The sequence below is a fragment of the Polyodon spathula genome, chromosome 16 (genome assembly GCF_017654505.1).
Source record: "Polyodon spathula isolate WHYD16114869_AA chromosome 16, ASM1765450v1, whole genome shotgun sequence".
Taxonomy (NCBI): Eukaryota; Metazoa; Chordata; class Actinopteri; order Acipenseriformes; family Polyodontidae; genus Polyodon; species Polyodon spathula.
Genome location: NC_054549.1, coordinates 2450412 through 2522500, shown reverse-complemented (window position 1 = coordinate 2522500; position 72089 = coordinate 2450412). Strand labels below are relative to the sequence as shown.

At 41.4% G+C, this 72089-nt stretch overlaps 2 protein-coding genes across 8 annotated transcripts; one reads left to right on the top strand and one right to left on the bottom strand.

Annotated features, from left to right (window-relative positions):
* The first annotated feature begins 12907 nt into the window (after window positions 1–12907).
* On the top strand, window positions 12908–54280 carry LOC121329164 (E3 ubiquitin-protein ligase TRIM62-like). Its single transcript, XM_041274568.1, has 5 exons — window positions 12908–14044; window positions 40818–40913; window positions 44832–45088; window positions 46326–46441; window positions 48079–54280. The coding sequence occupies exons 1-5, from the start codon at window positions 13610–13612 to the stop codon at window positions 48627–48629; spliced, it is 1455 nt and encodes a 484-aa protein (XP_041130502.1). The 5' UTR covers window positions 12908–13609; the 3' UTR covers window positions 48630–54280.
* A 3537-nt stretch (window positions 54281–57817) lies between these two features.
* On the bottom strand, window positions 57818–62538 carry LOC121328391 (small vasohibin-binding protein-like). Of its 7 annotated transcripts, none has more exons than XM_041273022.1 (3): window positions 62460–62538; window positions 61886–62048; window positions 57818–59203 (listed from the first exon to the last, which is right to left on the bottom strand). In XM_041273022.1, the coding sequence occupies exons 2-3, from the start codon at window positions 61997–61999 to the stop codon at window positions 59117–59119; spliced, it is 201 nt and encodes a 66-aa protein (XP_041128956.1). In that variant the 5' UTR covers window positions 62000–62048; window positions 62460–62538; the 3' UTR covers window positions 57818–59116. The 7 variants fall into 7 exon arrangements, with proteins under 7 accessions (XP_041128956.1, XP_041128957.1, XP_041128960.1 ...); XM_041273023.1 differs by having other exon boundaries at window positions 61886–62006; window positions 62460–62526; XM_041273026.1 differs by having other exon boundaries at window positions 61886–62021; window positions 62460–62508.
* Between the last annotated feature and the right edge of the window lie 9551 nt (window positions 62539–72089).

The window sequence follows — 72089 nt, the reverse complement described above, 5'->3', positions numbered from 1 at the left end:
TAGCATTCCTAGAGTATTGCTGCATCTTACTCCAGAAAACAGAATCAGGTGGCAATTTAAGATCCCTCACCCACTTATTAATGGGGGCAACAATCTCCCCTTCATTGGATACCAAGTGAGGGGTGGGGGGGGCAGTATTAGTTTGGTGGATAGTTTAGCTTTTAGGGCTGTCTCATTTGAAAGTAAGTTTTTTTATAAAGGACATTTTTTCTTGCAGCATCTCAAAAGATAAAAACTTCCGGAGCTCAAAAAGAGGGTTTAGATGGGAAACATCCTTTTGCCTCCAGGAAATAAACTCAAACCCCAGTGCACTAGAGCGGACACTTTCTAACTGTACTTATTATTTTAATATCAGTATTCATTAATGATAATGGATAGTAATTAGAACAAAGGGAAGGAGCTTTATTCTTTTTCAGTTTACAGACTGTCGCAGTAAATTAGAAGTACAGAAATGATTAACCATTAAAAAAAAGGAGAGATAAAAGTCCAAAATCAGTCATAAAATTCAACTGGACATCCAAGGGATTTTCCACAAGGCATGTGAAACACAGCACAACAAAACACAAACACAACTCTTCAATTGTAAGTGGGTTGTCTAGTTTTTTAGAGTCGTGTAAAGAGAGTATAGGCATTTCAAGTTATCTAAAAAATGATTTATTTGGGTTGTGTCAGGATCAGACTCAGGTGTATATAGATTAGGATAAAAGGACTTGAATGTTTTATTGATTTTTTTTGTGATCTGTAATAATGTTTTTGTAATATTGATCTGTGATAGTGTAAATAGGTGATTTTTCCGTGTTACGTTTAAGCTGATTAGCTAATAAACGACCTGATTTCTCTCCAAATTCAAACAGTTTTTGTCTAATACTAGAGCATAACAATTCAGTTTTGGATGATATCAAGTAGTTAAGTCCCAGCTTAGTCTAAACGCCTGTGAATGTCATTGGTAGGAGAAGAGGAAATTAGATTGTCAAAATACTTTGTTTTCCAGGGTTTTGTATTTTTCATGTACCTTTTCTTCCCTCGTGGAATACAGTTTTATACTGTATATTTGTTTTAATTGAGGAGAACTGTGTTTGTGGAAAATGATATCAATAACAGTGTTGTTAAAAAGAATGCAAAATCTTTATAACGAATTTAAAAGCCCTTTTGCCCTGGGTGCGTTTCCCCTGAAATGCAGTACTCGAGTACAGTTCGGTACGTTTGCATTCAGTATGAAAGCTCCAGACACTCCCGGGTATGATTAAACCAGACCGTGCCGAGACCCTGTGTGAAAGAAAAATGTACTTGGTTCAGTTGTGACCGTATGGAACTATCAAGCGTACCAAACATGGTCAAACTCCCAGAAGCTGTTACTACATAACCCATGAGCAGTGAATCTATGAGCGGAAATATTCCAGGCTTGGAGCTGATGAAGCACAAAAATAAAGAAATAAATACATCGTAATATTAAAACGTTTTCAGTATTCACACACACATATAAATATAGAGACCTCTTGATCTAAATCAACATCAGCTAATTAAGTTTACATCTGAAACGATTTGCTTAAAAATATAATGAAACCAGCCCTGTCCTGAGCTGCCGGGACTCGCGTTGGGTCAGTTCTGAATTCTCAAAACTTTCCAGGCTAACATAATAACTAGCAGCCTGGAATACCAATGCACTCCGCACCCTGTGCTACTTTCATCTAGGTCACAGTCCAGAGCCTTTCAAATATCAGACTTCTCCTGAATGCATTATTAATCTTTACACTCCACCATTTACGTTAAGGATGAGCAAATGCATTCTTTGTGTCATATAGAAAGTAAAAATTAAAATTACATACAGGTACTTTAAATGAATTATGGAATTGTAACAGGGTGGAGGCTGGGCATGAACCGGACACCCTGCACACTGCAAGCAAGCATCTTTACCACTATGCAAAAGAGCTTATGCATCACACAATGCACTCGCTACAGGACCGATCAACTAAAGTGTCTAAGAGGGAACTGGATGGATTCAAATCTAGCAAAATTCCAGCACTAATTTTATAAACCAGCGTGCCGATGACAAAATCCCTTTTTAAATGGCTTTGTGGCTCACTCTGTGAAGGCACTACCGTGTGAATTACATGGGAGTCAGGAGCTTGCTGATTCAATTCTCAGTCATGCTGACTTGCTGATCTTGGCTGGGGGCTCACAGGAGCACTGCATTGGCCTTCATGCTTGCTTGAATTGGAAGGGGGGGGGGGGGGATCGTTGAAGTTAGCTAACCCAATCTACCCAATCTGGTCCTGTATAAGTGATTGACTGGGGGCTGGATTAAAGGACACCATCACTAGTCTTTAGGTCTATACATGCTGTAGGAAGCAGCAGTGAGGTGAGACATTCGAATTGGAAATGCCAAATTAAAGAGAAACCTCCTGATTTTGAAATACAAAGACTGCATTTTGTACAGTACATCAAGGTGCTGTTTGTGATTACTAGGCAGCCTGTATGAATTCAGTGCAGTGATCCAGGAGGAAGCTGGAGCAGACAAGATGTTGTGACAGATGAGTTCAACCTGCTTGTCTCACTGTTTCCTTTCCTACCTGCTGTTACAAACTGTATTTCATCCAGCGCACTTTGAGGATGCCAAACACACTGTGCATCAGATTCCAGCACACCACTGTCTGCCAATTATGTGCTTGTCTTTGTTTGCCTCAGTGTATCCAACGTGCTGGTAAGTGTTTGGATTGTGGTGGCTGTACTGTTGTGTGAAGGGAGTCGTTGGTATGTTATGAATCAAACAGCAATTGTTAACAGCACAGCTAATAAAGCGATATTTGGAATTAACAAACCAATAATCATTCTACCACAAAATGTTTTCTTACCTAAGGAATAAAAAAAAAACTACAGTTCTGCCCAAGCCCTTTTCCCCTCATGTTCTTAATTTAATTTCCTTGCATTTATAGCAATTCTGACATGTGCAAGGATATGCTTTACCCCCTTGGTTATTTCATTGCAGCACTGTTTTCTGTGTTAAAGCATGTTACTGGCTGAAAGTATGTCAGTCAATAGGGGAAGCAGCTGGTTGGCTAATTACAGGAAGGGGTGGGGACAACTTCACACAACCTATTAGAGAATTATTTTAAGTGCACCATTGAGAGCACTTTCACACTTTACCACTTGGGGGTGGAGACAACGTCACCCACTCACAAGTGTATGATTCTCAGTTCAACAATGAAAAAAGACTAAACATTTGGCTTTGGTGCGTCAAAAAATATTTTCAGAATGTTGCAAAGTTAAGGAAACCTGTAAGAAATGAAGAGCGGAACTACACAATGACAAGGGAGGAAGTGTGTGTAGAAAATGGATTTCCAACATTACTATATTCTACAACACACCTGAACTCTGTGCATCAGCCTGGCCGCAGCTGGAAAACTGAATGAAAGCAGGACTCCGGCGATTAGATGCTGCATCGCAATTACGCTCTGCGGGGAGGCGAAATTCAAACAAATCAATCAAATTGAACTAAATAATCGGATTGCCTAGCAGGTGGAAGCTGCAGGCTTCAGCAGCCTGACACACAATGACACGGTGCATCAGGGTCTTAACTCCAAACCTGCTGCATTATTAGTGATTACATTCTATTAGTGTAGCAATCAGGGATACATGGGGTTTCAGTAAATATATAATACTTACAATACAAAAGAAACTCAAGTTAGGAGCTCAATCTGCACAAGAATCATTTGTGAGCTGGGCAGGCGCTTCAGCAATGTAGCTGGAGGGTCTTCACAACCTCGTCGAGTCCAGCTCCATTCTTACAATGGGCTCTAATTCTAAAAAGAGACAAAGCATAGGTTCAAAACTACAATGTCCTATTCCATTCTCAAACAGACAGGAACATAGTTTCAAAATTACAATGTCCTATTCCATTCTCAAACAGAGACAGGAGAATAGCTTAAAAATTATAATGTCCTAGTCCATTCTCAAACGGAAGGGAGAATAGCTTCAAAATTACAGTCCTATTCCATTCTCAAATAGATGGGAGAATAGCTTCAAAATTACAGTCCTATTCCATTCTCAAACAGAGACAGGATAATAGCTTCGAAATTACAATGCCTACGGAAGAACTCTCCTACTACCACCACTTCTCTCTCCTGGTTCTCTTTTGTGTCAGTGCTCAGTTGTTGCCACTTCTCTCTCCTGGTTCTCTTGAGTGTCAGTGCTAGGTATCTGCGTTTCCTTGTGCTTGTCGGATGTCCCTTCACTGTTCACCATGAGGGATGCATTTCGTGTTGCGCTGTGTTGCATTTGTGTGCCCAGGTGTGCTGCCACTTCACTTGTCACTCTAGATGGCGTACTCCGCTCTGCTATAAAGTGCTGTACAGTGCTTGAGGTGTCTGGGTTCCTGCAGGGGTGTGTACTTGTTGGGTTGGTTTCCTTTGCTTCTTCCTCTGCGTACTTGAACAGTGGCGTATGTATCTCTTTGAGTGGTTGATTTGCCAACACTCAGCTTCCACTATGTTGGCAAGTTGTTCCTCCAAAGCAGTGGCCTGGCTCCTGAGTTGTAAAATATAGCTGCATTTGGTGCACAAGTATTCTCTTTCTGGGGGCTCATTCAGGAGGATAAACATTTGGAAACAATGCCATTGCACCTGTGTTGGACATATGCTTTCTTTCTTTTTGTGTGGTGTGTTTCTGTGAGGATTCCCTTCGATGGATTCCCCCAGACCGATTCCCTTTAGTGTCACCCGAGAGAATATATTTCTGGAAAATATATTGGAATACTATATTGTGAATCAGGGGGCCACGGAGTGAAGTTGAGAACTAAGTTTCTGTTCTTTAAAACCCACACCATGCATCCTTTTCCTGGTAGTGTCTACTCCCTTACACACCAACTCTCCTACATGCTCTCCTATTCAAACTGGGCTACTGCCTTCACTGAACCACTTCTAAACAAACATAGTGTCTACTCCCTTACACAGCTCTCCTACACGCCCTCATTCAGGCTGGGCTACTGCCTTCACTGACCCACCTCTCTAAACAAACATTTCCTTTGTTTTATAGGGTGTGGCCAGCAGGTGAAATTGACTTCAATAATTCAATTCCCATCTGACCACATCCCACAATTTTCTAATGAACTGATAAAGCAATTTATCAATTAAACATTGTAACATGTGGCTCTGTAAAAGCAGCCATCTTGACCCCCATTTTGTAGAGTGGTTTATGATTCTGTTATTTGCATTTAAAGAAAATATAGATTCATTCACAACCCATAGTGAAGTTTACCACAGTATTTTTGCATGGTGATTATGCAGTTTTCCCATGCTTTCCTATGCATTTACCAAAGCTACCAAGGTTTGCAATATTTTAAGGAAAACACTTTACCATACCTCTCTGTGCTTTACCATGATTCCACTGTGTTTTATTACACCTTGCTTTGTGTTTACTGTGTTTAATAAGTGTAGTTTACCATGGTTTGACAATGCTTTTAATATGCTTTACCATTCCTCTCTGTGCTTTACAATGCTTCCCTATGCTTTACCTAGCTCTCTGTGCTTTTAGAATTCTTCCCTCTGCTTTACCATACCGCTGTGCTTTACATTGCTTGCCTAAGTTGTACCATACCTTGCTGTGATTTACAATGCCTGCCTATGCTTTCACTATGTTTTATTATTTATTACCAAGATTCGCTTTTAAAAGGGTTCAGATGCTCAAGCCCAGGAAGTGCCTCGAGAGACTGTACTGGTGTTTGACCCATGGAGGATCAGCATGATGGATACTAGTTTTTATTGTTATAATTGTACTAATGTTTTTTGTACACATTCGGTTAGTGTTGCTGCAGGGAGAAACTGTCCCCAACCTTTCAATGCCTTCCTTCTGGTATGAACCAATTACCTGCTTTCCTTATTGACTGACAAGTTTACTGAATGATATATTTCACAGTCCAGGACTGCAGGAGGGTTTCCCACTTTAAGATTTAAAAATTCAACACTACCCAAGTGTAACAGACTATCATCTTTTAATTAGCTGCTGGGAATGTGTGGGATAGCTCTCCAAGGAGACAGTGTAATGAGCTGCATTAGTCACCGCTAATGTTTCTACTGCAGTGTCAGCAAGTCTTTATCAGAGCCACTGGGACATTGCATCTAACCTGAAACCCTGAAATCAAATCACATTGCAAGCTGTGTCCTTGGAGGCTAAATGAAGGGCACCTGTATTCGTATACACCTGCACAGCCTCCATTGTAATACAGCAAGGCTAAATGAAGGGCGTCTGTATTTATTCTTATACATCTGCACAGCCCCTTTTAATACAGATTTCCACTAGTAGTGCGAAGCCTCGCTGGAATTAAAAACAGCAAGCTGCTTCTTGTAGTTGAGCAACTGTCCTGTCTTTGCAACCTTGGTGATTTCTTAGAAACTGTACAATTGGCTAAAAAGTTAAAGGGTGTATTTGCAAAGCATTGTCCTCCTGAAAGAAATGTATGAAGACTATGTATACAAGCAATGCGTGATCTAGCATCAAATCACTTTTTTGTACTCATTGCTGTCAAGTGAATATTGCTTGTTACCGGATCTCATTTTTAATCTTTTTTACATTCGTTCAAATCCAACGGCTGAGTGGCTGAATTACACTGTTCCAAATTACGCTCGATCTAAGGTGGCTGCTGGTGATGGATTGAGAATTTATGCACATGGCTGATATTATTATCCCACACAGTTCAATAATTCACCCCTAAACAATTCCCCTAGCTATGCCACTGAACAGGGGTGCAAATCATTTAGAAAATTGCTGCTAAACTTTTTATAAAGTTTAGCACCAGAGAGCCTACTGGTGCAAAATTATCATATATTTGTAACAAAATGTACCCAATAATCGAATCACACCCATATTAGTAACCATGTTTACCTGCTTTATATTTAGTAAAAAGGAATTTCTGCCTCAACACCCTCATCCATGGCAAGCCTCTTTCTTAGAGTTTAAGCTTCAAGCTTAACTTTTGCTGTAAAATGATGAGGCTTGCGAACAGGAAACGTTATTTTACGAACGTACTGTTACCTGTGAGGTCTACTATTGCCCACTGTAACAGGACGGTGTCAGGAATGAGACTCTTGGAAGCTGGAGTTTAAGCACTGGGTGCACACGTTTAATCACCATACACACCAACAAGAACAAGAAACCAGGCACGGTGGCCAAAACAAAAGGGTTACACAAAACACTACTGTAACAAAGACTGATGTCAAGCTGGGCATTGACCTTTACTGACCAGTACACAGAGTGTCCACGGTTCAATACAGGTTACATTCACCTCCACACCAACCTCTAAACAGAGGATTTTCTCCTCCTTAAATACCATGTGGCTGGAGCCTAATTAATCATTAATCATTCAATTACGGCTCCAGTCACATTCTCATGTTTTCTGGCAGGGAGGATTTTAATACATGTTTGTCAACTGTCATTGTCATTGAACACGGCTTGAATTCACTGTTAGAGAAGAGGACAGTGGTTTGGCTTTATTTGAAAAAAGCCAACATGTGAAAAGCAGACCTAAAAAATAGTGCGTGAGAAAGGAAGAATTACTAATTAGGGAGTCATTTTAGAAACACGAAAAGAAACTTAATGTTAATATGTTTAGGTGTGGAAGTTGGACAAAACAGAGCTTACTGTCTCTTGGTGTAATAGTCCTATAACTTTGATAATATGCATAGGTTTGTAAGCAAGGTGAAAGCCCTAAAATGTTAAGTGTGTGTGGGAATGTATGGTGGGAGGGATGGGGCCATTTCCCAATTAGGTAATTGAGTGCTAATTGGGGAGTGGCTAGCTGTATAAATAGAGCAAAATCTCTTGACAGAGTCTGGGGGTGATTTTTTTATTTTATTTTTTTTTGTACTGGTTTGTAAGATTGTAGTGAAGGGTAATGCCCAGCCTACAAGCGAGTTGTTATTTTGTTCCAATTTGTTTAATAAAGTGTGCAACAGCACTTTGAAACTGCAGCGTTCTGTCTCTGGGTCTCTTTCCTGCCAGTAACCAGCCTGGGCCATGACGCCACCCTGGCACAGTGTGGAAGTTTAACCCAACAACGACTACCTTCTCTTGGTTTAATATTCCTCTTTGATTTCTATAGGTTTGTATAGGCAATTTTATTACGGAAATTACTGTAAGCATTTCTGCTCAGATATTTTAAACATAATATCCGTGTCAAACACGTCTGTGCATGTTTCTTACTACTTAGTGATCCGGTGGGCCTGCACAAACTCAGAGACCAGAGATATTACCGACAGACAGGCTAAACATCCCTTCAGTCACGTAAAGGCCTTCTGCAGCGCCCTTGTCTAAAATAGCCATTATTCAAATACTAAATGTGCATATGATAATAATATAGTTGAACTTCTGTTTGAGATGTACAAATACTTCATTTGAGCTGTTTGGATAAGGATTAAAGTTTAACAACTTGCCTGTGTAATACTACATGATATTATAACCTGCAAGATTCTGGCTCTGCATGCTAATAACCTGCTTTTGTTTTAATTGCAAGACTTGCATGTAAAACGTTCTTCAGAAGAATCATAAACACAATCGCTATATTTAATTCTCTTTATAATTGATGAAATGGTGTGTATGGTGTAAGTATAGCGTTGGCAGGGAGGGGGTTAAAATTCTGCTGTCCAGCCACACACCCCTACATTTAGGGCTCTCATCCTGCCACAGGTTTTTTTTTTTTTTTTTTTTTTAATTAAAAAAAGATACTTACTCATCTCTTTTTATGAAACAAGCTTTACTGTGACTCAGTGATGTGTCAGCAAACAAAATGCTGACAATTTTCTGTTTTTTTTTTAAAAGTTGCAGTGCCACTAACTTGATCAAATGTGCTCCAAAATCACATTCATTGCTGTGGTTTGATATGGTACAGCCTTCCATAGTTTATTTACAACATCAGTAATGTGTGCAGCCTTGTGAATGGAAGCACCTACCAAGCAACCACTCGCTTACTGTCAACCCCATCTGTTAAACCTGTCACACCTTCTGCCCTGCCCATCATCACTAAACAGGGGAAGAAACGTCTATATATTGTGTCATACGTGTCAGATATGCAATTTGTTTTAATTTGAAGGGGCTGCAGGCGTTTCCTGTATGCACTGTACCTCTTACATGCTATTCCTGGTCTGTTTAAAACACACCTGATGAAGAGACATTTGTCATCCTAAAGACCTTGTGATACTTTCCGTGAAGCTGAGTCAATAAAAACATACCACAAACCAGCACAACCAGCTGATCTAGATGCATTTTAACTGCAGCACTTCATAAGAAACTATTGCACATTACATTGGAATGGCACACTTTTGTGGCACACGTGTCACTCTTTACAGAAAGACTCAACATACAGTGCAGTGAAAAAGTATTTGCCCGCTGTCTGATTTTCTGCATTTATGCACATTTTTCACATTGAATTTGGTCAGATCTTTTTGTGGTTTGTAGTAGTATATAGAGGGTGTCTGAGAGAAAAAATGACACCAAAGTTTGGTGCTTCTTTCATTTATTTGGTGTGCGGTAAGCAAACATTCAATCTTCAAGTGTGAAAAATGTATTGCCCCCCCTAGTTAACTCAACCCAATTAAATGGATAGTTAGGGTCAGCTGTTTGAATACTTTGTTTAATAATCAGGCCTGATTTGGGTCAGCCCTGCCCAATATAAATCTGTCTAATTTTAGTCCTTACCATCAGAGTGAAGTTGTTAGCACACAGGTTCTAGAGACACATCATGCCAGAATTAAAAGAAATTCCTGAAGACCTCCGGAAAAAGTTGTTGATGCCTACCAGTCTGGAAAGGGTTACAAAGCCACTTCTAAGGCTCTGGGGCTCAACCAAACCACAGTCAGAGCCATACTGTCCAAATGGAGAAAGTTTGGCAAAGTAGTGAGTCTTCCCAGGAGTGGTCGTCATGCCAAAATCTCTCCAAGAGCAAGGCGTAAAATCGTCCAGGAAGTCACAAAGAACCCTAGAACAACATCCAGGAATCTGCAGGCCTCTCTCGCCTTGGCTAAGGTCAGTGTTCGTGACTCCACCATCAGAAAGACACTGGGCAAAAATGGGATTCATGGCAGAGTAGCCAGGCAGAAACCACTGCTCACTAAGAAGAACATGAATGCTCGTTTCAAGTTTGCCAAAAAGCACCTGGAAGATCCTCAAGAGTTCTGGAACAATGTTCTATGAACAGATGAGTCAAAAGTGGAACTTTTTTGCTAACATGGGCCCCGTTATGTCTGGCGAAAACCAAACACTGCATTCCACAGTAAGAACCTCACACCAGCGGTCAAGCATGGTGGTGGCAGTGTCATGATTTGGGGATGCTTTGCTGCATCAGGACCTGGACGACTTGCCATCATTAAAGGACCATGAATTCTGCTCTGTATCGGAGAATTCTACAGGAGAATGTCAGGCCATCCGTCCATGAGCTGAAGCTGAAGCGCAGCTGGGTCATGCAGCAAGACAATGATCCGAAACACACTAGCAAGTCTACATCAGAATGGTTGAAGAACAAGAAATTTAAGTTTTGGAATGGCCTAGTCAAAGTCCAGACCTAAACCCCACTGAGATGTTGTGGCAGGACCTGAAACGAGCAGTTTATACTCGAAAACCCCAAAAATGTCACTGAGTTGAAGCAGTTCTGCATGAAGGAGTGGGCCAAAATTCCTCCACGGTGCTGTGAGAGACTGATCAATAACTATAAGAAGCGTTTGGTTGCAGTTATTGCTGTTAAAGGTGTCGTAACCATTTATTGAGTCTAAGGGGGTGATTACTTTTTCACAGGGGGGCATAACTTCCTTTAATAAATAAATAAGTATCAAAATGTTGCGTTCATTTTTCACTCAGGGTCCCTTTTATCTAATATTAGATTTTGGTTGAAATGTGATAACATTCAGTGTCAGAAATATGCAAAAATGCAGAAAATAAGATAGGGGGCAAATACTTTTTCACGGCACTGTATTTCCTTTCCAACGTGTACAAAAGAAACTGAGGGACGAGACTGATCAGTAAATAACAGCAGAGGACCTCTCGTGCCAGTGCAAGTTGTCCTGGTATTTATTAGGCCCAACGTCAGACAAGGAAGAAGTGTCCCCTTTCTGGTTTCGATGGAAATTTGGTCAATGGAAAACAACATGAAAAAAAAACATTATATTGTTTAAAGAGAACAAGGAAATTGCAAGCAATGTACAGTTTAACCCGAGGGGTGGGGCAGTCCATGCATACAAACTCTCTGTGTAAAAAGTGCTTCCTGCCTTCTGTTATGAACTTTTACTCTGTATCCATTATATGCCCTTCTCTCGTCCTGCTCTCTCCATAATCTGAAGTGCTGAGTTGAGATACCTTTACAGTATCTAAACCAATGAAATCTGATCTTTCCCTTCTGAAGGCTGAAAAGTAGATCTTAAGACATAATAGCAAACAGACACCGATGCTCGGTTGGCAGGTGCTTCTGCTCATGGGTTTTCCCTGGTGAATTAGAAGCTGTAATCAGTGAGGGATATTAACGTTTTCCTTCTGAACGATTTGAACACTGGGACTGGAACTCAAAGGTGGTTCTGCTAATATAGTTATATTGTCTGGATTGGTCTACTGCAATTTACTTGCAGGTGTTTTTCAAACAGGCCCTGGTGCGTGGCAGCTCTTGGATGGCTGCCAGTAGGGCAGATCCGGTGACTAGTGGGTTGATTTCTATAATTTGGCTGCACGCTTAGCTTATTTAAAAAGCACAGTGCACAGACAATACCTGCACACAGGAATAGCTTTAAAGAAAACTGGGTGTGCTGGCTGGAGCGGAGTGATATTTGGCAGGCAGATAGCATGAATTATTAAAAAACAGTCTTACTTTTAAGCACTATCTCTTCTTGATTAACTCTTTGAAGGAAGTTTAAACATTTACCTTATAAAGACACCATGTGGCCCACCAGTAGCTGGTGCATACTGTAAATGTCACATATAGGCTTGCACATTTTCAACATTTATTTTTCAGGGGTTCTGTAAGCCCAGTAATGCAGAACGGGAACTGCATGTGTTACCTGCGTGTCTCTCCACAGTGGCAGTGTCTGTTTACACGACTGCTGTGTGCAATAGAGAGGGCTCATGTAATATTTACACCCTTTCTGTGGCTCGGCTCTGACATGGTCAACGCCTTCTCTTTATTTCATTATACTACCTCAGCCCCCTCATTGTTAATAGGGTTAATAGGTATTACTGGGAAGCGGACAAACTGTAGCGGATTGAAATTAATGGATTTAACTCTCTGCACAGCTGCGGTGTAAATAACTTGTCGCGTGATTATTGCAGTTCCAAAGATTTATTTTTAGAACAAACATTCAGGTTATATTCACAAAAATGCACACCAATGTTTCTGTCATGTACAAATAACGAACTGCAAGCTATGTAGAATTCCACTGAAATACTGTATGTAACGTACAGTATATACCAAAATCCACGAATCTCAAGTAGCAATATGTCAAAGTAATATCCAACTATTTAAGGAAAAAGTGCCTTAACGTCAGACTAAATTATAACTACCTGTTCCAGCCGCAGCACTGTCCTTACCACCGTACCCCTCATCTAAAACACAGATCCAGCTATTTGCTTTAAAGAGCTGCAAGAGCCATCGAACCTGCTCACAGAACAATGAGGAATCCACGCGAATTCACAGACACGGAGAGGGGTGCATTAAAACGCTGCCGTTTTGAAAGGCAAATATCTCTTGATTTTGAAGCGGCTATGAAATACACGTGCACCATAAACTCATCGTTTAGTATTGCAAAACTTACCGTGCTTTAAAAAACAACAACATGTAAAATGGAATTGCATTTTAAATTGTGTATGTGTACGTATCCCCCCCCCCCGTCGGTTTTCGCGCAGGTAAACATTTGGTTTATTCCATTGCTCTGTCCTGCTCCTTCCTGTACGGACAAAAGCAGCACAATAAAGCCGGAGAGCTCGTAAGGAGTCGGATAGTATATAGATCAGACATAGAGCTGCGGTGTAGTTTATAAAGCGCAGAGAAAGATCAGTCATCCGCGGGAGTCTCTCTGTAATTAGATGCGATAACAGATTAAGTTGAAGAAAATTAATGTTGTAACCCTAAACGCGTTGTTGTAGCGAGCGAGTGGGTATCATTCAAGGGAGCTTTGCTACAGATACATTTGTGTTCGGATTAGTTTCAGATTGTCACGTTGTTGATAGGACATTGTTGCAAGTACCAGTCAACGACAAAAGCATTCAATTATATCTGAACTATATGTAGTGCGGTAAGAGCAGGACAGCTGTGACTGTAATTGAAAAGTGGTTTATGTAGTTAAGCACAGAAACTAGTAAACCACAGCATTGCATGGAGTTTTGGTTCCTTCTACTTTGTGGGAATTCCTGACGTGTACCAGGTCAGTGTGTGCGTAATAGGAATATGCTGTTCTAGTCAGTGAACCTGTGGATTAAGCCTGTTTATCTGATGAAAACCTGATTTGATAACAAGTCTGTAAACATATCTGAAAGTAAGCCGGGCACTTTTTTTTTTGAAGCCGTGTGTTTACTTTTCTCCGACACGGCTAGTGGACTGTGAGTGTGTTTTAGCAGGAGTGGCAGACTCGGGTGTTAGGACCGCTGGATGTTTCGGGTCCCCCAGCATTTGCAAATGGCTTGTTGTCTGAAGGATGAGTTGCTGTGTTCCATCTGCTTGAGCATCTACCAGGACCCCGTGAGTTTCGGCTGTGAGCATTACTTCTGTAGGAAGTGCATCACGGAGCACTGGAGCCGACAACAGCAGCACAGCGCCAGAGACTGTCCGGAGTGCCGCAGGACCTTTGCGGACCCGCAGCTCTCCCCAAGCCTCAAGCTCTCCAACATCGTGGAGAGGTATACTGCTTTCCCGCTGGACGCCATCCTCAACGCCCAGCGGAACTCGTACCCGTGTAAGGACCATGAGAAGGTCAAGCTCTTCTGCCTTAGCGACAAGAACCTTGTTTGCTTCTTCTGCGACGAGCCAGCTCTGCACGAACAGCACCACGTGACCAGCATCGACGAGGCGTTTGAGGAAATCCAGGTAAGACGCACAGCACGGTCTGGTGGAACAGTAACCCATCCGATGAGTTAACTGGATTACGTGTCAAAAGGAGAAAAACACCTGTCAAAATTACAAAACTAATAATACACACAGCACGTATTTAATTTAACAGTTTGACTTTTTTTTAATTACATTTTTTACACATTGGAGTATATATATATATATATATATATATATTATATATATATATATATACTCTATGAGAGAGCGAGTAATCTTTCATAGTGGATCATCATCACAAAGCACTTTACAAGAGAGGAGTCTAGGATGTGTGAACTATGCATCAGCTGCAGAGTCACTTACAACAACGTCTTGCCCGAAAGACGGAGCACAGGGAGGTTAAGTGACTTTCTCAGGGTCACACAGCGAGTCAGTGGCTGAGTGGAGATTTAAACCAGGGACCTCCTAGTTACAAGCCTGTTTCTTTAACCACTGGACCACACAGCCTCCTTTATGTATGTATGAACCTATGACTGATTGATTGATTGGCCCAGAACTTATAAACGACGACTGGGCGAAACCCGTTTTTTCGACAATTGTCACTGAATTTCGGGGCTAGTCTGGGGAAGTCTAATTTCACCCAATGCTTCAACATCGAGACAGGGTGAATCTGGTTCGCCCATGCCATTAATTTGGATGAGTCTTTTTTTGCATTTATACGCTGTCCTCTGCCATCTTCCAAGTGCGTGCCAGCGTACCTCTCCTCCACATCTGACAACAATGTAGCGACTGTGTGCTGGGTTTCAGCAGCGGTGCCGAAAAGGCAGGACTGTTTTTAATAGTGATTAAAACAACACTTTTTTTTTTTATTAGCTCTCTCTCCCAGAAAGTCTCACTCCTCCATATGTGCAGGCAAACTCACCTCACACAGGTGGGTAAAATGATCAATTACTCATTGCCCAATAAGGCATTACAAGGGACTGAGTGGAGAAGCTACTAGAAAGTGATAAATCAGTTACAAAGTGCTTGTCGACAATATATAAAAAAAATATTCAGTAATCAAATCAAAATGTACAGTTATGAAAATAAAGCATACAAGTGACACAAATTTGTGATATAACAGGGGCATTATTGACCCTGTTACAATCTTAACTGTCATTAAATGAAGATGAAACTAAAGATTAGAACACGAACAATTAAAATATTATTTCTCTGTTGTGTGTGGTGAGTTTGCCTGCACTTTACAGTTTCTCTCTCTTTCTTTCTGTGTGTGTGTGTGGTGAGTTTACCTGCGCATATGGAGGAGTGAGACTTTTTGACTTAATTTTTTGGGAGAGAGAGAAAGACACTAAAGAGTCGTTTTAATTTTTATTAAAACCAGCCCTGGTGTCCTGCCTTTTCTACACTGCCGCTTGAAACCCAGCACACAGTCGCTACATTGTTGTCAGAAGTGGGGGCGAGGCAGGTACCCCGACACGCACTTGGAAGCTGGCAGGGGAGAGTGTAGAAATGCAAAACTAGACTTACCCAAGTAACTGGCATAGGCAAAACTAGTTTGGCCCAGCATCGATGTTGAAGCATTGAGTGAAACTAGAGAGAGAAACCACAGAAAAGCATCGAGGCAAGTTACGGCAGTGCAGGAAATATCTGCGGCAACTTCCTTTTGCAGCATATTTACAGCAACACATGTTTACACATGTAAACTATATATACCCTGCAGTGGTGGCTGGTGGCCAAAATGCTTGGGTGGTCTAACCTCAGATGCAGGTGAAGGGGTGAGGTCCGGGGGGCCCAACCTCGGTGGTCGAAGCACTGTCCTTGTTGGATCTCTTTCTTGTTGAAAACGATACAAAAAGTTTGATCTGTGATGTCTTTTATCTTGGAAAATATTTCGATTACTTTAAAGTCAGGAATGTCAGCCGTCTAAGGCATTTTAATTATTCAGTTTTCATACATCAAAAAAATAATGTAAAAAGATAGATGTTTAAATAAGACAAATATATTAAACACACCGAATGTACTCCAATTTAAATGTGTATTTATTTCAGTTTAAGTTGCCCCTGAATCTAAATCAATCCCAAGTTCAAAGGCCAGGAACAGGAAAAGTAAGACCTTAGAAGAAGAAGAAGAAGAAGAAGAAGAAGAAGAAGAAGAAGAAGAATGCACATCACCCAGAGAGGAAGCACAATTCATTACTAAGAGACTGGGGGTTCGACAAGCAAGCGAACACTGTTAACCAGCCGCCCCCGGTACCCTATATAAATCAACTGAGTCATCTTGCGGCACTGTTTCTGCGTCACAGTATTAATAAAGCTGAGGGAACTTGAAGCTGCTTTTTCAGGAACAGTGACTTGAAACTTGGATCAGGAGACCTAGTTTGAGGCAACTTTGCTGTATTGCCTAAACCAAGTTCCAAGCCATAAAGTGGCTCTGTATTCCCTCAGCTTAAGACTGTGTGTTTCATGTAAGTTCAGCATGCTGGAGAGTGGAGATGCAGTAGTGCTGCTTCTCCTTTTAGCTCAAAGCTCTCTACCCCATCTGAGACTCCCACCCTCCCATTCTGTGATTCTAATACCTGCTGCACAAGCTGGGGCTGTTCCATCTGTTGAGGTTTAACGTTCAGATCCCCATTGTTTGTAGATGGGGCGTGTCTATGAGGGTGCGTGCCTATGCAGATTAAGTTGTTCCCCAGTCCTTGCTGACTAAAGAATGTGTACCAAAGGGAAAATGGTTCCTGCACTTGGCAGTCTTGCTGAATTGGTGCTGTAGCTCAGGCTGAGTTTAATACCAGTGCATTTGTTAAATTAGTTTTTAAATCAGTTTCTTGCCTGAAGATCTCTTGGCTGGTATCGCACACTCTGATCAGCACTGTTCTTTTTATTGGTAGGTGTAGTTTTTGGAGGATGGGGCTGTTCTTTGTCTAGAGTTGTGATGTAAGAAAGTGTTAAGGTGTACCCTGAGGTTCGAGCCTCCACTCAGATCTATATACAGAACCGGCTTGTTTAAGATACCCTGGTTCTCACGACTCAAGCTGTAGGGAAGCTAGTCTAATTGGGTCTATGAGACCAGAAAAGTTTGGTTCAACGCATCACTTCAAGGGGCTCCCGAGTGCTTCATGTGGAGTGCCTATAGCCTGGATGTCGCCAGTTTGGGTCCAGGCTATTCCATTGCCGACTGTGGACAGAAGCTACCAGGGGGCGGTGCACTATTGGCTGAGCGCCGCCAGGGGAGGGGGGTGGGTGGGCTTAGGTCGGCCAGGGTGTCCTCGGCTCACTGTGCACCAGCGACCCCTGTGGTCTGGCCCGGCACCTGCGGGCTTGCCTGTAAGCTTCATATTTCAGCTAAAGGTGTCGCTCCCAGAGAGTTTTCTACTGGAGACAGTCCGCTGTCATTGTCTCTTGTTGTCTCACAGGTGTCCTGTGGATTTGTATACAGTGCAACCCTGGCAATGGGCATGTAGTATGCTGTGAACACACTCACACTTTTGGTTGTAATGGGAATCGCTCACCCAATTGTTATGACACTTGGCACAGACATTCATGGGGAGTGCAAATGTAGGCCAAGGTGACCTTCTATTGCACGAGTTCTGGCTTCCAATTGGTTGGACTAATTGGTAATTGGGCTTGATTTTCTGCTGTGGGCAATTTTGCCAGTGCAATACATTTACAATGAGGGGGAGAATGCCTGTGATTTTTTTATTTATTTTTTTTCCCCCAGGGAACAATGTAGGCCTAGATCTTCAGAACCACACTGCCAGGTTTGAAGAAACCTTGCTGGGACATTTCCACACACTGGCAGTGATTTCTAAAAACTGTTGTGATTTAAAGTCTGTATGTACCAGGTGCTTTGAATGCTGGTTGTGTCACTCCCACTTGCACAGTAAGGTTAGGGTGGCCAGCTCCTCTTGGAGAACCACATTTTGACTGATATATCAGAAGAGCGAACATATGTTAAGTCAAAACCTCCCTTCTCTTAATCTAGATGTTGGAACTAATTAGTACAGCACTCTGCCTCTATTGCTCAATTTGCATTGGCTTCTGTGCACGGACTACCTGGGGAGTGTAAAGTATGTTTTGAGTTTACTTGCTGTTCATTTTCTGAACAAGAAAACCCATCTCAGACAGGACCAATTTACTTGGCTTGCTGTTTCCATTGGCACTTGGGGATTCTGTGTGAGTTCAGCACTGCGCGGAGAGCAGAGCGAGGCTGGAGCAGATGTACTGTATTGTCAAATCAATTCTTCAAACAGGGGAAGCATGTGGGAGTCCTGACTGACTGCTGTCTGGCTATGATTGAGGTGCTAAACTACAGTTCAGCACAAGACACTTGCTGTGCACCGGCAATTGTACTGTTCTGTAAACTAGCTCTATACTAATTGCAGAATGTATCACTTGGGCCATATTCACAATGTATTTAAGTAAACACCATTTTCTAAGAAGAAAAGCCCATGATGTTAAAACACTCTAATAAAGAACTCGGACACACCAGTTGTTTCTGTAGCAGTTTGTCTGATCATAGTGGTGCAGGGAATGCATTGTCAATATGGCCATTAAGCAGTTCCTTGTTTTGTGTTTTCCCCTTGCCCTAAGCCTTTATTGGTTTAACAAGATATTCATAAAAGTGGCTTTAGCTAACAAAAATAATTCAAACATCTTGCCTGTTTTGCATTTCCAAGTGTTTCTTTCAAAGCGGCACATTTCAGACGTGTAACGAATGGCAGTGCACAACAGGTAAGATTTCTGGAAGTGTTTGGTTTGAAACAGTCACTTTAAAACAGATTCAGAGAAGACCTCTTTCCACAACTTGTGCCAGATTAGAATACTAATCTGCAAGTACATTGAAGACTGACAATGAGAGCAGTCTGAGTATCTAAGTTTCTATTTGTAGAAATGTATTGAATAAAGAGCCCTCACTGAAGCGCAGTCCATGGGTTTTCAGGCTCTAGACCTGACTACAAATCATTCTTCTGTTGTAGCACTAAAGTAAGCAGTAATTGGGAGCAATGCACCCTGTGCAAGTAAGCAGCTATCATGCAAAGCGTTTATGACTTTGCAGCAAAAAGAACAAAGCACTATTTTCAGTTCCATATACTTTATCTGCACGGTTTGACGCAGCAAAATAAGCAACTTGCGAGGTGGCAGAACATACTCAAGGGAGGTTATCACTACTTGAGGGAGGTTATTAAACTGGCACGCTTTATGAAGAATGGAGACCAAGGTGAGGCATTCTCCATTACAAAAGGGATACATTACCTAGATGGTTTTCCAGCACCATCCACACAATTCTCGTGTGTGGTCAGTCCAGCACTATTGCCAGGACCCTGTATGTCACACTTGCATATTTACATGTACTGTGGATGATGGTTCTTTTCCATAATACTGAGGATGGCTCTGGTTTTGTATATTCAGACTACTTTTGAAAGCATTTGGGGGTTGTTCACCTAAAGACAACTGTGTTGCAATTGTTTTATGAACCTAGCATGCCTCTCCTGTTTCAAAGAATGGTGTCTTAACCTTGAAGTAGAAGGCCTGCCTGTCCTTTATTAGTGCAATATTGTGATCTTCCCAGCCACAGCTGACCTGATGGCAGTGCGTTGTGACACCAGGTAAGATGACCAGGCATGTTTGCACAAGGAATGTGACTGGCTTCTCACTCTGTGCTGAAACAGTCCACATGTCTCTTGCATTGAGTTGTCTCTGGACATCAGGAGAATTTCATTGTGCAGGTATCTGAAATAACTGTTTCCATGTTGACCGCACAGAAATGAAAATAACCTGGTGTTAAATCCAAGGAAATTGTCCTTGGTCCCTCTTTGGTGTGGGCTTAGCTGGCTGGTCTCTGTACCATAACCGATTTTGGTCCACTTTGCTCTTTGATTGCCACAGACACCTCATCTCGAAAGCAGGGAGCAGACATACAGTACCTGTCATAACTGAGTCTAACAAGACTAAACCTGCAAGAACGAGAAATACTGATGTCAAAACACTCATCGTGACTCAGTGTTGGAATTCTTACTGTAAAAGCAGTGATATTCATTGTGTCTGTTAGAATTCTTACTGTAAAAGCAGTGATATTTATTTTCAGGAGCTCATCACACACTTTGCTGCATGGAGACGGTTCATATTAACATTCCTTAATTGTAATGTGGTAACATGACAAGACCTGACTCGTAGTTACTCTACAATAACATTGTGGTGCCATTTCTGAAATTAATGACTGTTTTTACACAAATTACCAAACCACATATAACAGACGCATTGAATGTTCTGGCTACAGTAGTGGTCCTTCTTGTGGGCCTTTACAGCAAAATGTGTTTTTGTTTTTTTTATTTTCGTAGGGATAACCGTGAAAATTGAATAAATGGATCTCCAAAGGCTATGTATGTCAGAGGCTAATTCAAGCTGCTTTTCTCTTTTGCTTACATGTAGGTAGATGAGTGACCAGTTCAGCTGACTGTAAAGATGTTGCTGTGTATGTTCACATCTATACACAAGTTGTCTTTTTTTGGTGAACCCTTCTGGTGTAACGGGAGCACAGCCATTCCAGATTCTGTCTCCCGTTGGTGAGACGAGGTTGAAAGCTCTGTAACTGGATGTAGACAAACCTGGCTCTTTTGCACAGTGGTTAAAAGGCTGTCTTGTGGAGTGTGAGGTCACCAGTTAGTGCCCAGCCTCTGCCCTGTTACACGGTGATCATTTTATCTAATGTCTGCGATGTTTTGTGCTGTCCTGTCTCAGTCATACTGCGATGAGTCCATGCAGTTGGACTGTTGCCACACAAACTCTCAAGCTGCTAACAATAGATCCTTGATTTAAAACCCAGTTTTGTTTGCAATGCAGTTATTTACATTCAGGAATTTTACTGTATTTCCGTGGTTTCTTGGCAACCAAGCATGACACAGAAATATTTATGAAGTTGCTCCTTTGAGGCTAAGGGAGAAGCCATCACAGCTGTTTCGCTGTCAACGTGATTTAAAACATTACATTTAAAGATTGTGATGCAACGTGTTCTGTATAAATCATATGAGTGCATGTTATAAAAAATAGAGATGTTTAGTAATTAGAAAATTGTAGTAGATCATCATAGTGACACCTCCTGGAATGGAGGGTTTTCAGAAGTCTGAAACATGTCTTACTCGGCTACTTTTTAATTAAAGGAAGAATACGTGTTTGAACATAGTTTTCTTCTGCCACTGGGACTGACTTGAAAGGGGTTTCAAATCTCATTCATTTCCATCTGCAGCTGCTCAACATCAAATCCAGTTGAACTGGGACTCCCTCTGTCCCTGTGAGCATTGCGGGCTGATAGAGAAAGTTAATGAGCTTCCAATGCGAAGCATGCAAGCGGTGGGTTTTAAATCTCTGAATGCAGAAAACAATATGCAAAATATAGTGTATTCTACTGTTTGGGGAAATGGTGGAGGTTGGTGAATTAATTATCAATTAAATAAAAATGCAATACGTACAGGTAATCCTTGACTATCTAGGACTAAAGCATCCAGGTGGTGCAGGTGGAGTGGTTGACAGCGTATAAAACAGTACTTTAGAATGCAGAATAGGGTACAGTAAAAAAAGTTTTTTTGACTGTCATTATTTATAAAAGCAGTTTATTGTGAAGTGCAAATTAATGGATTCCGGTCTGATTTTTCAATATGTAACTATAAGCAAATTTAACTAATTATGTCAAATTAAACGTGGACCTCTTTCTTTCCACCCAAAGGCATCCCTTCTCCTATATCCCTCTTTTGATCCAAAAACGAACAGGCTTTCAAAGTGTACGACCGTGTGGCAAAGTGGTTAGTAGTGTGCAGGTGTAGAGGTGAATCAGTGCTCCAATAGTAACACACAGACAGAATTCACGGTGCAAAGAGTTCTTTTATTATCTGTTTGGCACCGTTAATAGCGCTGGCAACTACACACCAATGTGTGTTCAGTGATGTATCCTCCAATCCATGACTGACACATTGCGTACTGCATTAGGGCGATGACTTCTGGCATTGAGACTCCGCCCCCTTTCTAGTTGGCTGGCTTCTGCCTGACCCTGGAATGAACTGCCAAACCATCCAGTACTGGGCATTGTTCCTGTTACACAGCGCCCTCAAAGGCCTGGAGGAAGATTGACTAGGATTCATTCGCTCTCTGTCATAGACCCACAAGGGGATTTTGCTGTTGATGCTGTTAATAAAACATGTAGCAGCTTGGCAGCCAAGATACCGATTCAAAGTTGAAGCATGCACAGCCCCCTGTGCTCCACTCTGTCCCACAACCATTTCTGTTCTTTTCTCTGATCTTGAAGGAATCGATCATCTCTGAAATGCAGAGCCCACCTTTGTCAGGGTTTCTAATTCTATTCCCTAGTGGACTGTGTGGCCAGTGGTTTGTGTTTTTGGAGAAGTTGCATGATACTGTACCTTGTGGAAAGTGCTCAGAGAGATTCTTACTCCTGCTTTGACTGTGAAGGCCTGTTTGTGTTGAAGAGGTGTGTCCAGAGGGATTTGATCTATTAAAGAATTCACAAATTTGGGATTTAATATCCTGACCTGTTCCAGCCCAGGAAGGAACACCTGAAATGAACCTTCTGTTTCTTCTGCTCTACCTATTAACATTTTACAGGAGGTGCCTGTGGAGCTAATATTTTCAGTAGGGCTTTATTCTGAAAGATAATAACCTGCTTGAAATAAAGGTCATTTTAATTACAGAACCAAGGTGAACCCAAAGAAATGGAATCCCTTAGTGCAGTTAGAGTGGATTTTCCAAGCATACTTCTAGAGCAGAGGTTCTCAAACTTCAGTGTTTTGGTTCACAGCCTTCTTTTTTCAAATGGAAAAATAGTCACAGACCACCCAGACTAAATTATAATAGTATATAATACTCATGATATAAGGGTACTGCATATAAAGGTGCTTTTAAGATGAAGGGTATTTACTTGCAGTTATCACTGAGATGGATGTGGCTGCTTCTCACTGCAGTCAATATAACTTTAGTCATGGTTTGTGTTTTTTGTTTTCTTCCTGCTACAGGACTCTGCACTGTGCGCTGCTTCAGTACAATTACTAGCAGTACTAGTGTGAGGACATTTCAAACATTTATCCATTTTCCTAACGGAATTTGCTCACACACCTGTAATAGAGCTGGCTTCTTAGGATAGGGAGTCTGAGATGCTGTGGCTGTTACCAGGAAGTGACATCAGCAGCGGGCATTCAGCCAGTCCCTCCACACACACACACACACACACGGTCAGGAATACCACACTGTGTAAATAGAGAGAGGGTAGATTTGCTTGTTTTTACTCAATTGTTTTTCACCTATAATATTTCGCAGACCCCCTGGGCAGTCTCTACGGACACCTGTTTGAGAACCACTAGGCTAGAGAACAACTCCATTGTGATGAAGGTACTGTCATTGTAACAGCAAAAGAGAATGTAAAATAAATTGTGCGGCAGATACTGTATCCAAGTACAGTATAAATTTTTAGAGGTACAGGGCTGCCCCTTTTATAACTCTGTAGTCGGGAGCCACAGTTACAGACTGTTCAATTTGTGTTCCGTCTTATAACAAGAATACAAGTGCTGGTGGAAAGGCATTATGGAACAAGTGGGAGCCACAACCAGGCTGTGTTCTACAGTAACCAGTTCTGTGGTTCAAGGGCTGCCTTGTAAACTCGATGAAGTGTGGCAATCCTTGGATAAGCAGCACTCCTTGGCCTTGCTGCTTCTCTTTGTTGATTTGAAGCCCAGGAGGTGGTGTCTGGCACAGCGTCTGTCGGTGCTTTAACTGTAGGGTAAACAACACGTGTGCAAGTGGTGTTTAAATTGTGCCATTCTCCAGAAATCGAGTCATCTCCGAAAGATTTGAAAACAAATGCAAACGTCATACCCAGCTGTCTGAAATGCTGCCCGAGCCTGCAGAGGCCTGCCGAGATGGATGCTTCAACAGTGAGCTGGAGAAAGTAAAGTGTGAAACAGCCATGCTCTGCCAAACGTCGTTATTGAGAATGTGATTGACTGGTGTGTTGTACCTGCTTCTGAAGAAAAGCATTGTTGCTTGTCCTGTAAATTCGTGAATCATTGCAGACAGCAACACATACTCTAGGGAATGTTAGGAGACCAGCTGTGATTCAGTGAAGTGGGGAACATTATCCAGAGTAAACCTGAGCCATTGCAAGCTTCTGGGAGTTTGGAAATTGCCCCCATGGCTTCATTTCATATGCGGACATCATTTTTTCTTTTTCAATCCTACGGCACCCTTCACTTTGTCTTGTAATCCAAGATGGCGGGCACATTGATGTTCAAACCATCGTAAGACTTAAATGGTAAGCTAGTAGGATTAGCCAGTCAGTTTCCTCAAGTCAGCCATAAACCAAAACTCTGCTTAAGTTTAAGTTTGCACTTTTGTTAAATAAGTTTGCATCTTGTTGGATGAGGTTGCAAAAAAAGTAGATAATTAGTGTAACTGTGTGTCCAAAGGTTTTGGGTTTGTTAGGACCATGGTTAGCATTACAGTACTGTTTGACTGGCTTCGCTCTGATGATAGTTGTCTGGCTGCCTGGAGTATAGCCATATATTGGATTGATTTGACATAGTTAATTTGGCATGGTCCTGTTGTCTTTGTCGTCTCCGTTTTGGATTTTGGTACCCAAGACAATAATTTGACAACCACAGTGTCTCAGCCTCATAATTGCATTTTTTTTCCCCACTGGGAATGTGCTGCACGGGCCTGTGTCAGTGGAAACCTGGGTATTTGAATCCAGGTTAGTCTGGACACAGCTTATTGTACTGCTGCTTGGGCTCCTTCTCCTGCAGGGATGGGGATCACATGAAAGAGGGAGCAGCCTCTTGATGTTATGGAAATTGCCACATGTCCACTTGGAACACGCTCATTTGTAATTGAAGTAGAATGCCCTGTTCTTGCAGTAGACTTGGGTTATGCTTATTTCTGCTTTATTAGATCACAGCAGAAAGTGACAGAGGAGAAGCTTCACCAGGGTGTCTAGAGGAAGCAGTGCTGAACCTGCACTAATTATTTTGGCTTTCTCCATGGGATGCAGTGGGATATGAAAGGAAAGTGAAATCAGATGAAGGAAGAATGAGAATCAGTAACCTGTCAACTAGCTGAGCTTTGAAATTGCTCTTGCCTGATCTCTTTACCTGATTATTTTTCTCTCTTCCTCTACATGATTTCTCTCTCTCTCTCTCTCTCTGTCTCGTGTTCTCTTTGATCATTTCCATGCTGGGTTGTGAAGGAGAAAGAGATCTGTTCCTCATCTTTCAGCCAGACTAATAATTAATAGGTAACGGAGGGATAGTCCTGGTAATTGGCTGCTCTCTGAGGTTCTTGATCAGGAAGGATATGACTAAATTCTTCAAATTGCTACCAGAGGTTTGAACACATTCAGAGGTGTGTTCCAAACTTCTGAAGGTCAGTTTACCCTTTCTTATTATGGTCTTCCATTGTATCCCCAGCAACAGAGATATAGTGGAGACATACATAATTGTCTGGATCTGGACAACTGCTTATCGCACTGAAATGAAACTGGAGTCTAGGTTGTACTTTTTTGCATGTTATTGAGAGGACCAGAGTCTTGTGTGATATAAGAAGGTTATGGTGATCTGCCCTTTCATTTTGCTGACACTCATTGTGTATTGGAGGCGTTTGGGGGCGTTTTTGTAGGTTTTCAAGAGAACTCTTCACGGGTGAAAGTTGGCATGGGCATGCAGATTCAAGTACTGGACTCGAGGGTATGGTGAGGTATTCGTGAGGCTTGATGTGCAGCTGTGGCCAAAAGTGTTTTGCATCACCTAGAATTTTAGAAATTTAATGTAGATCTTTTATGTAACATGTAATCAAACTACAAAATGATATTGCAGAAGCCTACCAGAAGCAAGCCATAATACTAATACAGTATTTCACATTAGAGTTCAAATTGACACGTTTTCTTTTCTTCTGTTCAATATATGGGGAAAACTACAAAACAGTATGCAATTCCGGGCTTTTTCATATAGAGCCCCTAAATTATGTAATGCCCTCCCTTTTGTCGGGGGAAGCTGGGACTGTAAGTTAGTCAAGACTCAAAATATACTTTTAAAATGGATTTCTTATCTTTTAGTTGGTTTTAGTGTAACTTTTAAATTGATGCTTTTTAACATTTATTTTTTATATACGGTGTAAATATGCTTTAATAAGGAATAGTTTTGTGTGTGACATGCCTGGGGACCTTAATACAAATGTGTTGTGTAAATGCTTTTTGAATGTACTGTATAGTGCTTTGCTATACTTTTGTATGAAGTGCTGTATAAATGCTATAAATAAATAGTGCTGGGACAAATCTTCTAATTTTCAAACAAGCGCTGCTTGAACTGTATTTCAGTGGCAAAATGACCCTGTTCTTCGTTCATATATTTATAAAGGACTGTATCAAAAAGATGCACAGGAAAGCAATGCCTGAGTAAGGTCTTCAATAACAAGCATTCTGTACAGAAGTGTTTCTGTCCTTTCTTTAATAGTTCAATTGATGGATTTCTGGGTTTTATTTTACTCCCGAAAAAAGATTTTTTCCCAGCTAATTCAAAATGAAAGAATTACAATTGGGGAGGGATATTGTATCACAAATCCCTCTTGTTAGCCCCGGCTCTAGTTGTATGCATTTGGGAAGTAAAGCCAGCAGGACCTTGCTCTGTGTGTTTTTCCTTTTTGTGTCAACACTGTTGAGTGCAGGTGCACCTCTGCCATGCCAGAGAGGAGTTCATACAAGGCATCAGCTGCAGGAAAGCACCACTAAATCCAGCCTGGGTTTGAAATGCTGTTTACAGTTCAACACGGATTAAGAGGCATTAACTTGACAATCCATCTGTTTGAAGGTAAAATGTTCATTGAGAGAACAGTGCAACAGGGCAGTTACACCCTGCAGTGATGATGAACAGTAACTATAGGATTAGCAATCTCCCAGAGGACTGGGGGCAGCTTGACTAAATGTCCCGGCTCTAACAACAAAGGAACGGCCACACAAAGCAGAGATGCATGTCTGTGTCTCTGTGTGAATGAGAGTGTTCTCTGGATAAGGTCTTCTCCAATCCCATCTGAAGTGATGGTAGAGCTGGAGTTTAATAGATTGGGAAGCGAATGTGTTTGCTGAAGTCAAATAAAAAGGACTGGTTTAACCTGAAGCATGGGAAGTGAAATGCAAATTAGTGCTGGGATGAACACTGATGCAAGGTATTTTTTGCCATTTTGTAGCGAACACGAACATCTGATTTTTTTTTTTTTTTAGCCGAATACATGTCAAATATTCATTCGGACGTTTGTCCCAGCACTAATGCAAATACAGTCTGCGGAAACGTAATGCATGTGTCAAGCTATAGTTTCGTACCCGATTTCTAACAAAGCCTGTCCCAGTTTCAGTACTGATCTAGGCAGTAGTAACAAGGGGATTCAGCTGTCATGGGTACGTTCCTCGCACTGTACATCTGTTTCATATGGTACAATGCTTTTACTCTACTACAGAAAGTTTACTAACTGCTTATTGGAGCAACTTGGTTGGATTTTCAATTGCAACTGCCTTTGCCTGTGTGGTGGTGGGTTGCTAGCACTGATCTGCTTTCAGAGAGCAGTAACCCTCAGGATTTGCATTTTGTCTTGCATTCTATATTGTTGCAAGACGAAAATTGAACTGCAGTTATTTTTTTATTTTAAGGAAGAGCTACATTTAGCTACAGCATAACCCTGATAAGCAATCTGATGCGAGATCTTTTGTGATGAATCATTTTAGAAATGACTGCAAAGGACAAGGTAATTGAGATGGTAGCTACTGTAGCTTGACAAGTGGGTGGGAATTGAAATGGAAGTGGCGTACCCAGGATCACGCAGGAGGTGAGGGGTTGAGCTGGGGGCACATGTCTCAATGGACAGTGCACAGTACTGTCTGTTTTAAAACTGCACTGTCCCGCAAGCATAAATATAATGGCTGTCAGTTCAGTTCTGCTATAGCCTTGTATGCACTGCACTGTCCTCGTTAACAGAGCAGATCAGCGGTACCACGCTATTTTAAGGTATTGTAGTGTTGCTCTATTCTGGCTGCACTAGAAATTATCTATTCACGCCTAAGTTTGCTTCCAAGACTGGATGTACTCTAAGGTAAATGTGCTAGAGTGTCATTCCATGAAAATGTTACATTTGTTAGATTACTGTAAAGCCACAAATATTTGCGACCAAAATATTTGGCGACCTGCATCAATAAAACCTGTTTTGCTCCACAAATGTTGGTGACCTGTTGCAATATACGAAATATGTATTGTTAGTGGAATTTTATATTCTTGCCAAAAATTAATATGTGAAAAATGCAGAATTTAAAGGCTTGCAAATATTTATGGCTTTACAGTAGTCGTTAATATCCGACATTTGCAAGCTCAGGACTTGTTGATGTAGGACAGACCTAATGCCACACACATCCTGAACTTGCCATTGGTCTGACATGGAGAAGTTATCAGTGAAACTGGTATTGCCCTACAGTTAAGTTTAACGTTTTCCTCAGTTGTGGGAGCCTTTTCCCTTTCTCTGATGTGTTGCTTTAGTCTCTTGGCTGCAGTTTGAACAAGTTTCTATCTAGTATCTTCAGAGTTAACAGATCTCCAGCTCACAGCGCCACTAAGAGGATAACCTCTGCCCTCTTCTGGGCTGGACTGGACTGGGCTGGGCTGGGCTGTGATGTGCTGGGGATACCTGTGGGGTCTGCTATCTGGCCTGGCTGTGCTGGGGATACCTGTGGGGTCTGCTATCTGGCCTGGCTGTGCTGGGGATCCTGTGGGCTATCTGATCTGGCTGGGCTGTGCTGGGGATCCTGTGGGCTATCTGATTTGGCTGTGCTGGGGAGCCTGTGGGCTATCTGATTTTGCTGGGACTGTGCTGGGGATCCTGTGGGCTATCTGATTTGGCTGTGCTGGAGAGCCTGTGGGCTATCTGATTTTGCTGGACTGTGCTGGGGATCCTGTGGGCTATCCGATCTGGCTGTGCTGGGGATCCTGTGGGCTATCCGATCTGGCTGTGCTGGGGATCCTGTGGGCTGTCCGATCTGGCCTGGCTGTGCTGGGGATCCTGTGGGCTATGCGATCTGGTTGGGCTGTGTCCACAGTTTATGAACAGCCAAAATGTAAGGCAGGCTTGTGATTTTAGTTCGAAGATGATGACTTGCCTTAATAACCTCCTCCTCTTGCAGACAGAGCTATATCTCAATAACTACCTCTTCCAGCAGATTGAGGGGCTTTTTCTGATGACCTGCTATAGCCAATTATCCCCAGTTAGTAATACTGAAAAGTTGCCAACACAGCCAGACAAAGTACAATGCAAGAACCACTGTGATGAGAGCCCTGTTTACAGTCTACCAAGACAGTCGGTGAGTCAGAGAACCAATCCCCTCTTATGCAGTCTGGCCCCCTGCCTGGTACACAAGTAAAATAAATCCTATTAGGGGACTGAATTAGCTGCTTCCCTGCCCTGGCAGTGGGGTCACAGCAGGAGAGAGATTTCTGCTGAGCCATTGTGCTGCTCAGTGGTGTGGGAACAGAGACCATTTCAAGCACAGCCTCCCACCCACAGACTGCTCTGCTACTCCCTTTGAATTTGAAGCGTTAGCCGCTACATGCTCCAGGTGGTGGTGGGGTTAATGTTTAATCCTAACTCTGGACACCTATCAATATAAAAGCCAGGGCAATGGTTGAGTTGTAAATGCAGATTGTGATGCTGATTCTCGGGTAAACGTCAAGGGTCTGGCTGTGTGCTGTGCTTATTGTGCCTGTCCGGCCCTCTGTCTGTTGTACACTCTACATGGTGAACACCAGAACTGCTATTTTCACCAGACTTTTATTATTCACTCCTACCCTTCCGGAGACTAATTGCATTTGGCAACAATCCGATAAGTGATTTTTTAAATTTTTTTTTTTATATATTTAACCTTTTCAGATACTGTGTGATTATTATGCGGACGCGCTGTATATGGGGGCACTGGTTTAAGTTCTACAATATATTGGTTTCATGCATTCAGAATATGGCCGTGTCCCAGCTGTGAGGAGAGTTTTTTAATGGGTGTCCTCAATCTCTTTGCACTTTGAAAACTGCACACTTCCCCAAGCGCGCTCTCTCTCTTTCCTTTCAGTTTGGTACAGGAACATGATTTGAGAAGTAGTCGAGAAATATGTGCACCTCTGTCTATCCTTTTTGTCTTGTTTGAAATTTGTTCATATTTTGAAGGTTCCATGTTGACACACAGTGCTGCTCTAATTGGATTGTTGGCTTAACGCCCTGCTCTGCAGCTACAGAGAGAGGGTCTGGGGAGGTTTTCAACATTCATTATTGTGTATTGCTGCCATCCCTTGCGGCTTTGTGAAGGAGAGTTTGAAGTGCGGTAAAAGGTTGTATTTGCAGGACATCTTAAACCTGTTCTACAGGTCCGTTCCTTTTCAAGCAGCCTCATTGACAGGCAGGTTGAGAGAGGGCCTCCATGGGCTTGCATTTCCCCTGCCCCAGGGATATAGCTGAGGTGTGCTTCAGGGTTTGCCCACATCTTGAGGATGAAAGTAACCAGCAGGTTTATAATGGGGATCACTGGAAAACCATTTTAAAATTCAGACTCCGCCATTGTTGAAACTACCAACAGGGATGTTCATGTATTGTCCATAATCAACATTGCTAAATTTATAGAAACACAATTCTGTGGATAGATGTCATAAGGTGCATAGAACCTACAGAACAATTCTGTTTAATGTTAGTTCCCAGAGTACAGTCTTTTGATTTTAAAATATGCAAATATGTGGGGTGTCTCTTCTGCTAGGAGCCGCTTCACTTTGTGGGCCTCTCTCTTCTGGCTGTGTGAGATGGCATTTCCAGTAATAGGCCAAACAGATCTTCCACCTATTGCACCTGTCCAGAGAAGGTCCACGGTTGGATTTTAACATTGTTTTTCCATTCTGGCCTCGATTTGCATTGTGATGAAGCTTTGTATGGGCTTCCCATGATGTATGCTTTTGAGCGCCCTGATTAGTCAATTAAGCTACCGATGTGAACCGCAGCCATAGCTGGCTATCGGGGAAACTGTAGCATGCAGGAGTGAGTTTCGCTGTGCTGGAAGTGCTGTGAAAATGCCCCTCCAATTCATTGTCTCCTGCAATCTGCGTCTTGCATTTCTGGTCAACCTCATTTAGCCAAGTTTTTCAGTTCAATGGAGTTATTACACTGCTAGGAATAAAGCTGCATGTGCATTTGAAAACTTGAAAAAAATTTAAATAAAGGTAGAGTACATTATTTTTTCCATGTAGTTGGTGTGTGTTCCTTCAGTGAAGATAACATTAATCTCTGCATGGCCAGGCAACCTGCCAGTTTGTTTCTTTCAAAGCAATGCAGAATATGTATTGTGCCGTTATTTTAATACAACCAGTTACTTCCTTATGCAGGCGGCACCCTAATCGTGTTTTTTACTGTATAAGGCTGCATATTTTTTTTATAGTTTTGTCAAAGTGAGGATAGATTCAGATTTTCCTGCTGTTCAGAGCCCATCTGGAAGCTTACCTTCACAACATGGGGTATGGCTTCAAAATAATTCAGTGTGCGCTTTCACCACTGCAAAGTACAGCCTCATCAGAACACATTTGGTCCTCCCAGGTTTTATCATTGAACAAGGAGTTAATAAAGACCAAGCAGGCTGTAGACCTTGAGGGCTGGAATTATGAGTCAGTCTTCCATTATAGAGTGTCTTTAACCTTAATGTACGTAGAGATTCCAAATGAAAATTAGTTGATTACATCCACGCATGCACAGATTTTAGTTGCACACTTTTCTGGTGATCTACAAGCAGCTAGTCTCAAACAATAAAAGTGTTGTTCACCGTTATGATATACAGAAAGCCTTTGGCTGTAAAGATTAATCCGATCATGGATCCAGGAATCGGGAATACTTTGAATAAAAAACTTCAAGGCATTAGTGAAAGAATTCTAATGTATGTGCTCCTTCAAAAGACTAAAGTGTGGTCTTTGTTCTGTACTGTGCTTGGCATATTAGCATTTTAATAAAGTGCTTCAGTTGTAAGTATGGTGGTATTTGATTTATCATGTAATCCACTTATAGTGAGAAAGAGTCCTGGTCTTCTATTCATTCATTGAAGTTCAAAAGCAGTGTATCTCCATGCTGTGAGTCTTCAGCAGAGCAGATGACGTTGGCAGGATAGGGTTAAGACAGTGTACTGCTTTGTTTAAAAGTTGCCAAGCTGGATTTCCCCTCTTACTGTTTGACTATATAAGTTTAGGTGAGTTTAATGTTGCACTCACTGTAAAATCTGGAATGGCTCAAACTGCTTTGTAATGCAAGTGCCATCTATTGGGTGAAATGTATAGTGCTGCTGTATGTGAAATCTTGAAGGTGAACCAGCTCTTTCAAGGAACGCTTCAGCAGTTAGGTGCTGCAGAGTGCTAGAGATTTGAAGCACCGTGCAGCGTGGAAAGTTTTGAACATGGGGCTTGCCTCCGAGCTCTGAAAGGACACCTGATCTGAATACATGGCAGTGCAAGTCCGTCAGGTGTGACTCGGGCCACACTGCACAAACAGCAGCTCTCTGCTGCACGGGCTCCCCGTCTGTCGAAATGGGCTGATCAGGGATTCCTCATTCGAACAGCTAGCAGGTATTCCGAACCCAAGATCTGACTCTCGCTTCATGTGCATGCAGGACAAAAAGCACATTATGCTTCTCATCGGCAACATTGGCATGTGAAAGAGGACAGCTCTTCACAATGTGCTGTTACTGTTACAATATACACAATGCATTATTTATATGTGCTGTACTTGGATTCTGTATGCTTTCGGCTTCAGTTTTTATTTATAGTGCAGGGACTAATACTCTGAGGCTGCTTAAAAGGTATTCGGTGATAAAAATGACATGTTTGTTTTATAGAACCTGAATTTAAAAATGATTATCAGAAGTATGTGTGTATAGTATACAAGGGAAGCCAATGCATAAATGTTGTCCGAAATAACTGTCTACTGTACAGAGGAATGTTTCTTGGCTTTGTTTAATATGGAGTTAGTGACCGTGCTTACTAGCTTGGCTCTTCAACCACTGCAGTGAGTTGGCTCGAAAATGACCGGGATGTGCAGCAACAGCTGTATCTTCTGTCCACTCCAAGGGTGTGTGTGTGGTGGTGGTTGTGTTCTTTTTTTTTTTTTTGGTATTGAAATTCAGCATTTAGACCCAATGTTTGAAAAAGGACATTGGTTAGTAAACCTGGTGAATAATCAAAGTATCAACGGCAATGGAGAATTATACAGCGCACACATAATAGGATTTTAAATGTGTAAGAAATGCAGGAAAATCTAGACTATTTAAACCACTCAAGGTGATGGCACTTCCACAAGGCTCATGAAGAAGCAACTAGAGTTCATAGATTTAAAGACTCTTGATTAGCCAAGGCCACTGCAGATGCGTTAATCTCCTCGCCTCCTTATTGGGATTCTGCACTGTGCCGGGTGTTGCCAGGCAGCTTGAGTGGTCACTGGGCTTGTACGGTAATGCTAGGTCATTGGTAGGGCTGGGTATCAGCAGTGTCTTCGCAGTACGATCCGTATTGCAATACAGTAAATGAAACATAATCACACGATTGTCTTATTTGCTTGTGCAATTGTTTGCAGTAACACTGGTAAAGCACTTTTGGTCAAATAAGCTGCACAGCTTGTTATGTTTTTTGTTTTATTCTTTTAAAATCCATTTCTTTAAAACAAAATTACAAGTCAGGGCTCCTGATAACTTTTTAGTTTGACACGCTTTTAAAGGGAGGGGCAGCATTTTTGTGTTAAAGGCGCAAATGCGCCTAACCATTTTAGTCCCAGTCTGGAGCCCTGCAAATTCCAGCGTTACACATTTTACACAAAGTGTGACTGTTGTAGAACATGAGCCGAGTCCACACTGGATTTTAAACCAGCCGGATCAGGTAGAATTTTGCTATCACGTTTCAGCTTGTGAATCGGCACACCCCTAGGCATTGGCCTTGGACAGGAATTCGGGTTCGCCCCTAATGTGGAACCCCTTGTAAATCAGTGCCGAGCTATATAAGCCAGGATTCTCCTAATGGCAACAGGACATGCAGGGGGTGTCACTGCGCAGATGTGTCTCAGGATTCTTGCATTTCCAGCGCAGGGTCTGTTCGGTATAGAGAAGGGTTGTAGTGTTGTGTGAGAGCAGCCCTCGGGACTACATACTCTGGGCAGAGAAGGGGCCTGCTTGTAGTGTTGTCCCAGGATTGCAGCCCATCTGTTGAGCTGCAGAGGCAGTTGTGGGTTAAAGCCACAGCACTGAATCTATTGTGATGAGAGATTTCTGTTAGGGGACAGATTAGTGGGCCTCTAGGGCGTGAGGAAAGAGCTTTGCCAGGGGTCTGATCCAGACAGTCAGATTGCCTTGAGATGTGCACGGCTTAATCCTGCACAATCTTTCTCCATGTCGCTATTAATTAGGGGGCTCTGTAGAGCTGCCTGGTGCATGCGGAGCTGCACAGCACAAGAGGCTGTCTTGACATTCCCCAAGCAGACATGCCATTCATTGGGAATCAACATCTGTTCACAGTTTAAAAATAGTTACAGGTTATAGTTTCAGAGTAATCCCATAAATCTTGCCTGTCATAGACTTCCATTAGCTGCAGTATGTAGGTCTTGAAAGAAATGTGCAGTTTTTCTCAAAAGCATGATTTATATAAAAAATAAATAGTCACCTGGACAGTGATGCTGTTGTCCCCACCGGTCCTACCCCTATTTCCTGTCATAACCAGCTGACAGCTATTGACTTACATGCTTTGTAGCCAGTGAGCTGCTTCAACCCTTAAAACAAGCCTTTTTATCAAATGAAAATACATGTCTGCTATAACACACGTGTTCTTCAAAACTGCACATGCGAGACCCATATAGCAAATGCATGAAAGAGAAGATGTATGGGATTGTTTCATCAACTAAAACCACTTTAAGAAGCCCCTTAGACACACAGAATATAAAAGAAAAAGCTCCCGGCTTCTCCTGGCACACAACCTAGCATCCAGTCAGAAGGGTTGTGGGACTGTCTGAATGGTTCTTTATTGAATTCGTTGGAGTCCGTAGGTATTCTTCAATACAAGTTTGACTCTTTTCGTTGTAATGCCCCTTGCCTTTCATGTTTCTGTGTTGGTCTTGGTGTTGCACCTTCTGAATACAGTGGCTATGCCTTCACTACTCCATGGTCGCTAACAAGAGGTTGAACGCAGGTCTAATCCCTCGATTTGTAAGGCACAGGCTGCTTTGCTTCCAAGCGTGTCGCTCTTAATAAAGTAGAGCCCACCCTGCTTCCTCCTGTCAAAAAATCACATGCTCCTGTTTAACAATGCCGGAGTGCTGTGCTAGAAATCGCAGGCCTTGTGTGGAATAAACAAGGGAATATTTCCCTAGCAACAAATTGCTGGGTTTGCAAAAAAAAAAATTCAAAGCACGCAAAACTGAAGTACAGCTGGTCATACTGGCTTACTTTAGCAGGTAAGATGAGTATTCAGAGTAATTTAGTTTGTCAGCAAATTACTCAAGGTAACTCGCTCAGTCCTCCAAGACCTTCTAGGTAGCAACTCAAGTGACATTACAGACTGTATCGACTCTTGTTTAGAGATTCTGTGCCATCACCAATGAGAGCCTGGTAGATACAGAGGCTCTTGTGCAGTGCTGAGCCGTTTCCACACCAGCAGGATCCTGATAAATGCAGTAGTTCTTGTGCAGTGCTGAGCTGTTTCCAATTACTAAATGGTTCGTGCTGTGCAGGTGCTAGTTGAGTGGGGCTAATGGTTTGGCCCCCCAGAGAGATTCTGTAACTGCAGTCGTGCTCTCAACCAAGAATGTGAAAACTGTTTTAACAAATGAGAGAGAACCTGAATTTTCTGTGTTTGGAGTAAACTCTTTGTTCAAACCATGCTTATATGGAATGTATATATGAGTATTCTCTACCACAACATTGAGAGCTAGTGATTTTACAAGGACCCACCATATACACAGACTCCTCCCCCTGCTTTGTGGGACATTGCCATTTTTTACCTCAACTTATCTATGTTAGATATGCAGTGCATAGCTACTAAGAAGCAAGTGCTTTCCTTGCACACTGCCAGACTAAAGCTCTTCCGTTATGAATGTTTTGTGGGGAGATCTTTGACTAATAGTGCATCTAATGCATTCATTATTACTTCACTGAGGATGTTGCTTGCTGATTGCAGCTCTAATGTTGGTTTAGAAGTCATTTCTGTAGTCACATGCCAAGCCATCTCACAAGAACAGTTGGAACCCCAAAATGTTTTCTAGATGGGGGGGTACAGCACACTCTATGCTTTGTTTTTAGTCTTTGTTGCTCAAACCCCTGCTTATGTGCAAACTGGTACAGAGATTGTGAATAGCAGTGCAGGGAGTGCTCCTTGCATTGAAGCGCGGTGAGTGGTAGGTTTAGATGCCTTGCTTCTACCTGCAGCTACCATGAAATTGGTGCAACCGTTGGTTTTAATTCCAGGCTCGCCCATCCAAGAAAAACTCCTTCAGTTTGACTAATGGAGGCGTTCAGGAGTTAGAGTACAAAAGCAACATCATGGTGGACATGACTGTATCCGAGCAGAAGATGTGAGATTTACAGCTGATCCAAAAGGCTTTAAAGAGAGAGAAACCAGTTTATCTGGAAATGATCGCTAACGAGCATGGGCAGAGGAATCTGTGTATCTAGGCCTCTCTGAGCTCTATATGCATAGAACACACGGCAGGGGAGCTGGAAGGGAACGTGCCCCCAGGCATTGCGACACTGTGAATCATTATAACAGCATCTTGCCCAAGTGAAATGCATCATTCTGTTGAAGTGATTAATCGATAAAGCGATGTGTTGGAGAGGGATTGTACAGTGCATGTGCTGGCTCTCTAGGAGAGGCAGTGATGGAAGTTCTGTTCCCTGTCTGGGCGTTAGGCGAGGAGGCTACTTTGATTTATTTGTAATATATAACTTGGTGGTTTTAATGTTTTACCTCTTTCATAAAATAGCAGATAGAGACTTAAAAAAAACACTGCATTTCCACCTTCCTGTTCTGGAATCTGGTTTCCATTGACTAGTTCCTCTGCAAAACTGCACATTTGAGATCTGAGTGTCAGTGGAATACTGCACTTGTCAACGGTTTTTAAAAGGTTATGATTTCTCTTCACTGTGGCTCAATAAGAGCTCCTGTGCTCATAGTAAGGTCCTGTCTTAACAGCATGTTGAGTGGAGGTGTAATTCCTTTGCGGAAGGGTTATTAATATAACAAATAGGAATTTCAGTTTTGTGACGCAAACCAATTAAATAATGTGGCTATGCACATCAATTATGTACAGTTATAATATGATAAATAGCATGCTGCAAGTCCTGATCTGACAGCATGCAACACAGACTGCTTTGTGTGTTAAGTTTTGTTTTCAGTTCAAACAAGTTTAAATTGCAGTGAGGTTTGTTCTGCTGTTTACAGTATTATGCAAGCAGTCTTGTAAGCTGCTGTACATTTCATTGAATTCCCTAAATGTTTTTTTTTCTTTTCAGCAGTACACTTAATTACAGTCCCACGTATTTCTATGCATTCTGCTTTCACCTTCCTTAAAATCGTCAGTTTGATCAATAAACTTTGTCTTCGCTGCAACAGCTGACTCCTACAAGACTCCTTCTACGTTACTGTCTATCATTATGGTAACGTCTTAAATTACTGTGCCTGCTTCTGTGGCTCAAGAGATATCAGCTCATCATCTAACATAGGGAATCTGCTTCACAATTAAAACATCCTTAAACTCTACAGTAAGCAACTTAACCAAATCTATTACATCTGTGATAGTTGTGGCTGCTGACTTGACTTTATGTACCCTGTGATTTGACTGGCTAAAGGTAACGTTGCTTTTATTAGAATTCATAACTTTTTTCAGCTTGGTAACCTTTTCACTTCCTTTTTTGTTTAATGTAGTTTTTTGCTGCGTTATATCCCTTTGTTAAAATCATTCCAGGCATATTGTTAATGGAATGTGTGCAACGCACAGACCTCAAGTGTGTTTTTCGCTGTTCTAAATTTTCTTGAATGCAGCGGTCAGCTGTTTATTAAGCTCCATTTTTACACAACAGTACTCGCACATGTTTGGTCACCATCGCAAGTACTGCATGAAACAGGGGTTATCGTATTTTGCTTGTTTTAGTGCAGAACCTCTCTGCACTTACAATCATTACCGTCCTTCTTGCACTTCAGTTTATTAAAACATGTGATGTGTGTGTTTTTAAAAAAATGTTATACAGACAGACCATCATAGCGTGTTCATAAATATTGACACATGCTTTTAAAGATGTATCATTTACAAGTGTCATGGTACAACCGTCTGTTGTGATTTCATATATGGGAGGATACACAATGAATCGTTCCATCCCTTCTGGCTGGGGGAGTCATGGATTGACGTTCCAAATGCTTTCAATACAATTGCCAAGGATTCATTTACATTTAGTTCTGATTTATTGTTGTACAGAGTGCTGACTTTCACCCCACAGTGAAAGCTCAGGAAATGTTGCTTCAGGTCAGAAATGTAAGAGCTGGGAACTCGATACAGCCTCAACTAAAACCAGTTTGAATGTGTTGGGGCCTGTTTTTCAACAAGCTTGATTAGCGCCGACACTGGAGAGATGTGCATTGTGAAAAAAGGAATGCATTCGTTTAAGTAACAAATGGGCTTTTTGAATGCACGTTTGACGCACGTGTTTACCTTGGAAATGAATAGTGAAAGCAATGTAATACTACTGTCAGTTTCCTTACTGTCATATTTTATTGCTCTTAGAAGCTGATTGTGTCCCTCTCACCATCTTTCAACACGATTTGTAAAGATCACAATAACACTGTGGAGCCCAGCTGCAGTGTGTGGGAGAAGGTTATCTTACTCGCTCTTCTGCTCCAAGCAGCCTGGGCGCAGGAACAAGGAACTGCTAAACTGGGGGTACACTTTGATCTTGCAGATGTGCTATGTCTGGAACAACATTGTAACATCTGATAAGCACAATGGAAGCAGAGTTCACAAAGTTCAGCTGCACCCACCTGCAACTAGACAGGATATATAAGACAGGCACTTTAGTGCAAGTGAGACAAGCTCCCTGCATCCTGTCCTGACGGACCGTCTCCCAGAGAATTGGGTAACTGGTCATTATCTGATGAATACTTACACTATAGATGTGTAACTATTGAATATTGGAATCAATAAAAAGTAAACTTGGTTAAGTTAAATGAGTCCTGGTCATGCATGTACTGCAATGACAATAGTGGACATTGACAATGGCTGTATCAGTGTCTTAATACTGAGACACCATTGATATTGTGATTTGCCTGTTTACTCCAAAACACACGATAACTGTACCAGTCTTCACCAAACCTTTATCATACACTCCAGCCTCCTGTAGAGCATTTAGCTAGAAGGGTGATAAACCAGTTTGAGTGTGTTGGGGCTTGATCATGAAGACCCTGAGTATGTGTTCTGGCTGCTTTTATTTTTTTAAAACTTTTTTTTATGTTTTCCAGGTAATTTTCTCTTTGATTACTTGCCCATTTAATTTTACTACATCACATTAGGTGGCCTTTAAAAAGCAGTCCACACGCATACAGGGGGTCCTCATAATCGTGTAATAATTGCACAGTCCCTCATGGATCTCTGTTCTGAATGAGGACCTAATTAAGCCTCCCTGTTCTATAAGAACAGGTAAAGGGTTCCCAGCTGAGCAGGTATCTGCCAGCAGGTTAATAACCATTCTAATTAAAATCTAACTGGCTGAGATCATATATAATGCTAAATAAACCCCTTTCCAGCCAGGGAAACAGTGCATAATTCATCCATCTTGTCTGTCTGGATTAGTAACAGCTGTGTGCTCCTCTTAAAGCTTGAGAGCAAATGTCGAGACAGATCGATAGTGTTTGGAGAGTACCTGTTAGTGCTGCAGCTGCCAGGATTCAAGATTTACTGCTGCCCTCACCTAGGAATACTGGCTGAATCACTTGAGTAACCCTAAAGAAATGTTTATTTCAGAAACATGGAGCCCTGATATACAGCAAAGGAAACATTATACATAACTTTGTCAGGTTGAAAAAGGTTGTGACTAGAGCCTACAGTGTACTTTTTAACTTGACTTGGATTGTTAATTTTACTTTTGGAACTGTGATTGACTTTGTGTCCAGTGCAGTTGCTAAGGGTTGAGCTGATCACTAAGGGCACAGTATGGTGTGTGTGGATAATTATGTGCTAGTCACCATTAATGCTCACACAAACGTTACAATTATTCAAACAAACACAGCTTGTTTTCAGAGGCGATGGTTCCCATCACAGAATGTGTAATTATATAAAATTATATATTTGCCTGAATGACATGTGAAATAACACATTTACATTTTATTTCACTCCTATTTATTTTTTAATTTATTTATTTTTGTTCCCAAGCCTTCAAAATGAAAGGTGTTTTGAATTTTAAAAGAATATGCATCCAGCACTTCTTGCAGCACAGAATGTAATTGTAATAATTTAGGTCAGATTTATCATTGTCCAAAATGATAGTCCAGTATTCCTCCTATTGTGATCTTCTCTTATGCAGTGTGGTCACGGGCTGGTTTTAAAGCAGTGTATATCTTGGCTTCCCTCACATCACGTTTGCCACGTTATTTTAAATTGCCAGTTCACATTCTGTGATTGTGTCTCTTACGCCAATTGAGTCTCATTCATTCTGTACTTCAAGCTTTACCCTGACTGTTTGCATGCCTGTGTCCTTGCAGAGGGAGATGAAGGAGCAGCTAGTGGCCCTGCAGGACAGCGAGGGGGGACACATGGAGGCCCTGCAGCTGCTGCAGAGACAGCTCACTGAGACCAAGGTAAGCGGACAGTAGCATGCAGGTCCGGTGAAACAAGCATGCAAATGAAACCGATCTGTGTGGTGGACATGATGTATAGAAGAGTGTGTATAGAATGAGCAATGAAAAAGGCAACGATTTGTTTAATGAAAATTGCATAAGGTGTTCATCCCTGCCCAAGAGGTAAGAGCTTTGTATATACTAAGAGTAGCACCAAAAAGTGACAGGCAAACCCAGAAACCCCACAGGGTTGTGAAGAGTGCGGTTTCAGAGGGATGGATGCACAGTTTAACTAATCGAGCCTACAGGAAACTGAAAGAGATCCCTTTGTGCTTGCAGGCTCGCCTGTAATACGAGTCTGCACAGTACTTTATCTAAAGCGATCAGGTTACTTGACCTGTGCTGTATGTCACAGCCAGTGCAGGGCTTCTATATGAAGTGCAGCCCACAAGTATTGACACTCTGTTTCAGATACTCAATCATTTAGCTCTCTGAATGATTGATACTTGTTAAATACTGCATTCATCTTCACTGACCATACATATCGTTTTCCCATCACCTTAAAATAGAATAAACAGAGGCACACATGCAGTACATCTTGTTAGTTTTTTGTATTCTCATAGCTTCTAGTCTTCATGTTTTCCACCCCATGTTTTTTTTTTTTTTTTTTTTTAATACCATTTAGTAGTTGCAAATTAATTTTACCCTGTTTTTCTCCCAATTTGGAATGTCCAATTATATTTAGGCATAGCTCAACGCTACCACCCCTGTGCTGACTTGGGAGTGGCTTAGACTAACACACGCTATCCTCCGAAGCATGTGAGCACTTTTCACTCTGCATGCCTGCCATGCAGCCAGCCCGGAGGACAATGCAGCTCTGGTCTACAGGGGTCCCTGGTGTGACACCCTGGCTGACCTAAGCCCTCACCTCCTGGGCGGCACTCGGCCAAGTGTGCGCTGTCCCCTGGGAGTTTCCGTCCATGGTCGGCAGTGTAATAGTCTGGACTCGAACCGGCGACCTCCAGGCTTATAGGGCTTATCCTGCACTCCACGAGGGTGCCTTTAATGGATGTGCTGCTCGGGAACCCCTACCCCATCGATTTTAAACATTAAATCAAAATCAGCAGATGAATTCCCCCTGACATTCATAGAAGGGCATTCCTGTACTGAGTGCCATCCATGTTGCTTGGAATCCCCTGGGTGTACCCGTGATGTTTTCTCTATTTGCAGAACCCTTGTAGTTGTGCACAAGGTTTTGATAGGATTGCTGCAATTTTGCCTTCTGGGCTGTGGCACACGGTTTTGGACAATTTCTCTACCAAACAATTTGTTGAAGTGGCTGTTTCCACCTTTCTACACTCCTGCCTAGAAATTGATTAATGACAATGTCAAGAATGCAAATTGGTGTATTGAGCAAGTGTTTAATTTGGACGCCTTCTCTAATGGAGGGGAGGCAGGGATGTCATTACAACAGCAGCTGCAATGCTGTGAGACGGCAGCATGTTGTTGACTTTTTGTTTTGACAGTGAATAATTAAGATACAGGGATGTTTTGACACTCTGGGGGCTACTGTGATCAGGGCCATTGATCATTTCCACAGAATTCTTTTTAATTGCAAAGTCTGCAAGAGTCAAGCCAGCCTCTTCAGTACAAATATCAGGGGCTTCTGCGCTGCCTGTCTGAGAGCCGCTGGAGCTGCCGTTGCAGGTTGGTTTATATTACTTGGAAAGCCCTTTTGGTGATATCAGAAAGGTTTAACCACATAATTTCTCCTCATCCCTGCACATTGCAAGGAAAATTTCATTCAGAGGTCGTTTCAGCAGTGCCCTTGAAGATCAGACTGCACAAAGCAAACCTCCACTCACATGCTGTACAAACCAACTGTCTGTACAGCATCCCAACACCCTGTCCTGCCCACTTGAGGGGAGTCCCATACAAACACACTGTACAACATCAACACCCTGTCCTGCCCACTCGAGGGGAGTCCCATACAAACACACTGTACAACATCAACACCCTGTCCTGCCCACTCGAGGGGAGTCCCATACAAACACACTGTACAACATCAACACCCCGTCCTGCCCACTCGAGGGGAGTCCCATACAAACACACTGTACAACATCAACACCCCGTCCTGCCCACTCGAGGGGAGTCCCATACAAACACACTGTACAACATCAACACCCCGTCCTGCCCACTCGAGGGGAGTCCCATACAAACACACTGTACAACATCAACACCCCGTCCTGCCCACTCGAGGGGAGTCCCATACAAACACACTGTATAACATCAACACCCTGTCCTGCCCACTTGAGGGGAGTCCCATACAAACACACTGTACAACATCAACTTTTGTCATAACTTTTGATTGATGTTACCATATTAAAATGTATTGTATTAGTAGCACTGTCGATACTGTATTTAACTCTAGCACAACGGCCTTAACTTGCTCTGTTACTGTGAAGACTCCTGCATCAGTACACACTCTCGGGGGCGGGACAGGGGGAGAACGTGCGCTCAATCGCATGCAGATTCAGTGAGTCACACCTGAGAGGAGCAGAGAAGAGCTGCGTTTAATGCAAAAAAGAATTGCAGGTTACAAATTTTAGTAAAAAATAAACTGTTGGAAGTTTGACAAACCTACTATAAAAATAATAAATATATTTCCCAGTGCTGCTGGGCAATGTCCCGCCTTCCTGACTTGCATCTATCATTAATTCGTTCTGAATACTTTTAAACCCGCCACAGCTACTGAGTGACAGCACATTCCTACATTTCTATTGGAGATTCCTCTTGTGAGATTTAAAATTAGATTACAATTAGGGATTTAAAACTGTCTTACAGTTAAGATATGGAGGGTTTAAAACAGAATTGTGGCAAAATGTACAAAAATGCCTACACACAAAAACCCCAGAAGAATGTGCCCGTGACCAAAGGGATTTTGTTGTGGAAGACAGCAAAGGAAAGAAGTGCTGTCGAGTTACTACTGTACATATTTTGACAAAAAAAAAACGCTCAAGCATTTTTGGGAAAAAAAAACACTAATTTCATATAGTATATCAAAAACGAAAGCCCCGAAAAAAATGATTTATATAAAACACGAAAATAGCTAAAAGTAAGCACCGAAAAATACAATTAATAAAAACCAAAAAACAGAATTCCTAGGTATAATATGTGACAAGGATAATGCCTGTAACATGTTGGCTCAAAGTCTTACTGGATGTTTTTCACACAGAACCGTGCACTTCGAACAGTCTGTAAAATATAGTGCAAGGTTCTTTTGAAACGGCTTTGAACCAGGTAAATGGGCTTCTTGGGGTTCTGAGACATTTTCACACATCCCACTTTACTCTTACAGTTTGTGTTGCAGAACCTCTTGATGCTGTTGGGTTTGTGTGTGTGTGTGGTTTTTTTTTTTTTTTTTTTTAAATCAATTATCCCAATTTTATAACTCCAGTTCCTGGGAATAAAATAGCACTGCCAGTTGGTAAAATGTAACCACTTTTATTTAATCTCAACACCGTGGGACTCCAGCATACAGAAAGAACACACAAGCAGTTTAATTTAGCAGTTACATAGACTGCAAAAGCACCCGCAATCTAGCACAGAGAAAACAAGCGATAAGCTACCTTCCTCTGGGAAGACACTGGAAGAGATGGATCAGCTACCGCTGCTCACTATCCTATTCCGAGCTCACTGCTTGTACACCCTCTCGCTACGTGACTTTGTGACCTGAACTTGTTTTACAGCTTCTTTTACAGTTCTCCTCCACCCTATTTCATCAGGACACTGATCCGTTTCATAACCATGTGTTTTTCCTGAGGCGTGGTACAGTTGTTTCACATCCCCTTTAGTAGGAACTCCCACTAGCCCTGCCCCTGTGAAATTTAATAACCCTGTATATATGTAGAGTATAAGAATGCGTTCGCTCTCCCCCAGTCATCTGCAAACAGCCTGCGCGCCACGCTGGCCGATGCATTCGAGCGACTGCATCGGTTCCTGCGCGAGCGGCAGAAGTCCATGCTGGAGGAGCTGGAGACAGACACGGCACGCACGCTCAGCGACATCGAGGACAAGATCCAGCGCTACAGCCAGCAGCTGCACGACGTCAAGGAGGGGATCCAGATCCTGCAGGAGCTCCTGAGCGAGAGCGACCAGCATGGCTTCCTGCAGGGGGTAGCCCTGACCTCTGAAAGGTAGGACCGCTGCCATGGAGAGCTTCCACAGGACCAGGCAAACTGTACTGCATGCAATCAGATTTAGAAAAACAAGTGCCTTCATTATTTCTAGAGCAGCTTTTTAACCTGATGGATGGATAAGATTTAATCACATGCATTCAGAGATTTCAGCTCTATCATGGCTCACCTTTTTTAGGTAACCCTAATAAGCATTAATCTTATGTAATACTTGTGTGAAGTTTCTCTTATGTAGTCAGCATCTTCCAGGTGAAGCAAGGATTTAAGGCAGCAAGATTGGGTTCCTCTACCAACACAGCTGGGAACCATGAGTTTGTGTATGTTAGCAGACCTATTGAAACAACTGTGCATCAAGAATGAACGCATTGAAAGGGGTTCACAAATTTGGCTTGACTTGCAGCACCCCATGATGTATAGAAATTAGATTCTTCTTCGTCTACTCCTTTTTTGTTGTATAATAAAATAAAGATAACACCGGTGGACGTTCAGGTAAGTGTAACAGCAGTGCTCATGAATATTCCTATGTGTCCTGGCTCCCCAGGGGCTTCAGAACCACAGTTAAGGCTGCCACACACCAGACGAGATGCAAATTTTAATTTTTTTTCTCCCCCATTGGATGACGAGATACTTTCGCGGCGACATGACCATACCTACCAGAAGCGACACAGATGCGATGCGCCAGATTGGAAACTGCCAGGTCAATAAAAAAAATAAAATAAATAAATTGCTATTGATAAAAATATGATCAAGACTGGTATATATTCGTCAACATGATGTAGTAATTCTGAGTGTCTTCTCTGATGGTATTTCAACATATGTGGCAATAAATCATACGTACCAGGGTTATCCAGGGCCTTTGAAATGGACACCTTTTTGTATTTTTTCACAGCAAGTATTTTCGGTCATTTTGGATACTGCTTCAACCTGGTGGACACTGTGCATTGAAGCTGTTCTCTGATTGGTCGATTCCGTAGTTATTGCACGACAAATCGTAAAAAATAGGATTCCATTCTGTTTATTTCGCGTTGCTCCACTGTCGCCCTCGTGTCACCCCCGCATCACTTGTGTCCTCTGTGGTGTGAAAGATACTTATCAAAAGTATAACTTCTGTTCATTTTGTAGCATCGCTGAACAGTTTTGCTTGTCGCATCACGTCTGGTGTGTAGCAGCCTATACACGCAATGTTAGCAGAGGCTTGGAAACCTGCTGGGCTCATTTTAACTCTGGTCTTTTTCAGAATTAAAGGGAAGATCCATGAAACTAACCTGACGTATGAAGATTTCCCCACATCCAAATACATGGGACCCCTGCAGTACACAATCTGGAAATCCCTTTTCCAGGACATCTCGCCAGGTAAATGCTATGAATCTCCTGCTGCAAGCCACTCAGCCAATCCCCACATGCTCCCTTTCCTAGAGCAGTGGTATTTTGTTGCAATGCAGCGGCATGCCTTGTTGCAATGGAAACGGCAACACTCTTTTTTCCAACCCTGTTGATTGTGAGCAAAACAGCTGTGGAAATGAGCCAAAGCACTGAACTGAAATGCCCATGGAGTACCTCAATATTTGAGTAGCTAGCCTTTCTCGCAAACTATGGACCAGCTACAGTGCATGATTTAAAATGCAGGTCCTCGTTTTTACCCTGGCAGTATGATACAGTGCTGTTTTTTCTCATTTTGGATTCTGATATGCCCGTAAGCTTGCGCTGTTCAGGTGGTGGTAATGGTATTTGCTCAGCATAGTGGAACTCATGACAAACAGCCCAGCATCCACAGAGTAAGTGTTGAGCATTCACCTGCATGATGTCACCAACCGGACTGGCTTCTTCACTTTCCCAGAAAGTCTTTTTCGTGTGTAGAAACAAACTTTTTATTACAATTTGAGTCTGCAGAATGGAATGCAACAGAATTGCAACTGGACGGCTGATTGCTCCTGATGCAGCGATCCTCACACAGCTAGCAGCATTGTAACAGAAGGCACACTCCTGCGAAATGTTCCATTTCTACCTGAGATTTTGAACAAGTTGCTGGAAGTGACAGCGCTGTTAATGATAACATTATTATGAAACAAGCGAATACAGCTGAGATTCGTAGGGTTATAAATTTCAGAGCAGTTATTGATTTTTAAATGATTTAATCAGCATGCAGGCACATTTTTTTCTTCTCCTAGTACGTCTGGGAATATTTTTGTATTTTCTATATTCATAGCAACTTCTGTATGCAAAAGCATTTATAGCCATGTGAATGGTTAATTCCAGGAGATGGCAATGCGGTGTGCATTGTTAAATCTGATATCGACAGATCATGAAGAGATTTCTGATGAGTGTCGGTGCCTGTGCTTATCTATTGAAACAGCTGAAGCTGCAGTTTGATGGATTTACATGAAATTGTGTCATTTTTTGTCTGAATGCAGCAAAATAGTGTAATGTTAAAAAATAAATCAGTGGGGATACAGCGTAATGGAAGTACAGAATTTGCTTAAATCAAAGTGTGTTGGACCAAAATAAATACACCCGGCAGCCACAAGCCTGTAAAGGGGGAGACCGTCCACCATCGGCCCATAAAATCCACCACCGTTTCTTCTGAAGAATGTAATCTGTGCTGTTGCAGATAAGGAACCGTGTGCCAACCCAGCGCTTAACTGTCAAAGTATCTTGGATCTGCTAGAATTAACATGCAACAAGGGGAAGCAGCCTTTATATATTGCAGAACCTGTTGAGGGATGCTGTTTGTAGAACTGGCAAGTGGAGGGCAGCCTCACAAAAATGTTACAAATTGCAGCCATTTAGAAATAATCAAAAACCCTTGTTTTTGTGAAGCTGACACATGTATTTTCTTTTTTTGCTGTTGTTTTTAATCAATCTGACAGAGCATGTGAGCATTGATAGCTTTCTATTTATTTTAACTCCTGATTCGATTAACAAAATTCTAATTTGAACCTAACTTGACAGGACGTGCAAACCCTGACCGTCCCGCTCTGTTCTCTTGCCAGTGCCGGCGGGGCTGACGCTGGACCCAATCACAGCTCACCAGCGCCTCATCCTGTCTGACGACTGCACCATCGTGGCGTACGGGAACCTGCACCCTCAGCCGCTGCAGGACTCCCCACGCCGCTTCGATGTGGAGGTGTCCGTGCTGGGCTCCCAGGGCTTCGACTCGGGTGTGCACTACTGGGAGGTGACGGTGTGTGAGAAGACACAGTGGATGATCGGCCTGGCCCACGAGGCGGTGAGCCACAAGGGCAGCATCCAGATCCAGCCGGCCCGCGGCTTCTACTGCATCGTCATGCATGACGGGAACCAGTACAGCGCCTGCACGGAGCCCTGGACACGCCTCAACGTCAAGACCAAGCTGGAGAAGGTGGGCGTCTACCTGGACCACCCCAAGGGTCTGCTGGTCTTCTACAATGCCGACGACATGTCCTGGCTCTACACCTACCGGGAGAAGTTCAGTGGCAAGCTGTACCCTTACTTCAGTCCCGGGCAGAGCCACGCAAACGGCAAGAACGTCCAGCCCCTGCGTATCAACACCGTCAGACTATAGGCGGGATGTGGGGTGGGGTGGGCAGTGTGTACAGACTTGATCAATTATGATAAGTATATAATTAACAGGCTCTGCTTTTACGGGTTATCAGATTGAGGTACATACCAGTGCTGCTTTTTTTTTTTTTTTTTTTTTTTAATATAACTTCTGTAGTTGCTGCAGTTGCCCTGTGTTGCCTGATAAAGTGGCTTGGGTTTTCCAGGCTCTTCAGTATTTATCACACAGATGTCTTGTTTACTGAGGCTTCCTAAAGCATTGTGTTCTACAGTGTGTTGTGAGGATCAGTGGATTGAAGAGGGAGGGGACTGTGGGTCCCTCCACAGTCAACACAGCAGCAGGGGTAAGATAAGGACAGAGGCTGACTTTAGGGGTCAACCAAAATGATCATCAATTAAGGCAAGCATACATAGCGTGCTCTTTTTCAAGACCTCCCCCAAAGGCGTAGATAAAAATGCTGACATCATACTGAAAGTAAAAATAAGCTCTCTATTAGTTTGCTGTATCCTATATTGTACACAAACATGTAGGAAATGCATAAACTTAATTGGCTCATGGATTTTCTATATTGATCACCTGTATGTACGCAGAAAGCAGGTAGTACGTGACTTCGCATATTTGTCCTAGCTTTCCATCAACCGAGAGAGGCAGCTCAAGTAATTAAGGTAAATGATATTTTATTTCAAGTCCCCCCAGCACATACGCGTGTTCACTGTTTATATTGAAAAGTGCATATTCATGTCAAATGGGATTGTGTTCTTGTAGGTCGCTAGTTCAAGAGGTTGTATTTTAGCAACTTCAAATGCATTGCAAGAAATGGGTTGTGTTTTCGAATCCGTGACAGGCTGGCAGGATTTTTCAATCTAGCTGCATTTATTTGTTTATTTGCTTAAGAAGCTTTTTTGTATGGTACACTGTACTGGTATGAGACAGATTTTAGACATTATTGTATGTATTTGAACGAATTGTGCACGTATTTGCAAACCTGGGGGAATACAGTAAGAAATGAAAACCTATTTTTCCGCCATTTAGCAATGAATTGTATTTCACTTTAATTGTGTGTCTTGAGCTGTCTTTCTGTACCATTTGTCATTCACACTCAAGTTTTGCTGACGCTCTGATGCCTTCCATACTCTCTCATGCGCTGACATACAGGATCCTTTTTCTCAACCAAAAGTAAAATATCATGAACTGTGACCCAAAGGACATCTGGTGGCTACAGTTCTTTTTCAGGAAGGCATGTGAATATTTAAAGCTATCAAAAAGGATAAGCTGCCCTCCGCTCCCCCCTCGGAGCATGCTTGGTATGCTTTTAGAAAATGATGGTAACTATGGACAGTCCCTTAAACTATGCTGTTAGATTTGGGGAGTGCTGAATGCATTCCAGACCTGCCCTGTGCTGTACAGCACATTCTGTTTGGGGAGGGACCAGTACATTTTTTTGTTTTAAATGCAACACTTTGAGAGCAAGAAAGTACTGATTGATTCCTGTTAAGGGACCGTGTTAACAGAATTTTGAATTTTAATTCAGTAATGAAAGCACACTGGGAAGCCAGCCTAGCATTGCATGTTTTAAAGTGTGTTTTAACCTCTGAAAGATCAGTGATCTGGTTCTCTTTGGGTGTAATGTAATAAACCTGGATCCTGCACTTCGTGGTTGTGGTCGTGGTGGAGGGGAAATGCTCTAGTTTGCTCATCCTAAGTTTCTTTCTGGTCTCTCTTGACTTGTTCCTGTAAAATTGTTGTTATGAGTGTCTGTAAACAGTAGGGGGAGTATTTACCACTACTGCTGACAGTAATCTGTAAAAGCAACTCTACTCTCTTACACTTGTTTAGCTTTACAGACTTTCTGGGTGGAGAAACATTGTCATGTAAAAATAAAGGAGAATTTTAAAGAGGCATGTTTAAAGTATTTGATGCACCATTAAACTGAATACAACAAGATCCATTTTGAGTGGAGTCCTGTAAAAGTTCTGCTGGTGGTTTGGTCTCTGACAGTGGCAGTGTCCTGCAGTGGATATATAGTAAAGATGAATGTTTACCACATTGCTCCAGAGTTAAAGTTTATGGCTTTCTCAGAAACCAGACATTGTTGATGTTCCACTTTGTATACATTACCAAAGCTACTGTCGTTACTGCAGCCATAAGAACCACCTGTCACCTCTTGGAAGGAAACGGCCATTCTCTTGCTTCATGTCAGCTGTGCCTTGGGGCGCTGGCACCATTGACAGGAAACACCTAGGAGCTAACCTTTACAAAATGGGCTAGGACCAAGATCACAAGCGTGGATTGCCACGGATCAAACTGGTAAAGTTACAAAAGTAGTCTGACGAGCTTTATATAATGTGCTTGAATTTTTTTCATGACTCTAATTTTTTTCAGAACATTTCATTTATGCAAATGTACAGTATGTACAACACACCACCATTGGATAAATGAAAAAGATCGTTTCACAGCCTGCTACTAATTTAATTTAAGACATCTAGGGCTTTATTCATAACACCCAATTAATTTCTCAATCACTGTGCAAAGCACTGCCTTGAAAGTCCATGTTATCCCTTGTTCCTTTTTTGTTCCTAGAATCTTCTTGCTCTTTACTGGTTTTATTATGTAAAGTGAGGGGCAGGGAAAATGTTACTAAGGCTATTAAGAGAAAATGCATTGATTTTAAAGCTTTGGTTTGCACCCCCGTGCTCCACACTGCTGTAAAGCTGTTCCCCTACATTCTGTTTTTTTTCTTCAGAAAGATCCTGGGATTCAGATTTGCAGTAAGCGTGGGTTGGCCTCCATTTCCCACAGCCTCATTACAGTTCATCACACTGTAGATTGCCACACACATGCCCTTCTTAACGAATAGCTGGAGAGCTGCTGGCAATGCAGTGTGCTTTGTTTTGTGCTGCTGAATGCTGTTCGTATAATGAATTGCACTTTGTGATACGAGCCAATCCAACATACAGCTGCAAAGAGAGATGTGCGAGACTGGGCAGGCAATCCTCAGTTAATTTGTGGTTGAATGGTGGAGACGGAGATCTAGGGTACGATCGCATGCAGTGGATGCCAGCTGCAGGGGTTACATCTTACTTTCCCAGAGAAATACATTTACAAAAGGTACAGCCGGTTCAATTCCTCTTGGATTGTTAGGGGAGGTCTGGGTGTGAATGTAGTTGACCTACCAATTGACTTTGGTGTTCTCCACATCCAGCTTGAAAAGGGAGTGATAGTTTTATTAGGAGGGCATTGAGGTTAGGTATGCAAGTGTATACATACTGTGAAATAAAAACTGCCAAGAATTTGGGAGAGTAACCGAAAACAGCAATTTCATACAGTATATAAAAAGCGAAAGCCCCAATACACTCAACATTAACAATAACATTTTGGAGTATCTACATAAAATGAATGAATAAAATCCCTATAGAAAATAAGGTGTGTGTATTAAATGACTCTACAGTATTGGCTGTGTGCATGGGGCTTTAAGAAAGCGAGATTTATCAGTTACTTGCATGGATGTCTCCTGCTGTTCTCTATTGCTATACGGGTATTCTGTTAACAGCATTGCACAGAGTCATGAGCACACTGACAAATATAAAACAGTAGAAAGGCAATACTGTAATACTTCTCATAGCTGTACTTTTTATGCACGGTAGTCTCTGGGGGAAGTTGTGCCTTGCCTCAGTTTGGTGAACACAATGATGCCTTTTAATATTTAATTACATCTTTACAGTTACTCAGTCATGAACTGCGTTGAACAACAACCAAGTAATCCAAGTATTTCAATACTATATCTTGCCTTATGACATTCAAACATCAAGAAAAATTCAATTAAACTATGAAAACTGGACAAGATTACTTTTTCTTTGGATAGCAAAACTGTCTTTAAATAATGACATACAGTGCTTCTCTCTGACCTTGATCACAGCTTGTCTGCCGTAGCAATGGGACAGTACGGGCTTGGGTATTGCCTCCGCCCAGTTCAGGGATTGCTGTCTAGCAGCCAGGCTGTGATGGTTGTGCCTCTGGAGCTAGCTATAAGAGGCTCAATTTCCAATTTAAAATAATTAATCATCTTCAGGTACAGTTAACCAAAAATAGTTTATTCAGAAATCAAAATGTAAATAGGAAAAAAGCAAATCAAAGGCGATGGATAAGTGATCTCACACACAAGTCTCGGCTGATGGCGTTCTGAGCCAGCACCTGTGTAGATGTTTCTGGGCTGAGCTGATCTGACCAAAGAAATTACTTTGTACAGCACAGATATACAGTTAGCTTACGTAATTTCTTTGACCAAATTTGGTCTTACTTCCCTGACATGACACAAAGCACGTTAAAAGTTACATTGCCGTTTCTTCTTCAATGTACCAATGTCAGCAGAAACCCAGATAACAAGAAGTTACTTTTAAGAACAATGCTATGAGTTTTGCTCAGTTCTCCCAGGCTTACAAGCTGTGTGTTTATCAGAAAAAGCCTATGTGTTCCAATAGTATGTTATTATGCGTTCTGTGACACTTACCTAAAGTTATAGCATGTCACTTTTAACAAAAGGCAATGGTTTTAGAAACAATTGATGTGAAAATGAGTGTTATCTGTCCCGAGACCACAGCTGACGGAAAAGCCAGTCCAATTTCAGGATAGATTTTAAGGTGTTGCTTTTAACTTATAATGCTTTTGCGTCATCGTATTTAAATGATCTTTTAATACCATATATTCCTAGATGCTCACTCAGATAACAGAATGCCAGGTTGCTTACTGTCCCATAAATTAAAAACTTTCATCAAAACTTTGGGCACTGCTACAGGTCCACCTTTTTTAAAAAAAAAATGTTTTATGTTATTCAGGATATTTTAAATATTTCACATTCAATATAGCTATGCTTCAGAATATATGTAGTGTACACCAAAATATCTGTGCTGTAGTGTACTTACTGAATTATCTATCTATATATGTACTATTCCTACCCTTCTACCCCTGCTAGCAAGGGGAGGTTTGCATCTTTACAGCTGAAACTATGGCATCTAGTAAACAGAAACCCTGGTGTAATATTTAATTTCAATATTGTGAATGATAACATTGTGGGAAACAGCAAGTTTTAGTTCTTTTTGCAATGAAAAAGGCCTCCTGTTCGTGAAGCCCAGAGCTATCTAGCTGGCCTGCAGATTGCAGCAAACAGAAAGGGCTACAGAAACAGCAATCTGTCAGGGAACATTTCAGGCTGTTTTAGCTAACGAGAGCAAAGGGCTACAGCAAGTTCTCTGAAAGGAATGAAACAGCTTTAATGGCATAAAACTAGAAAGAAACAATGTAGTTGTTGTTGGAAGCAGGTAATGTTATGATGTGCAACGTTGCAGGCAAGAAACTCTAAACACACCTGAAATATCATCAATCTATTGCCAGGAAAATCTTTTGAACCATCACCAAATGCCAGGCAGACAGCAGGTATCTCAACCTTCAGTCAGAGGCAGTTCACAGCAGTAAGAATGTAACCCTACCTCTCTCCAGTCTGTGGCAGCTCACAGTAGTAAGACTGTAACCCTACCTCTCTTCAGTCTGTGGAGTGCTTTGAGTTCGCCTTGTCTTGCCCCACCTCCTCCTCATGTTTGCCCTCAGCAGGGAGGGTAGCAGTTGAACTGTACCCCCAAAGTGCTGTGAGAAAGGCTCATGTAAACGGTTTTTATTCCCAATTAAAAATGTTGTTTTAAATCACAAGTTGTCCTGTCTGAAAATATCATTCTGAACAATTTCTTTCCAGTTTCATACTGTACCTTTATATTACACATTCAATGATTGTATTCCTTTCTGAAAATGTCACTTTGCTTTTGTTACTTCCTTTATTTAAAAATATCTCTTGTTGGTTATTACTTGGTTATTCTTTGACTGTTTTTAACACTGGGTGAATTGAGTGGAGAGGTTTCATTTGAAGTGTTGCTTGTATTGTTGGCCATACTGCAGCACTTTTAGAGAGAGGAAAACATTCCGGTAGGCCTTGCTTTACAAAACTATGTGCAAGTCTTTCTCACCATGATATACAGGAGAGTGAACAGCAACGTCTAGTTATTCTGTACCATGCCCGCAAAATATTTATCCTCAGGCAAATGCAACAGAACCTCTCCACATAAATTCAGTAAGTAACATAACTCAAAGGGATGCAAGGAACAAACAGAAATAACTGCTTTAGGAGTGAGACCTTCAAAGATGTGCATTTGGTTAACTTTAGCACATATTTCTGCTGCCCCCGGCGTTTTGCTTGTACAGATGGCGTCCAAATCATGCATGCACAGAATTATAAGGATGGCCTGCTGCATAATTAGAAAGCTGGGTCTTTCATCTTTAATAGCTACATTCATGGCTGAAGTTTTTTGTTTTTGACAAGGATTGACATTCTGTGAATAATATTCTCATTTTCCAAAAAACTGCTAAATGAAGTCCCGCCTCTTCAATTGATTTTCAAAAAATATTATCTGTTATCTTTTAGCTTCGTACAGTTTGAGCTTCTTGTATATTTTTCCCATCAGTGTTACAAAAACATAATTCGGTCATAATGGAGACTCCCTTTTTCCTTTGTTTAAATGTTTTTTTTTCTTTCTCTGAGCTACTGTCCTTGTGTGCCTAAAGCAACATCTATATGTGATATAAACAAAATGCACACAGCCAGGGTGTGGTTTCGAATGACATACAGAGTATGGGTACGCCATGGGGGAATGCAGTGATCAGTACACTTTTGATCAGTGTCTGTACTTTACAACACAACAGGGCTTTCTCACATGGGAATTTCAGAGGGTTTGGTAGCTCAGTGTGGTGAAATAAAGTCAGGAATCAACTCTACAGCCCCAGGAGGCAATGATCACAGGACACCTGATATGGGAAAGCAATGCAGCCATGTTTTAAAAACAGCCCGCTGAGACGTGGGTAGGGAACGACCTCAGATGACTGTGTCTTTAGTCCTTGTGTTTCACCTTTGCAATTAGAGCAATACTGTAAACCGGGCCTGACCTTGCTCTCTGCAGTAAACTAAAATGAAGCTTTTCTGTCTTTTTCACACTCCGCGGCTCACTGCAGGTCACTGTCACACAGGTAGACCAAGTCACATATAAGGACTGTAGTAACCTGAACTTGAATTCCAGGTCACAGTCATTAAATACTAAGTTGTTTTTTTTAGTTTAAGATGCTCCAATGATCCTATTGCTTTGCATTCAATCAATGCATCTCATCCTCTGTGTATGTCGTTCTCGAAGCAGGAGTGAAAACGATGATCCATTTTGGAACAATACACAGTTCAGCAAGACCTTGGTTCTTATTACTTTTCAAGGAATTCTGATAAACACACGTATGTCAAACTCACCTCCTTTTCCACACAGTGCAATACTCTTCACATGAGAATTTAGGACATGTTTGTTTACAGTGGTATTCACCGCTTAAAACTATTGCCTCCCACATTCACATAAGGATTCCTAGGTGAGTCAGCGTTAAAATGATCCTTCTGTGGTGCTACAGCCAAACTTGGATAAACCTGCAGTCTCCCTGCCAGTTCTTGACTCTATACTCAAACCAGTGCCTTGATTTTAACCATACGTTTACATATATAAAAGAACTGTGAAATGTAAGACAATGCATTATACACACCCCATAAATTATGTTCTTGTTGCAGAAATAACCTTTTACTCTATTTAATGTAGCATGTATATAGAGTAACAACCTTCCTACATATGTAAAAACTACTGTAAAACTACCTACTGGGTCGGTTTATCATTACATTAAACACACACACTGTTGAGTTAGAGCTCCATCTGGTGTCAATACAGACTAACGCAGTTTGCATGGGAAAATATTAAAGTAGAATTTAATTTGGACTACCAATTCTTACAAGAATGTACATTAATATCAAATTACTTTTGAGAAGTCTGTAGAATCTAAAAGGACCAAATGATACTTGGGAAGGGACTATTATTTTAATTGTTAGGGGTAGAACTTTTTGTAGTATTAAACATATATAATAACTGATATTAAATAAATGCCCCTACTGCATACTTTCCATAATCAAGAGATAGAGTGAACTGTACAATTAGAATTCAGATGTGAACTTAATTGTAAAGCAATATTTGGGGAGTGGAGTTTTATCTTTTAGTAATGGAAAAGTCACATACCATCATCCCATTATAGAAGGCAAGAAGCCAGTGAGGGCATGCTTACATTTTGCCATACCAATAAAAATCTAATCTGAAATGATTTATGGCAAATAGTGTGAAAAAGCGATGATGTGGTAGATTTACAAAAACAAACTCCTTTTATGTCGGAAAAACTACCAGGTTTATAGGAACTAAAAGATTTCAATAAAGTTAATTTATTAAACAGGTTAATCAAAATAAATACAAAAAGCAAGAAATCAGTACTGTAACAAGAAAAACAACAATATTATTAAAGCAATACAATGTTCACCCATCGAGGGCTTATAAACACTAGGATATTTCCGTAGCTTGTTATACTGGTTTTTCACTAGCTATATATCCAGACTTTTGATCAAAAGATCAAAAGACATATCGCGCAACACTGTAGGGTCCCTAAATTGTGAACACATAGGGATGGAGGGAGTTCATATTACTGAAATGTCAGTCACTCTGAAAAAACACCTCTGCTGCAGGAGTGCTGTTTTAACAGTTATACAGGTCTGATCTTCATCACCTCCTGTGCAGGAGCTAGGAGTCCTGTTTCCAGTGCCAGGTGGTGTGGTTGGCTGGTTTGTGCTGCTCACAGCTTCGATGTTCTACTGTGCATTGTTTTAAAGACACAACCATGTTGATTGAATCACTGCCAGTCTTGGCATAGGCAGGAAAGGGCTGAATATTATCCATGCCCAGTGCATGATGCCATCAGTCTCTGGGGTAGTATCTTCTAACTTTTTACCAGACAGACTTCCACATGAATAAGTCAAGGGCCATTTGCAAAGGTCCATGTCTTTGGTATTAAACCTGACCTCTTGGGCCACTTCACTGGTTTTACAAGAACCACTTATTTTAGACCCATTTTAACCCATTAGTGACATTTTCCTTTTAATGCTGTACACTTCAAGATATAAAACATTTAAACTTTTAAATATTATATATATATATCTATATAGATATATATATATATATATATATATATATATATATAATTATATATATAATGTGTACAACAGTTCACTCGTGAAAAGTCTCCAACAACTAACCTCAGTATTGAGCAAAACAATGTTCCTTGTGGAGTGCAACAAGCTCCATTTGAATAGCATTTAAAAGGACAATTCAAACCACAAATCAAAGTTCACTTGTAACAAACACTACAGTTTTAAATGTTAACCTCAATTACATAAAAATAAAATAAAAAACAACAAACCTCAGATTTATATCATTCAAATATCTGAAAAATTGTCTGAAATACAAAGCACAGTAAAACCTCACAAGGCATGGTCTATGTTAACTTGACATGAGACTGAATGAAACCACTGCTGGTATGCTGAAGCTCTGACTCCGATTATCTCAATTGATATGTAGATGCTGAACGCACATGCTTATTTTCCAGCTACACCTCAGTTTAACCAGTTTAAGTGGAATGTTGCAACTGACCCTATGGGCCTGACAATGCCAAGCTGACCCCATTTCTGAATGCAAAATAAAACACACATTATAAATCTATTCAAGAAACAGCTAACCTGTTTATATCCATGGGCAGCAGAGCAGAGCCAACACTATTTCAACTGGGACTGACACTACCAGTTTGAAAGCTTATAATGCTCAAAATCTTTTCAGGGCAAACTTCGAACCTGCTTCAAAATAGACCCTTCTGTTTCCATCCAGGTACTGTAAAGACAAACATGTTGTTTATAGTGGTTATGAGGGCTTTGCATGGACTCTCAGAGTGTAGATCTACTATTCTAAACCTGCAGAGGGCCATGGATTGGTTTTGTCACATGGGTGCTTGGTTTTTTTGTTTTTACTCTGGAGGCACTATAAAAGAGCCCATACAAACTGACCTGTACAAAAATAAATGCAAAAGAAACACTTACTCAATGTTAATCGTAGCAATCAATTATAACATGCTTCATCCACTAATATTTCAGATCAATGTCAAAACAGAAAAAACAGACTTAGAATTTTGTTTTTACACTGTTCCTCATGCAAGTGCTGTATTCCTCCTCACACCATTTTATCAAAAACAATAACATGACCTAATACTGTGATGTTAAAGCAGCAAGTATGGGACCCATTCTTAGTCACTGCGAATGAAAGCATCAACCTGACATTTCCAGGTCAAGCCCAGGACGTTGTAAACGTCCTGTGGTGATGTGACCCTGCTCTAGAGGGGGGTGTTCTCGGTTGAAACGTGGTGGTGATGATTAGTGTGTTTCCAGCACTGCGTCCTCTGCTTTGCTTGTCAATCAAGCTGCCCGGTCTCTCGCTGTGAAGAAGGTGAGGTCGTGCAGAGCATACCTGGAAGGGTCCCCGCTGAAGCCCAGGAGCTCCACATCACTCCCCCTGCGACTGCATCTGCTTACAGAACGCCTCAAACTGCTGCTGCTCCAGTTCGGTCATCACTTTGTTCAGGGCGTAAATCTGAAGGGCACAGGCACAAAAGCAACACAGATATAAACAGTTAACAGTCTTCTATAAAGCAGTCGTTCACAGACCAAAAAGCAGGTTACCAAGACTTAAGAGTGCACCCTCCTCGGGAGCCTGAGCTACACAATGTCCATGTGAAGCTTCTTCAGAACTGGGCTAGGTTATCCAGATATAGTGATTTGTTTACTCAGAGAGATCAGTGAGGCCAGGCTCATGGGGGGGTTACTCATACCTTTTCACCATGTCATTTTTTTGTTGGAAAGTCCTTGAAACATTCTTTAAAATGATAAAGTTATTTGTCTAGATCAGGGGTTTTCAACTGGGGGTACATGTACCATTGGGAATTCTTCTAAGGGTCATAGTGGGTAAGCAGGGTGACTCAGAAATGCATAAATAAAAATTCAAGTAAAAGACAATAATGATATTGAATTTTTTTTTTTAACAGGATGATATATTATCTGTAAACCACTATGCATAAATACCTCATTTCTGTTGAGCAGGTCAAACTGAATCACAGATAAAAAAATAAAAAAAAGAAACCACTGAATCCATCACATCTGCACTTTCCACCTGTACGCATGCTTGATTTTGATTGAGTGGATTTCCACTCTGATATATATTATTAGAGTGGGTGAAGCAGGCGTCTGGTGATTCTGCCTATGGAGAGCGCTCTGTGCTGCTCATGAACTTTGCTGTTTTCAACTTGTTATACAATTGAATAATAATCAGCGAAGCACAATCTTTCTGCATCTTTTTTTCAGAAGTGTAAATGCTCCGGTAAACAAACAATAAAACTCAATACTCATACTTTGACGGTTTTTGTTTTATTTTTTAGGCGCAGCTGCATTTTAGTAACAGCAATAGTTGATGGTTGAATTTGTTTTCAGTGTTCGAATGGATACATTTCTTACTTGCAAAATCTACAGAATGTGCAAAGTGACAGAAAGTTACACAGAATCCTTTCGGGCAATTTTTATGTTGGTTTTAATAACTTTTATCATTATTAGTTATTATAGTTTCATCTTGAGGTTAATGTTTTTGTGAACATTTTAAATGGCGCACAATTATGCTAAGATGGTAAGTAAATTGTAAAGTGCTAAACATTTACAGCTCGGACTATTCTGTACTATTTATAATAACTTTGCCAAATAGAAAGCAAACACCAGGGTTTCCAACTCTTAATTCTGTGCATCCAAAGACATGTAATTAAATGTTTTAAGGATTAAGCCTACTGTTTGGTATTCTGTCCTAAACCAGCCATTTGGTTCACTTGAGCTAAAACAATCCAATAGGTAAAGAACCGCTATCTAGTATTATGACCCTTGAGTTATCCCTTGCAGGTGAGACAGCGGCAGCACTCTAATCCAGGTACAGGGGTTCAGGTTATGGTGGACCTTGAACTGCACCTGCCTGCCTTGCCAGTTTTTGGATAATGATTTAAAATATTTTTGATATACTAAATTAAACAACTCCTTGTATTAAATATGTTTTTACTGTAAAGGCACTACTATAGAACATGGTTTGTTTGTAGAAATCAGGGAAATGCCTTTAAATAGCGAGTCGCAAATTACAAATCTGTGACGATATACTTGCAGTATATCACCAATAACAATAATAAAAAAAACATTTTAAGAAAGGATTCGGTACCATCAGCTTCCATCTTTAGTGGGCTACTATCAGACAGTAGAAGCCACTGGAACATTACAGCATCAACTGTGAATCAAACTTAAAACCAATCCATGCAAGTGCCGGGTTCAGCATTTTGATTTGCTGTATTGAAAATTAAATTCACATCTATTGGACAGCAAATACTAAACAAAGACATTTATTTGGTCCAAATTTATTTTATTATCCACCAAAACCAGCCAATCAATGCTATGCACCGATGAAAGCAACCAATCCTGTACCCGCAACTGAAGAGTCAGCCAATCACAGCCTGTTAGCTTGACTGGAACTCAGACAGCATCTTTCAATAACAAACTGACAGAGATAATTCAGTAATGTTGCTCCATTCTTATCTGCCACTCTCCAGACTAAGTAATTCAATAAAAAGCTATTTGTTTAATAGTTATTTTTACTTTCATCTCATTATGTAGGTGACCCTTTATGCCCATTTTCAGGACTATTTTCCGAAAACTTCTCAGTGGAAGGGTACCCGACAAATCTCTACAAGTTCAATCTGAGTCTAGGTTTTAAAAGTTTTGTTTTACAAAAATAGTCTTCTAGCCTTCGGTTCAGTACATATAACTCCAGTCGTGGTCAACTACCATACAGTAGACTGAGTAGAGTCTTCATCAACTGGCATTATTGCTTAGAGTTGGACAAACTGATTATGTGGACTGAGCGCTCCACAGAATTCAGGTGCTGACAATCAGCAGAGGGTCACTGGTGTTGATTGGACACATTCACCATTCAAAATGAAACAACTGTTGTAACAGCTGCTTGGGTTTGTGTTTACTGCTGTTCTCCACAGTCTGAAAAGCAGCAATCGCAACCCACGCTGCTGCCAGCACTGGATTCCTGTGGAGCACTCCAGTGGTCTGTGCAGCACTAAAACAAAAGCTGATATCTGCTAGACTGTTTGCCTCCTCCCTCCAACCCTTTTTGGAAAAAGAGATGTTGTCATGGAGAGTAAAACATGAAATGGTATCAATACAGTACATGAGAGGCTTCTACCTCTGCCCTCTGTCTCTGCTTCAGTTCCTGCTGCGCGGATTTCTGCTTGGCCTTGCCGTTGTCCCCTCTGTTCGGAGTCTGCTTCTGCTTGTCTTTGCGGCACGCTGGCTCCATGACGACGCTTTAAAAGAACACTCTGCATGAACTCGGAAAAACGCAACCTCTTGCGTTTACATGCAAAAAAAAAAAAAAGTTTTCACTATTTTAGTCACACGCCGAGTATAGTCTGAACAATGCTTTACAAACCGTAGACCTTCGTTCACAAGGAAACAAAAGGGTTGAAGGGGTTAGCGCTGTGTCGTTTCAAACAACACGACTGCCGCTCTTCATGGGCCCACAGTGTTGTCTTCAAATTTACAAAACGGGTGCATGTGCGCCTGGATCTGCTATTTACAGCAAACAGATTAGCAAACACACTGTACCAGGACTGGTCTACAAATTCAACTCAGCCAGTTAAACTGACGTATTGAAACACGCAATTACAAGGTTACAATGATACGTAAAAGATTTAATAAAGATTTTTTCATAATTAAATGTACAGAACTGACATTAGTACTTCACAAAGAACACTTACAATCTGGTACTTGCAACAGTATTCAATATAGAAACAGCTGTTTTCCGTTTGGCAGTCTTCTCCGGTTTCCTGGTGCGCCTTTGTAAGGGTTCCCCGTGCAACAAGCAACTACAATCATAGTGGAATCTCTTTTAGAACTAAGGAGGTCGTGTGTTATTGTTTCTTTAAAAAATAAAGTTTTATAAATGCTTATAACAAGATACAAATGCATACAACATGCTGTATACACATTGCTGTTGTCTGTATGTCGTCACCGACAACCTCAAAATAGTTCTTCCTTTGCGTTTGCAGATAACAATGCAATACCAATTTAATGTTTTTTTTTTTTTTTGCAGCGTGTCAGATTTATTCCACTTGATGTGTATAACTAGTGGATTAAGCAGGTTTAGTACACCTTCAGATCCCCATTGCAGTATACCAGAAGTTAGTCATCACAGGTGGGTCACCTGGTGCTAAATCAGACTAAATTTGCAGCGCACCAAATCAGATTCGTGATGATCCTGTTCAAGTGAATATAACTCAGTACTGTGAAGGATAAGACTAGTTTAGTACGCCTGCTCGTCAATAATTTACTGCTTATATATTTTGCAGACAGCTGTTTTTTCCCTCTGAAGTGACAAGTTCATCTGTAAACTTTATTCGGTACATTTCATATGTCCGTCACGTTCCGGCAGCCAGATCCATGAGAATAAAGCCTCGCACAATATATAATACAGGCCCAACATTTAAAATACATTTTTAACTGATGTACCTTTGACAGTGTTTTCTGTTTAACGCAATACAAGTTCAGTTAATATGCTGTAACTAATGGTCAATTATCACGCAATAGCACTTTCCCGTGCCTCTACTTAATTGCAAGCATGATATGCCAGTCTGAAAACAAAACAAAACAAATAAAAACAAGCCATGACATTTATTTGTACTTCAATATGTTTGATGTAATAAAATGAGTGTTTTCTTTTTGTACATGGACCCCTTTGTATATTTATCTGACACGGAATTGCACATGTCCGATCAGTAAAGAAAGGAATTCAGCTACGGCCAAAAGTCACTAGAATTGTAGGATTGAGACATAATTAAAATAATAAATAAATAAAGTACAGCATTTCATGTTAGATTTCGAAATGTTATATTTTTAAATTTGGCAGTTTGTTTTTTAAGTATATCAATCAAATTAATCAATTTTTATATAGCGCCTTTCAAGATAGATCGCCGCAAGTCGTTTAAGGATACAAACATTAATCAATATTACAAAAAAAAAAAAAAAAAAAAATCAATAAGCAGTAAAAATGAACAACAGAATAAAAACTAAACACTACAACATTAAAACAAGAAGAAAGGGTACGAACATTTTAAGATAGATTATAAAAATGTGTTTGTAATCTAGTTTTAAAGGCAGCAACAGTGGGAGCTTTCCTTACAGGGCTAGGCAGGTCATTCCATAATTTAGGGGTTTAAATTATAGTTGAATGCTCTACCACCTGTGTTATGGAAAACTAGTAGGAGGCAGATCAGGCATTTTCAGCTGTAATGTGTTGCTTTGCCCAGAAGATGGCACTATTGACCTGTATTTTCAACCAAAAACGTTTGATAAAAAATATTCCACTCTGGGCAAATTGCCTGTGTAAACTGCCTGGAATTTCCCCATAAGGCCAACTATAGGCTGAAGTATCTAACAGAAGGAGAACAAGTTGCTTATTAAGCTGTAAGAAAAGACTAGGCATGCAGAGATTTCCCTGTTCTTTCATATTTCTGTGTTCAATAAACCGCTGCTATTAATTACACTTTCCTGGTGTCTGGTGTAGGTGTTCATAGCAAGTCCTCGATCGTTCCGAACTTATACGGTATTTCGGATTGAAAACTGCTCAACTGTTCCTGCAGCATACTGGCAATGTGTGTCAAGTGGAGTATTCACCCACTACGTTTCACTGTTAAAGGAGGGTCGTTCATAACAGACAGAAACTTGACATGCATTTCAATTGAGGACTTAAAAACTCACTCTCTTTGATGCCCTGGTCTTGGGTAAAATGGTAGACCCCTTTGCATTAGCATGCTTTGGTTAGCAATGTGTGGATTCAGAAATAGTTCACACAGATGCATGTGCACTGTATTAGTGTCTGCTGTTGACAGAGTGCTGCATGAAAGATGAATCCTTGAGCTCAGTGGGGATTTAGAACTGGTTAAAGCACTACTGGAAAGAGCAGCACCTTCTTCTTGGGCAATGCACTCAGTGTAATGATTCACTGGGCACTTTCTTTACATGATATACCGTGTCATATCGCTTGTCGTTTGTCGTTTGTATCGTAAGTCAAGACCAAAAGTACAATGTAGTTCACCAAGTGGATCCTGAATGAAGAATAAGGTTTTTTTTATGTAGTTGATATGAATACAAACTCAATAACTCATTTAATTTTGTATTTTAACAAAACTGTCCATCATTAAATGATCATCTGATCTTAAAAGTAGGCCATAAGGACCCACACATGTATCATGATACACATTGTATGGAGACGTGCATATTGCAACACGTATTGTGACATTAGTGTATTTGAAGGCTACCAAGCTGTGCCTGTAGGTTGAGTTAATACAACCTGGCACTTGAAGACTGTTTTGAAAGAACGTTGTAGAGTGAAAAACCAGGAGGGGACAATAGACTGTTTACCCCCAAATACCAGAGAAACCCCAAGTGTGCTGCTATAAGACAGCCTTGCAGTATGCCGAGCTATAAGAGAGCCTTGCACAGTGTGCTGCTATGAGAGAGCCTCGCAGTGTGCCGAGCTACGAGAGAGCCTCGAACAGTGTGCTGCTATGAGACAGCCTCACAGTATGCTGAGCTATGAGTGCCTAGCACAGTGTGCTGCAATAAGAGAGCCTTGCACTGTGTGCTGCTATGAGAGAGCAACGCAGTATGCTGAGCTATGAGTGCCTTGCAGTGTGCTGCTGAGAGCCTTGCACAGTGTGCTGCTATGAAAGCCTTGCACAGTGTGCTGCTATAAGAGAGCCTCGCAGTATGCTGAGCTATGAGAGCCTCGCAGTATGCTGAGCTATAAGAGTGCCTCGCACAGTGTGCTGCTATAAGAGAGCCTCGCAGTATGTCGAGCTATAAGAGAGCCAGGCACAGTGTGCTGCTATAAGAGAGCCTCACAGTATGCTGAGCTATAAGAGTGCCTCGCACAGTGTGCTGCTATAAGAGAGCCTCGCAGTATGTCGAGCTATAAGAGAGCCAGGCACAGTGTGCTGCTATAAGAGAGCCTCGCAGTATGCCTAGCTATAAGAGCCTTGCACAGTGAGCTGCTATAAGAGAGCATCGCACAGTGTGCTGCTATAAGAGAGCCACACACAGTGTGCTGCTGAGAGCCTCACAGTATTCCGAACTATGAGAACCTCACACAGTGTGCTGCTATGAGAGCCTCGCAGTGTGCTGCTATAAGAGAGCCTTGCAGTATGATGCTATATGAGAGCCTTGCACAGTGAGCTGCTATAAGAGAGCCTCGCACAGTGTGCTGCTATAAGAGAGCCTCGCACAGTTCAACTGACTAGTTTTAACATGCTGCTCCTCATAAGCAAATAGCTTTTTTTCATTTATTTTTTATAAATGACTCTTTCCTGAGGGCATTTATTTCAGTAAGGTGTGTTTATGCAGTATATTGTTTTGAAGCACAGACCTGTGGGATACCCCTATAGCCATGGTATCACTGTATAAACAGTTGTTGTTACAGGATATTTAACACCACCGTGACATTCTGACACTGTTTTTGCTGTCTGTAAAGTAAGCAGGCTTTCTGAAGGCAGATCAGCTATTTCTAATGAAGATTAAAGAGCATAACTATTCAAGAGTCATGTCAGGTTTTCATGTTGTGTCACATCACAGAAGTCCTCCCTGGTTTCTGTTTTATACAAGCAGAAAAAACTGCTGAAAGTTATTGAACTGCTTGAGAGTATTACAACTATTAAATGTTAAATAGTGCGACATTTAGAAATACTAAAACAATGATTTCAGTATTATTTCTATATATTTAAACCCTTAGTTTACCCATGTGAAAAAAGCATGCAGTTTCTATGGACTATTGTATAGGGTGCAGGTATGACACAAGCTGATATCCACTCCACCAGTGGACTTACTGGAAAATGAGCTTGAATCTTACAGAGCATTCTGTACCATCTCACCAACTATGAATATCTGATACAAAGACATTTCAGATGGCTGCAACACACCAGAATCAGGGTCTCCTATATAGGCCCTTTATTCTTTAAATAATGTTTGCAAAAGCTATACAAACATAGCACCCTCGAGGCTGTGAAAATACTGATTCACACAAAGAAAATCTATGACTTTAAATTCGGTAGATACATTTACAGAAATAAAAACAGGAATATACTGTAACATAGGTCTGTCTATTTAACACGCTGAACTTCAGCGGTGATACAGGGTAACTGCACCTGCTTCGCAAGGTCAGGGAGCTGCTTTTCTGACCTTCCTGGTATTATTGTGTTACCACTTTAATAGCCCTGGTGACACCACATGGGCTTGGCTATGGTTATAGTTTTGTTGTAATCAAGGTAAACGCCTATCAACCAGAATCCTACATTCTATTTAAAGTGGGTTAGCACTGCTCAATGTACAGTGAACTCCGCTCATCTCCATTCTTCATTTGCAGTGGACAGGGGCTCACTCCCCACCCTGATAATGCTCTGTGTGTTTGGCTTCCCCAGTGCACTGAGCCGCAGAGCTGGGATTCGACACATTCTTCTCTCTCAAGCAGCGGCTGTCAGCAGGTACTTGTGCTAAATATCTGCTGAAAGCTATTAATTATGGCAAGCTGAGAAATTGCTGAGATTCTTTTATTTTTTCGTTAAGCCACCTGGAAAAGTGGTTCAGTTTCTCAGCTGTGCTGTCACAACACAGACTGATACGCTGACAGCTTCATACCTAATGGAGCACGGAAATACAAGAATGCAAGTGCTTGGTATTCGACTGGGGGCTCAGCTCCTCTCTGCTTTGATATACACATGCAGATTTAAAAAGCACTTTCTTTTCGTACATTTGTAAACCGCTCTCACCCTCCGATACTCGGCAGTAATTCTTCCTCTGCATCTTTGATGGAGTTTGTTCTATTTGGGGTATTTCATTTTTTCATATTGTAGGCATTTTGCTTATTTGAGTTCTGAAAACCATGTTTCTTCTTTTGTTCGCACGCAAGTTTGGAGATTTGAAATCCACTGTCACTCGCTCCTTGGTGCCGGCCAGCTGCAGGCTTTCAGATTTGAATTTCATTGTCTGGTTCTCAGAGGTCAGGAGTGTTATGAGCTCTGGAGCGAATGGCTTTTTTTTTTGTCATCATGATAACATTTGACAGAAGTCCCTGATATTTTCTCCATTGGCTCACATTGAAGACCTTTCCTCTATGCAGTATAGTATTCAGTAAGGACCCAGGAACCAACAGCAGTGTAGACCACTCACACAGTTATTGTATCAATTCTACTGAGCAGTGTAACCCACAGAAGCCCATCAAAGCCATAGTTGTGTCATATTCGATCTCACGTTTCTTTCAAAACTGCCCATTTGAGTCCTAAATAATGACTGGCAGTGCAGCCAGATGATCATTTTGTTCACTACAGATATTTGAATAGAGTGAAGATGTATACCCCATGATGCATGAAGTGCTTTGTTATTGACCCTTGTAATGACTGTGGAAGTGTTGTAATCACAGTAGGGTTGTAAGTGTCAGTGAGACAGAGACATACTGTATGCTTGAGTGTTTCTAGGATTCAGTGGTCTAAGGCAAACTTCGGCATATCTGATTTCAAGCAATTCCTATCCTTGACAAAAGCATTTCCTTATCACCCTTTTTCAGCTCACCTTCGCATGTTTGTGTTTCAACAAAATATTCACAGGATTTAACACCTTAATATGACTGAAGTGTCACACCAACATCTACAAAGAACCATTAGCAAACCACAGGCTCATACACTCACCTGAGTGACGAAGGAAGTTGATAACACAATGGATTGGAAGTAATAGTGCATTAGCACCATGGTACTGCAATGGTTTTAGTAGTGTGCACTATCAATGCCATTGCAATACCACTAATGTTCCTGTGCTACCACTGTACCAAGGGTAATACCACTGACTGACTCACTATGTGACCCTGAGCAAGTCACTTAACCTCCTTGTGCTCCATCCTGCAGATGAGATGTTAAATCAGTGTCCTATTGCAAGTGACTCTTCACAGAATACCTCTGTAAAGCTATTTGTGATGGTGATCCACTATGAAAGGTGCTATATAAAGATTTATTATTATTATTATTATTATTATTACCACTGTAGCAGCCTTTGTGCTGCAGTGCCTCCTAGTGCAGAACTATTGTGTTACAATTATAGCTCACACATTTTCTTAAAAATACAAAGTTTCTACTCAGGAAATACAACCCCGACTGTATAAGCAGACAGGTTGAACTGACCAGGGATCCAGTCATTGCCCTATACACAGATGGCCAGGCTAAATGGGCAATCAATTATCCAATTCTACCTGGCCACAGGGCTGGCTTGCCTGCTTGCTGGAAGGGAACGGAACAGGAAATAGTCCAGTGTGACACTGATCACGAGGCTATGGCAAATCATATTATTATAACAGCACCAACCATTAATATATTAATGCTTGCCTCCTATCCTTCATTTTCAAGCTGTAATGTGATAATGATGGCTTGTTTCCTCCAATTGAAAATATGCTATGAAACAAACTGAAGACAGTTTCCTGGTGTCTGCATTTTTTTTTTTTTTTTTTCCTGTCACCACCGGCAGTGATCAAGGCCAGGCAGCAGCCAGCAACACTCCCCATAGCAAACAGTGTCATATTTAGCATCAAGATCTGCATACTGGTCTTCTGTTTGAAAGCATTGTGAAATGTGACTTTGCATTTTGTTTTTCAATGTCCTGCAATGCACTGAATACATTTCTCATCATTGTCTATTCCAGAGGTTGTTTGTCAAGGGGCCTCTTTTAAAAACTCTTTTTGAATAGGGGCTCCCAAGTGAGAAGTCAGGAAATGACTTGTACAAGTCCAAAGAAAACACTCTCACTGACACTTGCTGTAGTGCTTGGCCTGTGTTCCTCACTAGCGAGATTTCAAAATAAATATTCCCCGAAACAGAGGGTTCTAACGAATGCCCTGGACGCAGGTTCAGCAAGGGGAGTCTCAGTTAGGTCTTAACAATGAATAATTGGGGAGGTTAAATGGGTTGCGTGTGTAACACCTCCACCTCCCTGGCCAGTCGCTCCAGATCCAGATGTATTGGATCTCAGAATAGGCCCATGTTAGAAAGCAGAGTGTAGCAGGGGGAGGGCTCGTTAAAGAAGGATGGGGGGAGCTACTATTGATCCTTACAGGGCAATTATACCAAGGGTTATTTTGTGACTGGAAGAAGGTTGTCTAATTGGACAGCATTCTCCCTGTTTATTAAGACTGATGTCAGAGCAGGAGCTCCTCCAGGGTTGGTTTCTCTGGATAAACTCCTGCTGCCTCCCCAGCTGGCGTCTTGTGATGAAGCAGGAGCTCAATCTTCATCCTGTCACACACCGGATGCAATGCCAATTGTTGTGGGGCGACACAGCCCTTTCCCTGCTTTATGATCTTGCACATCAGACACTGATGGGATATCATATGTAACTAATACATTTGATGAACTGTATTTTATATACAGCCATTGCCATATTTCCATTGGGTTTAAATTGCTGTGTAGATTACAAAAATTCATTATGTGGAACACTATTGTTTTCACTAAGAAACAACTAGACATATAGAAAATAAGAAACCAAAAAATGATACAAAAAACTTTCCTATCCAAAGAATCATCCTTGGTACAAACATTTCCCACTACCATTTGCAAATATTAATTACCAACCAGTATCACACTAGGCCTAGTACATACATTTGAACTGATATCTGCAAATTTCACTCTCCACTTATATTCTGTTCCTTAGCTCTATCGGTGGCAGCTTGGCAGAGGAGGCACAGCCTACTCGAGAATTTTAAAATAAACACGCTTTTTTATGTATTTATTAATATGTAATATGCAACAATAAATAGCTTTTACGCTGAGGCAGTCGTCTGATCCCAATTCTCCACTCAGTCAATGCAGTACGTTCGTAGGAGGCAGACGCACTTTTGTCTCCTCTGTAGTTATGATTAGCACGTCTAAAAGGCAATCATATTCTTCCATTTCTTCAGCTGGCTTTCATGGAATGCTGAGTAAAGCCGTCTAAAAACCAGCCAAGTGTGCCCCGCCCCCACATTGCTTGTTTTAGCCAATAACCGACAAGTGCCCTCCCACATTGACCTCCGATGCTAATACTGACGAGAGTGAAAAGAATAAAGTGTTGTTTAGAAAGACGTACTAAATGCCTGTAGAGTGATTCATTTACATTTTTATACATTTTTAAATGATAATAAAGATTATGTTTGTTTCTTCAAATTACTTGTGGGAGGTTTTCCATTAGCCATCCTTTGAGGTGACAGATTATTACAATGAATGTGACTATTTGCTGGATAAGTCAGCTATAAGTTAAAAGAAATAGCTGTTGTAGTAACATAGGCCCTAAATAAGACAGATTAACACTGCTGTATGAAACCAACCTGTCAGTAATACAAACTGACCCACAATATGTTAAGCTGTGTCTGAAACTGGAATCTGAGAACTCTAGGGAGTTAGTGCCCTGAGGGTGGGTGGTCTTGAGGTTACAAAGGTTCTCAGGATAGCATGGTACAAAGTAGCAACTCTTCTGTGAAAATAACAATTTACTGGACATGTGAGGTGCTTAGATCTATGGGGTAATGCCTGGTGAGCTGGGGTATTGATGTAATGTTTTTGTGGGAAAATAGTGGGAAGTACGAGAAAGTTCTGGTCTCTTCTAAAAAGGTATAAAACCCCCTTTTCATATGCGAGCCGATCATTTCGCCATCGTCTGTCTTTTTCTAGCAGCCTTCGTCTGGAAGCTGCGGTGTTGCCGACGCCCGTTTGCTCCTGACAAGCACTCTGTCTCTGCTGCTTGTTTTGTTCAGGCACTGGATCTCATAGAGGTTACCAGCCTGTTTCTAACTGGGCACAGGCACAAAGGGGGGGAAATGATCCTACCTGTTACCGATAAGGAATCTTTGAGCAAGTCTTTGAATGATTAGATCCTATCAGAAGATTTGGTGACGGCCCTCACATTGTAAAGAGACTGTATCGCACACTTCAAGAAGGAAACAGTGACTGTGCTGCTTTCACTTGTAGGATTACTATTTACTTGTAAGATCACCTTCTGCCTATAAAAGAAGAAAAAGATCTACAGGAGAGTGTGGTCATTCTGTAAAACACATTTTCCTTTTTGTTTTTATTTTCTGTTTTATTCATCTATCCCTGCTCCTAATAAAAACACATACAAGACTTTTCTTAGTCTGAGTCATATTTGGGGTTGGTACATTTCAACATATACTACGTTCGAGCTTGTATATTTGTGATTGTAATAGTAGGGAATCACACCTTAACTGGGATTTGGATACCTGCCTTTTTCTTTCCTAATTAAATCAGCTGGATTTTTAGCAATGGTTCTTACAGCTGCCCTCTGCTGGCTAGTGGAGAAAACGCATT

What these genes read in the sequence shown, in the direction of transcription:
- LOC121328391 (XM_041273022.1), bottom strand. Translation starts at nt 61,999, where the DNA reads ATGGAGCCAGCGTGCCGCAAAGACAAGCAGAAGCAGACTCCGAACAGA. An exon ending in AGCAGAGACAGAGGGCAGAG is followed by an intron (nt 59,204 to 61,885) that starts GTAGAAGCCTCT and finishes TGTGCCCTTCAG; the next exon opens with ATTTACGCCCTGAACAAAGT.
- LOC121329164 (XM_041274568.1), top strand. Translation starts at nt 13,610, where the DNA reads ATGTTTCGGGTCCCCCAGCATTTGCAAATGGCTTGTTGTCTGAAGGAT. An exon ending in GACAGCTCACTGAGACCAAG is followed by an intron (nt 40,914 to 44,831) that starts GTAAGCGGACAG and finishes GCTCTCCCCCAG; the next exon opens with TCATCTGCAAACAGCCTGCG. An exon ending in GTAGCCCTGACCTCTGAAAG is followed by an intron (nt 45,089 to 46,325) that starts GTAGGACCGCTG and finishes GGTCTTTTTCAG; the next exon opens with AATTAAAGGGAAGATCCATG.